The 68815-nt window shown below is 31.9% G+C and overlaps 6 protein-coding genes across 6 annotated transcripts; 3 read left to right on the top strand and 3 right to left on the bottom strand.

The window, feature by feature from the left end:
* The first annotated feature begins 7550 nt into the window (after positions 1-7550).
* Positions 7551-10178, top strand: LOC11413832 (peroxidase 15). Its single transcript, XM_003594449.4, has 4 exons — positions 7551-7873; positions 7985-8176; positions 9169-9334; positions 9483-10178. Exons 1-4 carry the CDS (start codon positions 7652-7654, stop codon positions 9959-9961), a joined length of 1059 nt encoding a protein of 352 aa, XP_003594497.1. The 5' UTR covers positions 7551-7651; the 3' UTR covers positions 9962-10178.
* Positions 10179-13564: 3386 nt separating this feature from the next.
* On the top strand, positions 13565-16315 carry LOC11426602 (peroxidase 15). The gene is made up of 4 exons (XM_003594450.4): positions 13565-13837; positions 13989-14180; positions 15319-15484; positions 15583-16315. The coding sequence occupies exons 1-4, from the start codon at positions 13616-13618 to the stop codon at positions 16062-16064; spliced, it is 1062 nt and encodes a 353-aa protein (XP_003594498.1). The 5' UTR covers positions 13565-13615; the 3' UTR covers positions 16065-16315.
* A 3703-nt stretch (positions 16316-20018) lies between these two features.
* LOC11417426 (peroxidase 22) lies at positions 20019-21705 on the bottom strand (the record flags this gene model as incomplete). The annotated part of the gene is made up of 3 exons (XM_039830953.1): positions 20019-20665; positions 20932-21097; positions 21643-21705. Coding segments are annotated over 3 exons (684 nt in total), but the record flags the coding sequence as incomplete, so codon positions are not given.
* A 5583-nt stretch (positions 21706-27288) lies between these two features.
* Positions 27289-29438, bottom strand: LOC11413855 (peroxidase A2). Its single transcript, XM_003594454.4, has 4 exons — positions 29166-29438; positions 28754-28945; positions 28122-28287; positions 27289-27994 (listed from the first exon to the last, which is right to left on the bottom strand). Exons 1-4 carry the CDS (start codon positions 29388-29390, stop codon positions 27516-27518), a joined length of 1062 nt encoding a protein of 353 aa, XP_003594502.1. The 5' UTR covers positions 29391-29438; the 3' UTR covers positions 27289-27515.
* A 9499-nt stretch (positions 29439-38937) lies between these two features.
* LOC11412425 (U3 snoRNP-associated protein-like YAO) lies at positions 38938-43398 on the top strand. Its single transcript, XM_003594456.4, has 7 exons — positions 38938-39471; positions 39720-40059; positions 40487-40711; positions 40937-41165; positions 41394-41572; positions 41681-41746; positions 43087-43398. Exons 1-7 carry the CDS (start codon positions 39074-39076, stop codon positions 43162-43164), a joined length of 1515 nt encoding a protein of 504 aa, XP_003594504.2. The 5' UTR covers positions 38938-39073; the 3' UTR covers positions 43165-43398.
* Positions 43399-48742: 5344 nt separating this feature from the next.
* Positions 48743-63817, bottom strand: LOC11408739 (serine/threonine-protein phosphatase 6 regulatory subunit 3). The gene is made up of 19 exons (XM_024776215.2): positions 63590-63817; positions 61353-61456; positions 60242-60328; positions 60077-60152; positions 59922-59996; positions 59574-59627; positions 58059-58118; positions 56430-56546; positions 55511-55605; positions 55197-55399; positions 53300-53397; positions 53011-53114; positions 52766-52931; positions 52527-52649; positions 52239-52321; positions 51611-51755; positions 50837-50866; positions 49878-49948; positions 48743-49775 (listed from the first exon to the last, which is right to left on the bottom strand). Exons 1-19 carry the CDS (start codon positions 63626-63628, stop codon positions 49184-49186), a joined length of 2322 nt encoding a protein of 773 aa, XP_024631983.1. The 5' UTR covers positions 63629-63817; the 3' UTR covers positions 48743-49183.
* Positions 63818-68815: the final 4998 nt, after the last annotated feature.

The following is a 68815-nucleotide window of genomic DNA, read 5'->3' on the forward strand; positions in this document are numbered from 1 at the left end:
CGTCACTAATTTGATGACGTGGCAATCACTGTCAAACATGAAATTTCAATTTTGCCCTTAAGAAGAGGACAAAATATTGAAGAAAGAATTGGAAACTCAGGGGTAAAATTGGAATTTCGTGTGGCATGGCAGTGATTAAGTGGGGAGAGGGACGAAATTTTAAATGATTAAACAATGCAGAGGTAAATTGCCAGGATTAGCGATTACAGGGACCAATTTTTAAACGACCCCTAATTGCAAGGATCAAATACATATTTAAGCCTAGTAAGTTTTATTAAATTCAAATATTGTAGTCACAACTCATCATTCATTTAGAGATTAAAACGATTATTTTTAAACTTTGTAGTATCATACATGTGACAACAATAGGAGTTATAGCCCTTTGAGGATTTTTGTACAACTTTTGTTTATGTTGTGTCGTTGATGGTGTTAGCTTTGTTTTGGTATTTCTATTTATTGATTTTGGATATAGCCCTTTGTTAGGAGGTGTTTTCTATAAGTTTTTTTTTTTTTTTTTTATTCACGGGTGTATGAGTTTTTCATTGGATCTTCTCATCTATCCTTTATATGTTACTACTTTAAGACTCCTAACCTAGCACTCCCTGTACTGGTTAAGATTCATCGCGATGTTAATAAATTCCATTTTAGTTTTTTTTAAAAGAAAAAAAATACATGTGACAACAATAGGAGTTATATAGCTCTATAGTAATACACCCGATAATTCAGCTGTATATGAACCTGTAGTTTAAATTTGTTTATTAGCTTAGTAAAAAAATTATTTTGCGAAAATTTCTGTGAGTTTTCTATGATAACATGCAGCGATTGTTAACATCGATCTACGCAATCTTTCACATTTGATTATTTCTCTGTACTGTATCATTTCTGTTTTTTATAAGTCAATTTAATTTATTAAAATTATTTGAAAACTATAACCTTGAGTGCAAGTGAGGAACTATGCAAGTTGTCCCAATAACAGAAATCGATCATAGTCCAATTAAAATACCGCAAAATTCAAATTTGATGTACTAATAATTGTGGCATACTTTTAAAGACATAATTAAATATAAAAATAATAGAGTGGTGATATTTGAACAACTATTTGATACAACTTTTGTGACAACTTCTTTTTTCTCTCTTTTCATTGGTTAAAAACAATGGAGAGAGAAAAATAAAGAGAGAGAATAAGAGTATAATATGAATATGAAAGATAAAGTTGTCACAAAATTGTAAAAAAGGATTGTACAAATATCATTTCTCAAACAAAAAATATCAGAGATGTTGAATTCCTCATAGTTCGTGGGATTTGCAAAACCTAACTAATATTCAAATCTGTCATTGGGTAAAACAAAAGAAGGAAAATGAAACATGAATTATATATGTCACATATTATATATGTGGGGAAAATGCTTTTGAGAAAGCATATGGTGATGTGAGACTTTAACAATTTATATATATCCCCTTTAGGGTTAGGGGTAAGGTAAACACCAAAATCTTTGTTTTTAGTCTTAAAAAGGATGAAAAATTGAAAAAAACAGTGATTTAAAGAACGACCTAAAGCAAGTCAATGACCAAAATAAATACGTGTGAGGTACTCCATAAACAATGTACCGGATTTCTTGTTTTTGCTTTTCTGACATTGATGTTCCACGTCATAACGTGCAACATTTATTTATTGAAAAGGATCCACAACTTGTTGACAAAAGCATGGTAGTATGGGGACAGCATTAGTTTTCTAACGCAACCTTATCTGAAATAAGAAATGATATTTCTAAATTGTTTGCTCAAAAACGGTGGTGGTGGTTTATGATCAATTTTTAACTAAAATTATCATTTTGAAATATTTTTTCTCTTTTATTTAAATAAGTGATTTTTATATTTATTTAATTTTTCTTTTGAGATTTTCTCATCTTAGTACGATAGTGTTTTGTTCGTGGTCTATATACAATATTGTTTGTTTTTTCGTTTTGTTAAGATGTTTATTTAATTCAGATTGTCATATCAACTTTGATCAAGAACATATCCCTATAAGACAAGGTGCAAAAATGAAGGTCTTCTACACGAAGACGATGAACATGATCTTTAAAATGGGACGCGAGCCATGATGAACTTTGGGGTCTTCCACACTAGGACAATTATAGAGCTTATATGTAAATCTTCTTTTATTCAAGGTTATATATGTAAATCTCTTCGATACATTATACATTGAGTACAATGTAATATTTTGAATATGTTAGTTTTTTTTTTGTCAAGAATATGGTAGTTTTATATGCATGATTAATTATTATTATTAGGTTTAAATGCAGTTTTATCTCCCCTCCCTTATTTTGACTCAAACTGGATTTTACCCCTCCTATTTTAAAACTCGGAATTTCACCCCCCCTTCCCCCCAGTTTAATGTTTTTCAGAATTGTGCCCCCCTATTTTAAAAATCGGAATTTTACCCCTCCAGTTTAATATTTTTCAGAATTTGGTTGATGTGGCGGTGCTAACGTGGCTTAAATAATATTAAAAAAACACTCACCTATTTAAATTATTTATATTAAATATTCTGAATTAAAAAAAAGAGAAAAAATCAATAAATAAAAAATGTATTGCTTGTTCAAAAAAAAAAATGTAACTTAAAATAATAATAATAATAACAACTTTTCTTATATTTCCTTCAAAAAATCATTTTGCTTATATGCACACACCAAAATCCAAAATCCAAAAAATACCATAAAATGCATAAAATAATGAAAAAAAAAAGCAGGAATTATTAAACCAAAAATTATAAAACTAGAAGGAGAAAAAGCAGTAAAAATACTAGAAAATGGAGATAAAAGGTAGGAAAAAAAATCAGAATAACAGAAAAAAATCCCATTAAAAATACATGAAAGGAAATGTAAGCAAATTGATGTTTTGGATTTTGGTGTGTGCGTAAATCAGAATAAACAACAACAAAAATCCCATTAAAAATACATGGAAAGAAATACAAGCAAAATGATTTTTTGGTTTTTGGTGTGTGCATATAAGCAAAATGATTTTTTGAAGGAAATAAAAGCAAAATGGTTATTAATATTATTATTATTATTATTTTAAGTTACATTTTTTATTTATTGATTTTTTTTCTCTTTTTTTAATTCAGAATATTTAATACAAATAATTTAAATAGGTGGATGCTTTTTTTTTAATATTATTTAAGCCACGTCAGCACCGCCAAATTCTGAAAAATATTAAACCGGGGGGAATTCCGATTTTTAAAATAGAGGGGGCAAAACTCCGTAAAACATTAAACTGTGGGGGGGGTGAAATTCCGAGTTTTAAAATAGGAGGTAAAATCCAGTTTGAGTCAAAATAGGAGGGGCAAAACTGCACTTAAGCCTTATTATTATTATTATTATTATCATCATCGTCACTGTTGTTGTTGTTGTTGTTATAGTTTTATATTTTGCACCCCGGCCTAGGGTCATAAATACGTCACTGCCACCAACAGCAATCTCGACCCGCTCTCTTTTTTCTCCCTCAACACCCTTCTTTCCAACCTCCTTCTTCCCACTCGTAACATCCCCTCCGTCTCCATCTCCTTAGAATTCTCAAAGTAATCATACCTTGCAACCTTAGCAAAGACCCAATAATTACCAAAACAAACATTATTCAATGTTTTAAAAAGTTTTCCAACATCAAGTACATTGTTGAAGCGAACAAAACCATATGCATGACCATTCACGTTACACTTATTTGCCAAGTAAACATCTTTCAAAATTTCACAAACATCAAAACTTTGCCGTAAACAAAAATAGGGAATTTTCTCCAGCACGTTTGTAAGATAAAAAGAAAAAAAAACCTCTTGAATTGTGACCCCACATGATCGGACCTATTATGTTGTAGATGACGAATATCAAAATTAGAACCAGCCCCTAACCATGCTGAAACTTGATGCGAGCCATGTTGAGTGTATCGCGACCTTGAATGCACAATACTTTGATCCTGAAAAACCCTAGCCCTAACCTGTTAAAACCGATGCACACCAATACCTCCTTGCCGCGATGTTGCCTGTTATCTGTCCTGGCCAATATGACCCCATCCAAACATTTTTCGACGTCGCCGACTCACCTCTGTTCATTTCCCTCAATCCCCCCGAAGAACCTTAGTGTCGGCGATATGAAATGTCGACGCGATTGCCCTCGGCGAATCCTAGGGTAATCGCCCCTCTCAACATTTTTCATATTTGCTAATAGAGAAGAGTTATTTGAACAACCATTTGCTTGATAACTTATGTAACAACCATAATTTACAAAGAAAAAAATAGGTATTTGCACAAAAACCAAAATAATAAAAAGATAAAATAAAAATTAATGTGAATATAAAAGAGAAAATTGACACAAAAGTTATCACAAAATAAATGTTCAAATATCATTTCCCTTCCTAATAACTCCAAATGCTAAATATGGTCTGAAGCCAACAAATATGGTGGCATCTAATGAAATGACATCACAAGTTGACAACCAATAAAATACTTGGGTACATATGACTCTTGCATGCTTTTTATTTTATGCGATTTCCCTGTTTCCTTTTGATAGGTTCTGGGCAATTTCCTGAGCTAGTACATTGGTGGAGAAATAAAACAAATATGGTATGGTACAATTGGAGAAATAAATTTTATATGGACCTCCCAAAATAATTTTGTCATCGTTATCGAAGACATAAATATTGGTCCCCATCGCTCACGTGTTATTTGTTTGACTCTTGATAATCACGGGTTAATCATTAATTCATTCATACACTTTTTTTTTTACAGAATACATTCATAACTTTTTTTTAGGGGTAAAATTCATTCATAAACATTGTACCAAAAAAAAAAAATATATCATTCATTCATAAACATAATAGTTTCTGATATTATTCTCTCAAAAAAAGTTTCTGATATTATTGTTGTTCAGCCGAGGGGTTTGGTGGCGGTGCCAATAAGTATGATTGTACTGCTGGGTGTGCTGATCTTATTAGGGATCAGAAGATGAGTGATTAGGGGATTCTTTGGATTTTTGGAGAAATACATTCGATAATTTAATTGTGACACATAAATCAATTAAAATATTTTTTTCTCTCTCTTTTGCATGTTTTTATGCTTAAAAAAAATTGTATTGTCACATATCATATTTGAATTTGCCAATATCATATATATTATGTTACACAACACAAATGCAATCCACCTGTGACTCTGTGAGGGAGTAGTATAGAAGGTCTTTGTTGGTATGCAAAGTGGTTGGGTTTTAATCTAGCAAATTATATGTGGATTCTTAGGTTGTGGTGAATAGTAGTATTATTATTATTATGAAGGGGCAGCAGTAGAATGTGATTGTAATGTGTCTTGTTCAAAGGATTTGACAACTCTTACTGGATGGAGTGAAAGGTGAAGGATCAACATTTATATCTTGAGGACATGTGTGTTGATCTTTAACTAATACTACTCGTCTTTGTATACAAGTTTTCTACGTCATTTTTACATTTATTAAGAAAAGTTGTTAATGTAATTTTTATGTTTATTTTATGTGTTAATATTATTAAGTTATTTTTGGTTTATATGTATATTAAATTTGATTTTTTTTTTTCATATTTTAAGAGAAGTTAGTAGTATTTTTTTGAAAAAAAGACACGTCAGTGGTATTAATTAGTTATATGTTTAAAAAAAAAAAAAATCATCTAATAATTTGTATAAACAATTATATTTAGGGACAATACATTTTATCAAAATCCTTATAATTATGGACGGAGTAAATATTAGGTAAAATGAGATATGAGATGATGTTTTATGAATCTTGTCCGACACAAATTAGTCATTTGTTTGCTGCTGATCAATCAAGATTTTCTTTACCACGTTGGGTTAAGATATAATTTCTTCATGTTAGTAAAAAAAAACATTAATTTCCGTGAGCTTAGTTTAGTTGGTAAGTAAAGACAATGCATAATATATGCAAGGTCTGTTCGATCTCTGAACACCACAAAATAAGAGTAAAAAAGGATTAATATTTTTTAGAAATTTAAATTTTTTTTTTATTAATTTATAGAGCTTTGTTTGTACCAATTATTTGTGTGCACATATATATAGGAGAGATATTGACTCCAAGAATAAGTTTATAGATTTACTCTAAATCTCCACCTTTCATCTCATTTTAATCTAATGGTTTAAATGTTAATTTTTGAAGGAGAAGTGATTTTCTTCTTCTTCCCGGTTCAAAAGCATATCAAATTATGATTTTTTTTCGAAGGCAAACTCAATTATGACAAAAATATCTTCAAATATGTCAAAAAATTGAAATTTACTACTTTACATAAAGTGATCATATTTTAATTTCTCAATGACATGTATGGAAAAACAACAAATTTAACCTTAAACTACTAAAAGAAAGGAGCTTACTATTCTCCAAAAGTTGAGGATGAAAGTTTTGTTTACCACGAGAAATCATGTCATTTTTTTCCTTTCAAATCACCCAAGAACTAGCAAATCAACTCAATAACATGAAAGAGCTCATTGATTTTGCATAACCTGAAGAGCCACCAAATTATAAAAATGATCCGCAATAATAGATGAATTCGCTGAATGAACTCCTAGCTAGCCAATTGCAAACAAGTTGCCAAATTGTACTAAAAAACTACAATCCAAAAATAAACGATTCTATGTTTCCAACAATCCACAGCCACACAACTGAGACTCATGTGATACAATTCCTCTTCAGAATAAATTCACCTTAGTTGATAATCTATTCAGAAGAAATCGTCAAGCAAACACCGACACCTTCAACGGGACATCCCGCCGCCACAAGAGATCCGAGGAAATGAAGTCATCAGTGGGAATCCTATTAGTGAGAATGTGATATGCACCACAGACATAATACCCATCAGTTGGATCAAGGACCCAAGAATATCCAGATTTTTGGCGAGAGATTAAAACGGATGGGATTAATACAATGGTGCAATGTGAATGGAAGAAGTCTTCTTTAATAGATTCGACAACTTTTACAAACGGGAATGAGAAGTGAAGGTTGGACATTTGTGTTGTGAATACTCCATAAAACATAAACATTTGCATTGAATATAACATGGGTATTGATGCTTTAGCTAATATTAAGGGTATAACGGAGTAAGAGATAATTTTTAAGTCTTATCCGATTTAAATTAGTCATTTGTTAGTTGCCGATCAAGGAAGTGTTTCTTTTCATGTGTTTGGTTAAAATTAATTTCTCTTCTCTTGGGCTACTGCCCTCGTGTGAGTAAAGAAACGTGAATATTTTTTCTTCTTCTTCCCGGTTCAAAATCATACCAATTTATGATTACTTTGAAGGCAGAGTCAATTATGACACAATCTTCAAACATGTAAAAAAATTGTAATTTACATCTTTACATTCAAGACGTGGAAAAAATAAAAAAGTGGCCATATTTTAATTATTCAATGACGTATAAATTCTAATACATACCTGCTCACGATATGACAGCGATTTGTACATTTTTTTTCTCTATAGTTAGATCATCATGATTGAAAAATTGAATATTATTGATTTGAACCACTAAAGCACAAAATGAAATGCAGCATGCACATGCCATTTCTTTCTATAAATAAATAGATCGCATATGTGGTAACCACACTTAAGTCTAAGCTCAAAACAAGAGAAAAATAATGAACTCTTTCAATCTCTCTTTGGCAGCTTTGTGCTGTGTAGTAGTTGTGCTTGGAGGGTTACCCTTCTCATCAAATGCACAACTTGATAATTCCTTCTATAGGGACACTTGTCCTAATGTTCATTCCATTGTTCGTGAAGTACTAAGAAATGTTTCTAAGACAGATCCTCGTATACTTGCTAGTTTGATAAGGCTTCACTTCCATGATTGCTTTGTTCAAGTAAGTATTATTCATCATTTTTAAAACTCGGTATCTGATCAAGGACCGACTGATCCGTAAAACATTTTTGGTATTTGTAGCTCATATATTTTATATCTATGTTTATGAAAGGGTTGTGATGCATCAATCTTGTTGAATACCACTTCTACGATCACAAGTGAGCAAACAGCTTTTGGAAATAACAACTCAATAAGAGGTTTAGATGTTGTGAATCAAATCAAAACAGCAGTGGAAAATGCTTGTCCTAACACTGTTTCTTGTGCTGATATTCTTGCTCTTGCTGCTGAAATTTCCTCTGTTCTGGTATGTTCCATATCTTCTTTGTTCCATTTCCATTTTTTCTAGTTCTAGTTTGCAAAAACAACAACACTGTAATAAAAAAGCAGTCAAAGATGAGTTGAGAATCCTTGCCATAAAAAAAAGTTATGTTGGAAGAACTATTTTCTTCTTTGTTTTTAACATGAAAGTGACATAAAAAAAGGAAAAAAAAAAGTATTAAAGTGTCATACTACAAACACAAAATTATTTGTCGGTTTTTCCTCACGGAAAATTATTTGTACAATTTAATTGTTATTCTTTCGATCTCATAATGAGTTTCTTAGATTTTTTATTGTTTATTTTCAAACACCTAGGAACAAACTTCTTAATCCATTTCATAATGAGATGTTTTAAAAAAAATAAAAAATTGTTTTAAAATAATACCACTTTACATTTTTGATATAATTTTTTTTCCAACTTTACCATTAATAAATACTTCAATTTTTCTCTTTCTCACTATTTCCAATGTAACTTTAAGTTTGTCTTTTTCGCATAAAGTTAGGATAATTTAGTAAAAGTGTTATGTCTATTGATTATTTTATTCAATTTCTTAATTTGTGCGTCAAAACCTTAAATGACACTCGTTGTAAAACTGAGTGAGTATATAAAAGAAAATGAATAAAATTATACTAAATTATGTTAGTAAGCATTGGTGCAAATTTTTTCTTACAAGGTTGACATTTTTTTTTTCATTAAATATTTTCTTTGTGAAGAATTTTTAACATGTGTCTTAAGGGCACATGGACTTAACATGACCCTTATCATAAATGCAAATAAAAAATAATACTAATAATTTATAAGCAATACATAATTAGAGGGTATAATTAAAAAATAATAATAATTTAATTTACAATAAGAATTAAAAATAACATTCATTTTAGGTTAGTTGTTTACAAATGTAAACTTTATTTTATCTTTCCTTTCTTTTACTCTTTATTTAGCTCAATTCTCATTTATTCTAGTAACATAATTTGCAGGCTAATGGTCCTGATTGGAAAGTGCCATTAGGAAGAAGAGATAGTTTAACAGCAAATCTAACCCTTGCTAATATAAATCTTCCAAGTCCAGCTTTCAACCTTACTCAACTGAAATCTAACTTTGATAATCAAGGTCTCGACGCTACAGATCTAGTTGCACTTTCAGGTATAGAAATGTTTCCTAAATTAGAGAAATTATTATTAATACACCATTTTACAAATGAGATTTGAACTCGGTTCGTTAAGGGTGATATACCTCATGATGTATGTATATGTGTGTATCTAATTGTATATATGTTTTGGTAAATTTTTAGGTGCTCATACAATCGGTAGAGGTCAATGCAGATTCTTCGTTGATCGATTATACAATTTCAGCAATACTGGAAATCCCGATCCAACTCTCAACACAACCTACTTACAAACATTGAGAACTATATGTCCCAATGGTGGACCTGGTAGCACCCTAACCGATCTGGACCCAGCCACTCCAGATACATTCGACTCGGCCTACTACTCAAACCTAAGGATTCAAAAAGGCTTGTTTCAGAGTGACCAAGTATTGTCTTCCACAAGTGGCGCGGACACGATTGCCATTGTCAACAGTTTCAACAACAACCAAACTCTTTTCTTTGAAGCTTTTAAGGCCTCGATGATTAAAATGAGTAGAATTAAAGTGTTAACTGGATCTCAAGGTGAAATTAGAAAACAATGTAACTTTGTTAATGGAAATTCTGGCCTTGCCACAAAAGTCACAAGAGAGTCGTCAGAGGATGGTATTGTTAGCTCATACTAAGTAATTTAATACAAGTTGCATAAGAAAGGTACCTAATAAAGAGTGTGTTCTAGAGGCACATACATGTTGTGCTCTTGTGGTGGATGGCGATAGGTTTCTACTTTGTAAACTATGGCCATTGATGTAGTGTTTGTATTAACTATTTTCCTCTATTATGATAATTATGTTTCTTATATTATTGATAATGATGATGAGATATGGTAGGGATATTGAAGTATTTAGGCTTAAATGCAATTTTAGTTTCGTAAGTTACTTTATCAATTGTGCCATTTTATCTCGCCAAATTTTAATTTTGCAAATTTAACCCTTAAGTTTATCTCATTTATGATTTACTAACCCAAGAACTCATTGCTCACATTCCTTGACAAGATTCTCACTGCTACCCTCAATCATTGTATTTAATATGAATATTTTATCTTTTTCAATAAAATTCTACACACAATTTTACAGATTACTAATGATTTACTTTAAAAATAAAAAGATGACTAATGATTTTCTTATGAAATATCTTTTACGGGAGCGGTGTTTGGAGCACTTTCTCTCCTGAGTGAGAAAGAATCCCTCCAACCAAATCCTAGGCTTCAAATGGGGGTTTTTAAAATATAAAAAGAAAAGAGAGAAGAATCGTAATGGTTGTGATTATAATTTGAGAAAAGACAAGTGAAGTACAATTGAGACGATCCATTTCCGTCTTTATTTTTATTTATTTTTAAAGACAACTGTCGTGATTATTTTATTTTTTTTAATCCATTCCCCTCGGGTAACTATTGTAAAAAAAAAAAAAAAAAAATAATAATAAAAAAAAATAAATTAATAAAAAGAAAGCTCAACCAAAGATTATGCAAGTCGTTTACCACAAAATATACAAATTGGCGCCACATTGTTTGCAATATCATGCAAACATTCATGATATTAAACATCATGTAATAAATAATTTTTAACGGTAAATGTGACTTTATTTAAAAACAATGACAAATTTTTTTGATATAAAACATTTGAATAGTCATTGTTTGAAGAAGGACTTTAGAGGAACTAAAAACGAAATATGATATATTTATATAAGCGAAAAACTTATTTAACTCTATTAAAAATAAGAAATGTATATAGTCAATTTATGGTCCCGTGTTTGTTAAAAAACACTCAAAAGGTTATTTTTTAAATTTGTTTTGAAATTGCATTTTAATATCTCTTTTCAATTGTAAGGTTATCTTTTCAATGTTAACCTTTTTTTTTTAAGAAAATCCAAAACAAATATTTAAACGAAATTTCAACAGTCACACAAAGGTAGTTAGATGTATTTTAATTTAATCATCAAAAAAAAATTAATTTCCCTAAAAAAAAAAATATTTATTCTTAGTTTTCCTTTAAAAAACTTAAATAATATTTAACTAATTTTTTGAACAAAAACGGAACTGAACCATGACTTAACCATAGTCACTCTCATAAAATACAGCATTGAATATGAGCCAGTGATACGAATGGGGGAGAGAGATGACAATTTGCTAGGCAGGAGAAGTATATAGGTTTAGGTAAGTAAAGAACTTAAAAACCAGGTTCTAGATACTCTTTATTATATTCCAAAAGAACTTAAAAAAAATATTATATTCCAAAAAAAGTTATTCAAAAGTTGACATGAACTGCATATCGAACATTTCAACGTATAATTAGATCCTAACGTCTCTTATAAAGGTATGCAAAGAAAAAGGAAAAGGAGAAAGAACCTGCAGATAAGCAAGACCAAAAAAACTAAGGCTAACACGTTTCTTTATAAGAAAAAATCATTGACATAGAGTATATATAAGGTTTATGTAAATAATTAGATTAATTTGTGGAAAAAATCCAAAATTTATAATTCTTCATAGGCAAATGAAATATCGAACCCTGTAATTTGTTTAGGAGATTTAAATCTCTTGTCATTTCGACTAATTCATTGTTGTCCATTTATTTAGTATAAGGAATAGTTATTTTCTATTTTTATTCTATGAGAATTGATATTTCTACAATCATTTTTAAACAACTTTTGGAACAATCATTTTTTTTTTTCTGACCAAAACAATAGAAAAGGTGAGAATACATTGTGCATTGTTATTACCCATGGTTGTACTACAATAACTTCATATCAATTCTAAAATCAATAATCACAATTCTTTTACTTGTTACTCTCACTGTGAGATCTTGGCATACTTTTTCCCGTCATGAAATTGAAAATAATACACATATAGAATAGGTATATTCAAGGACACAAACGTGAACAAAATGAGTCCTTATTAGTTTAACGAATTTATATATCATGTCTATGAAATAGTATACGTAATATAGCCTAGGCACCGGCCTTAAACCATACACGTACGGTGATCACCAAATCTAAGAAAATCTAAGAGACCCAAAATTCTAAATCATTGAATATAACCACAGACATTTTGAATGTGAATCATAACAATATATGAGGTTGTACAATGTACATATGAAGTTGGTAATGACTAATGAGTGTATGACTAAGTTTTTAATTGAAAAGTAAACACTGCCTAATTTTTATTTTTATTTTTTATAGCAGCAGCCCTAGCTTTTTATCGTGTTCTTTATTCTTGTTCTTGAATAAAAGAGGTAATAGTTAAGGATAAATTAAAGGGAAATTCTTTAGCATCCAGTTGGTATGGACAATGCATAATATATGCAAGATCTGGGGTTCAAACTCCGGCCACCACAAAAAGAATTTATATTACCTATCTTAATTAATAGTTTTCGTTAAATTTAAGGCTAAACTTCACTTTTCGCCCTCTAAGTTTCAAAATGTTGCGATTTTGGCCCCCTATTAAAAAAAATGGCAAAAGTGACCCCCTATGTTTAGGGAAATATGCTCTTTTGACCTCCTAACATAAGGGAAATATGCTTTTTGACCCCTTATCTTTACAAAAAGTTGTGATTATGGCCCCTTTTTTGGGACACGTGGCGTCTTCTCAGCAATTTTGGGATGAAAGGGATCAAAATTGCCATTTTTTTTAATAGGGGGTCAAAATCGCAACATTTTGAAACATAGGAGGCCAAAAGTGCACTTTAGCCTAAATTTAACTAACGGTCCTCACTATTCTAAAAAAAAAAAAATCTTTTTTCAATGATTTTCTATATATGTTATATATTTTCTATCAAGACTTCAATAAACATACATCGATATATAGTAGAAAAAGTTACATATATATAATAGTATTAAAGTATGATGAACTACAACTCAAAAACAAAATCAAAGTGCAAAAGCACATGGTGGAGATTTACATCCCAAGTATATATGATCAAATATAATTAAATATGTGTTAATTTAAAAAAAAAAAAAAAAGAAATTAAAGCACAAACATTATAGTCTTCCTTTAACTACAAACTAATCCTTTTTTTAGCAACTACTCCTTTTCCTTTTTGGTTCTAGACTCTAGTAAGTAACTACTCTTTCATATTGCTTTAATAAAGGTGGTAAATATTATTAAAGCATAGGAAGAAAATTCCACGTTCTTTAAATAAGATTCCAACCACCAACAACAGGTACGAACCATAATAAAAATAGAAAGGACATTGCATTGGTCGTTTGACCCAAACTAGATAAAAGCATCACGTTGTTGCTCATAATATCAAACATTAATTGTCTCAAAGTGGAAAAGAAAAAAAATGAATCCACTTGGTCTAAGTGCAACAGCTTTTTGTTGTGTCGTTTTTGTGTTTATTGGAGGAGTACCCTTTTCAAATGCACAACTAGATCCTTCATTTTACAATAGTACATGTTCTAATGTTGATTCAATCGTACGTGGTGTGCTCACAAATGTTTCACAATCTGATCCCAGAATGCTTGGTAGTCTCATTAGGCTACATTTTCATGACTGTTTTGTTCAAGTATGTGTGTTCTGATCCATCTCTTACCTTCACATTTTCACTTTTGTGGACGGTGAACATGATTTCGTCAAATTCGTTGTGATTTCAATCAAACATACACACATAATGAGTTCAAATGTATATATGCTAATAGTTGTGAACATTGTTGCAGGGTTGCGATGCATCGATTTTGCTGAACGATACGGCTACGATAGTGAGCGAGCAAAGTGCACCACCAAATAACAACTCCATAAGAGGTTTGGACGTGATAAACCAGATCAAAACAGCGGTGGAAAATGCTTGTCCTAACACTGTTTCTTGTGCTGATATTCTTGCCCTTTCTGCTGAAATATCTTCTGATCTGGTATATATTTCCTAGCTAGTTTCCTAGTCATACATTTAAATTAACTTCTAGCTAGATAGTATGTTGTTTAATTTCAAAACTTCCATGTTCGTAGAAAATAAAAATGAAAATCTTCACATTATGGAAAACGAATGCAATAAATAAAATGTATCCAAAGATCTCATAAACGATCAATAAATCAGTTTTGACAAAGTAGTTAATAGTCAAAACTATTAACACCCCTACATTTTTTCTAATATACATATACTTTTAATAATTTATTTCTGGACGGAAAAAATTGCCAAATTTTCTTATTTTCAAACGGTAAAATGTATTTAGAAAAATACGCATTCAAAATAAACTTACAAAACTATATTGATGGTGTGTTAGCAAAAAACAGATGTCAATAGGTAAATAAATAGGTTATGTTATATGAACAACTGTTTTTGGAACAACTTATAAAACAATCAAGGTATACAAAGAAACGTGGATATTATATTAGTACGAAAATCAAAGTAAATAGAGTAAGGACACGATGAGAGTATAAAAAAGAGAATTGTTCTAAACCATTTCTGGGACAACTAATAAGAGGATAATAATAGAAATGTAAGCATCGACACTATAACCAAATCAATAAAGAGAATAAGAATACAATAAAAATATGAAAAAAGGAGTTATCCCTAAATAGTTATTCAAATATAATTTCTCAATTATATATATAATTGGTGGGATTTCACAAGCTTGTAAGCCCCAATTCGGGTAAGGCAAGGCTATCAAATGGTGTGGTCCAGCAGTAGCATAGACTTTTATATTGTGTCTGGTTATGTATATTTTGGTTTGTAGAGATCTGATGGTTTTAATTTTACATGATCATATCTTATGCTATAAAGTTGTACTTTCGTTATCATGTTGTTTTATGATGTTTTTTTATATACATTGGTAAAGAAATACTAACCGTAAAATAAATAGTTAAAATAGTTTTGTACATAATGAATTAGTTATTTGCCTAAAATTTTGACTAGTTTAAATAATTCAAACAAATCATAATCAAAGATATGTGACAATGTACGTTCTTCATAGAATTTCAATTTTATTAATTAACATCATAAACCATGATATATATTTTCTTTATTATCCTACAATGCAACAAAAATTGCAGGCAAATGGTCCTACTTGGCAAGTTCCATTAGGAAGAAGGGATAGTTTAACAGCAAATAATTCCCTTGCAGCTCAAAATCTTCCTGCCCCCACTTTCAACCTTACTCAACTAAAATCTAGCTTTGATAATCAAAACCTCACTACTACTGATCTAGTTGCACTCTCAGGTATAATTTTTTTGTTTCTTCAAAATATGTAACATGAATGTATGTACATATAGTCTAAAAATGACTCATATTAAGAATCCCCCCATTTAATTTTTTAGGTGGTCATACAATTGGAAGAGGTCAATGCAGATTTTTCGTTGATCGATTATACAATTTCAGCAACACTGGAAATCCCGATTCAACCCTTAACACAACTTACTTGCAAACATTGCAAGCAATATGTCCCAATGGTGGACCTGGTACGAACCTAACCGATTTGGACCCAACGACACCTGATACATTTGACTCCAACTACTACTCCAATCTCCAAGTTGGAAATGGCTTGTTTCAAAGTGACCAAGAGCTTTTTTCCACAAATGGTTCTGACACTATTTCTATTGTCAATAGTTTCGCCAATAATCAAACTCTCTTCTTTGAAAATTTTGTTGCTTCAATGATAAAAATGGGTAATATTGGAGTTTTAACTGGATCTCAAGGTGAAATTAGAACACAATGTAATGCTGTGAATGGGAATTCTTCTGGATTGGCTTCTGTAGTCACCAAAGAATCATCAGAAGATGGAATGGCTAGCTCATTCTAAACATACGCTTGGAAAATATCGAAGAGGTTCAATATTTTCTGCATACATATATGATGTGTGTATGTGGTGGATCACGATAATTAATCTCTGCTTGTATGCTCTTTCTAGTTCTATACTATGTTTTTGTTTTGTTCTTCAAGTTGATTGGGGACCGTAGAAGCTCCCTAATAATATTTGTGTCAAAAGTTTTTTAATGTGTTATGTCATAATGTTATTTTCTAAAATACTTATTCAAGTATTTATATGTTAAATATGATTGAATGTCTGCATGAAATTCTTTTATATTGTCAAGAATGGAGCGAGAAACTTGTTTAAAAAAGAAATAGCAAAACATATAGAACACCCATACTCATAGCAAATCTTCAAATTAAATAGGCTTGGTCAGATTATTTTTGCAAGCTTATTCTTGAGAAGTGTAGAAATGTCAAGAATGTTGACGACGCCATAATTGAATATATAAAGGTTCCTTTTAATGTAACCAACGTCTGAAAAGAAGGGATCGAACAAACAGCATAGAGCTTTTAATTTTGATATCGAAATAAGGCGCCCAAATATTTTGCAAGTTATTAGATATTTCGACATGGCTCTGGCTTGAACAAGTAGCTAATTGTGGTGAGCACAGAATTGAATGGCACTATAAATGAATGAAGAGGATCATCTCTTAAGCGTGATCTTGCATGCCTTTGTTTACTTGATCACAAAGAAAGTGGAACTTGGTCTCTCCATATGCCTTGGCATGCTACATTGCAAGCTGAAATGTATTCAGCTTCAATAGTAGACAAGGAAACAATAATTTGTTTCTTTAGCTCCATGAAATTGGAGAGTTGAAGATTTATAACACATATCCCATTGAGCTCCTTCTTTGCACCCTATCGCCACACCAGTCTGAGTCACAAAAACCGATTAATTTGATAGTTCTTCCAATTTCATTCAAATTTTATATAGACAACTTAAGCTATATTTGCCTAGTAGCTTTTATTTAGCATTATGTTAGTTTCACAATGCAACAAAATTGAAGGCAAATGGTTTTACTTGGGAAGAAGGCTTCAAAGTTCAACCTCGCCCGACAAAAATCTACCTTTGTTACCCAAGGCCTCAATGCTTGATTTAGTAGCACTGTCTCATGTATTTGATAATTTCTTTTTCACCTTAATCACTTCTCGCGCGTTCTCTAACATTTCAAAAATATCTTGAGTTTTGGATTAAATAATTCCAAAGGAGGATTCTCCTATATTTTTGGTGGAAAAATGTTTTTTTCACCAATTTGAATTCTAAAATAAAAATAAAAATAATTTAAATTTTATAATTCGAACACCTTTATACACCCAACTTCGAAGCATATAGAGGGCACGTTCGGATTATTAAATCTGAAAGTGTTTGTTTTTTCAAATTATAAAATCCAAACATCCCGTCCCCTATACACCCTCCCTCATGTGCCAAAAATTATGGGAAAAACAAATTGGGAATATATAATTGGAATTATATCGGCACAAATATCGAATTTGTTTTGTGACAAGGATAACCAGTTTAGTAAACACATTAACCATTATAACTGCTCCAGTGTGTTTCTTGTGTGTTCATATCTTGAAAGTGCATATGTCTAGTTGAAGCAATAAAAAAATGTCTGTTTTCGGGCGATTGGTTTGGTTTCATTCAAAATCCAGGAACGAAACTACTATAGACTCTGCGCCCTCAAAATTCAAAATTCTACCGTATAGACCCATTTTCCATTTTTTTTATATTCTCAGAAAAATCCAAAAAAAAAAAAAATCATTAGCTTTGTATGATTTTTAGAATTTTTTAGTGGTATTTTATATATTTTTTTATATTATTTGATAGGTTTGCTAATTTTTCACTCTTTTTTTTTTGTTTTTAGGACAAAAGTCGCAGCTACTGAAATGAGAGGAAGTTATGGTCGTTGCTAATACATATAGGTATGTTTTGGGTTATATAATTCAAACCGTATTATTTGTTCGGATTATATAATTCAAATGGGGCAAAATGATAATTTTAGAGAGCGCATGAGAAGTTGGTAGGTGGAAAAAGAAATTCCCTAAAAAAAATTGTTTGGGAAATGTTATGGTTCTATAATTTCGTGCATACATATATTCTATATGCATGTGTTTTTTTATACAATTTGAAAATGGTGGATAAGGATAAATGACCTCTGTTTATATTATATACATAGATCTATATTTTTATTATTTTTAAGTAATAATCTCCTTTACTTTTTAGAAAATATTTGGTGACGCCTCTTAAAGTGTATATATTTTGAGAGAGATGTGGTAGATTAATGATGTGATAAAAAAAAAAGAGATAAAAAGGTTAACCATAGGTGGACCATCGACTCGACGAATTGGCACCACGAAAAACGACATATTGTGATCTTATCTTATAAGAAAAAACATGTTAAAATGTGTAATTGTGATTGCAAAAAGTAAATTAAAATTTTGAAGATATTTTTTTTAAAAAAAAACATATTGTTTTATCTTTGTAAAAAAAACAAATTGTCAAACTTTTGCAAGAGATATGTAGAAATAAAAAATTGTGACGGAAAATATTTGTAAAATCAAAACTTCTTGAATTTTTTTAGAAAGATTAAAAAACAAATTTAGAATATTTATAAGGACAATAACTTATTTAATTAACGATGGTTAAAACTTATCCATTTGATTTGATTTGATTATAGCCGTGTGGTTCAAGAGGAGACATGACAGAATTAGAAAATTCCTGCAATTTTCTAAGACTTTTGATTAAAATCTAATTTTATATTTAGTCTTCTCTAAAACTATAATGTGTCTTTCATTCTTTTTAGGGATGTCTCTTTCATCTATATAGTTTGTAACTATTTGGATTTTGTTTTATTAAAATGAAATTCTAAATTAAGTGATATTGGATCGTTAATTAGTATTCCCTTCGGTCCTATATATAAGCAACATTTGACTTTTTTGATTCATTCCATAAATGATGTATTTGATTCATATTCTATATCATATACATCAATTACTCAATAAATTTAAAAAGTTAATTTTTTTTTTATAAATATGACCGGAGTGAGTAATATAGAGGAGGAACAACCATTTTTCTGTTTTCTTTCTGACTTTGCTATGGCACCAACAAGAATCCTGATTGAAGTACTATGTGTTTGTATCTAAATAAGAGATATTTTTCCCAATAATGTCTTTATTTATGACTAACATAAATATAAAGTGGAAGAGGTTGACAAAAATGTGTTGCATTAAAAATTAAAGGAATCTTTTATTTTAAAACAAACTTCTATTTATTTTATAAATAGATCAAGCCGTTGTAGGATGGAGGTGGAACTATAAAGTAATCAAATTGTTTTAAAAATTTGACGACAAAATGCTCTACAAATAGTAACCAATTTACTAATATCGGCATATGCCATGCCTTTATCCTGATTCCAATACAAGTTAAAACTGTTGTTGTTTGTGTGCCTCTTTCAAAAAAAAAAAAAATAAATGTTGTTTTCTTGAATATTGTGTATATGACAAAAAGGGTTTGGCTTGTTTTATTGGAGAAATTAAACACATGCCAAATATCTATTGAAAAATAGTGTTAAAAAAGGGTTTATTCCTTCATATTTTTAGTAAAGAGCAAGTGAGAGTAGACTTATTAACTTACTCCTTCATATTTTAGGTGGGTATAAAATAACATCTTTTATATATATATTCAAAAAGAAAAATACTCCTTTTCATTCATTAGTACATCAAACAAAACTATGAATGCAGCATCATTAAAAAAATAAAAACAAAAGACTTGAATAAAAATCAAGTTTTGATGAGTACGATAGAAGATTTGAATCTAGAATAGGGGACAAGATTTGAACCTAGTCCACGAAAATAATAACATTTCTGACACAACCCCGTGAATGCACAAATAAAGAAAAGAACAAGAAAGTAAAAACTGATGATATCTCATCTAAGAGTTACAAGAAATATGAAAGATACTTAGTTTTATTAATATGATGACATATAATTATCAATAGCCATAGATTACAAAATAGATCTTACAAACACACTGCATTCAATTTCACCATCCAGCACAAGAGAAGAGCCCATGTATGTTCCCCTAGAACACACTCTTTATTATAGGTAGGTAGGTACCTTTCTTATGCAACTTGTATTAAATTACTTGGTATGAGCTAACAATACCATCTTCTGCTGAATCTTTGGTGACTTTGGTAGCAAGACTAACAGTATTAACAAAGTTACAGTGTGTTCTAACTTCACCTTGAGTTCCAGTTAACACTCCAATATTACCCATCTTAATCATGGAGGCCTTAAAAGCTTCAAAGAAAAGAGTTTGATTGCTGCTAAAGCTATTAACAATGGCAATGGTATCAGCACCAGGTGTGGAAAACAATTCTTGGTCACTCTGAAACAACCCCTTTTGAATCCTTAGGTTTGAGTAGTAGCTTGTGACATCTTGTTCCACCATTGGGACACCATTGGGACATCTTGTTCTCAATGTTTGTAAGTAGGTTGTGTTGAGAGTTGGGTCAGGATTTTTAGTATTGTTCAAATCGTATAATCGATCAACGAAGAATCCACATTGACCTCTACCAATTGTATGAGCACCTAATTTTTTTTTAAAAAACATTATGTTATGATTCTAAATAGCATATGAGAAAATACACTTGGCAAAATGTAATTGGTTTGGATAAATAGACATGTGTCTAGTTATTGTGCATAAATAGGGAAAAAATGATTAATATTATTTCCACTTTAATTTTCTCTTTTTCAATTCTTTTTACTTAGAAAAGACACACATGCATATATGTAAAAATATATGTACACTAATGTTGCGTACACCTATAGCTTTTTAGGAGACAAAACTTTTATACCTGAAAGTGCAACAAGATCAGTAATGTTGAGACCTTGTTTAGAAAAGGAGAATATTAGCTGAGTAAGATTCAATTGGGGACGAGGAAGGTTTAAATTAGCAAGAGTTTGATTTGCATTCAAACTATCTCTTCTTCCTAATGGAACTTCCCAATCAGGACCATGAGCCTGCAAATTATGTAACCAAGAAAAATTAGAATCACAAGCAAAAAAATAAATAAGAAAAGGAAAAAAATAATACAAGTAGTAGTAATAATAATAAGTCGTGAGAAAAAAAAAAGTTTATTAAAAGGAATTAAAGAAAGGCATTTTTTAGAGGTACTTGTCAAATATTCCTTTTAGTCTTTATATTAAGACTAAAATCAACAATAGGAAGAAATTTTGTAGGATTAAAAAAAAACAGAACTAAAAATAAAAAGTAGTATATTTGCCAAAACTTAAACCATAACAAAAAAAAATGAAGGTTGAAACTTAAAATAATATATTTTAATTGATTGGTCTTTTTATATTTAGGTTGAAACTTTCAAGTTACTTACAGATGGAATCCCAGACATTTTTTTAGTACTATGAAGAAACCTAGCATCAAAGATGGCCGGCTAAGAGGCTTTCAATACTAATGACTTGTATAACAAATTTATCAACTCATTTAAAAAAAATTCTGTCACATATATTAAAATTTGTTTTAAGTCTCAGTTAGAATCTGTGGAACATACCAGAACTGAGGAAATGTTAGCACCAAGTGCAAGAATATCAGCACAAGACACAACACTAGGACAAAATCACAGCCCTTATTGAGTTTTTTATTTGGCCTAGCTCCTTGCTCGCTCACGATAGTATTACTATTAGTGGGTTTTTTCTAGATTACCTTTGAAGAATGGTAGGTAATTTACCCACCAACCAATGAAAATGAGCAATTTGTTGGTGGGGTCAAGATAGTTCATGGATACCACTTAAAAATGTGCTTATATGACTAATGTGTATTGGTTGGGGTAAATTACCCACCATTCTTCCATGGGTACCCTAGTTGTCACCCTATTAATGTCATTCAACAAGATTGATGCATCACAGCCCTTACATGTATAGATATAACATTTTAGAGTATTAGAAAATTGGTAAATATATTACTCTTCATATTGGTGAGATCAAGATGAGTTCACTATAAAACATTTAATTAACTTGATGCATATGGTGAGTTTGACAAAATCACGTAGTAACATTTTAGTTTGATACTTTAAACTTTCAACAAAATCACACTGTTTCGTGATTCTATCAAACTCGTTGTGGCTTCAACAAAATCACATCGCAATTATACTAAATACTATAATACATACTTGAACAAAAGCAACAAATGAATAACTTCTCTCATGTTTCTCCGCTAATCATGGGAGAACGAAAATTATGTGGGACCCACGCCAATCTTGTTCCTCTTCTCTCTTTCTCACCTTTGCCAAACAAGATAAATGCCACACTTCTCTCCTCTTTCTCTCGTTGATGTCTCTCTCTTCTACATTTCTCTTGTACCAAGCAGAGGATTAGGGATAAAGATTTATATTTTAGAGAATTTATATTTATGGACATAGGTAGTAGCTAATGGGGAATAAATATTCTAAATTGCACATTAATACTAGATGGATTAAATAATATACCATATAGAGAGATGAGCGAGAGAGTTAGAGAGAAAAAAAGAGGTGGCGGTTCAAAGCCAAGCCTTGGACCACCATGTCGGTTTGCTTCGCCGGCTGATAGGTTCTATGGGAGGGGGGCATATACTGGGGATGGAGAAATTGGGGGGGGGGGAATTGGGGAGAGTGGGCCAAGGTGAGAAACACACGGATGAAAGCGATGGAACCGGAGTTTTAGAGACATTACAGACAACATGAAAGCAGCATGCATGTAGGATTTGGCAAGGACAAGGGTTATGCTTTTGGAAAGTAGATGAAAGGAAGGTCTTTTGATCGATTTGACAGGTTTGATACGGATTGGGATTTGAGACCTAGGGTTTTTTATGATCACATGAGAAGAAGGTTTGTTTCTCAGAGAAGGGTAAGGTCAACCACCCGCTGCGGTGAACATTCTAGATTATGGGCGGAGGTGGAATAACCCTACAACGCAGTGTTGGCCTGCTCTTTCATGGCATCAGCGTGCAACCCTTAGAGAATGAGAGGATAATTGTTGATGGTCGTACATGTATGTGTAAGTCCTCTCACCACATTGTGAATGAAGGCTCTAATCAGTTAAATGATGTATTCTATATTACTAATTTTCCGGAGGACTTTGAGTTAATTGATTTGAGGAAGGGACTAGAAGTTTGTTGGATTTTATCTGATATTTTTGTTTCAATAGAACGTAATATTAGAGGGCAAATTTATGGTTTTGTTTTTAATGTGATTATCCTTTTGTAAAGTCAATTTGAGCCTGTAGATTTATAACTTTTTGTTCGGTGACAAGTTACATTACAAGTCTAGAGACCTTAAATTGTTTACCTAAATAATAATTAGAGTTAGGTTGTAGGGTGTTACTAAAGTTTAAGTTCGGGGTTGATTTTGAAATTTGCAACCAATTAAGTTTGAGGGTGGGGATACTAAAGAACTTAAGAGAATAAAATATCTATTCGAAAATGAATTGATAAAGTGCAACAAAAGGTATAGCAAAATCAGATAATAATAATAATAATAATAATAATAATATTAGAGACAAGAAAAATGAAGAAAACAATAATAATATTGTCTCATGGTCACAATAGTTCTCTAGTACTTGAGTTTATTTTATGGGGTGAATAAGGTAAATGTACAATGCGTAACTCCATTGTTTGTTTTAACCTACTTTTTCAAAAATTATCCCGCATTCACCTGAGCCTTGTTTCAACTTTTAAAGACCTTGACAGGGTGTTGACATTGACTTTGATAGTCGTTTTATTTTTTTTCAAGTTTATAGTAATATGTAGACCTGCATGTCGACGGTGGAAAACACCTGTCAAAATGTTGTGTGAAGTTGTGAATTGTGGTTGTAGTCAAGCCAGTTGGCCCATCAAATGGCTAGCAATGAGATGAACTTTTTGTATTATCACTTGATTAGATAATTGTTATTTTTACTGTAGTTTGTCAATTTTACAAGTAAATTCCTTGAGGACAAAGAATGATTTGACATGTTGTCATTACATATTTTTTTTCCTATTTATTTTGATGTTTTTATTGAGTCTGTAACAATTTTAGACAGCCTGAAGGTGCAAAAAGCAAAAAATATCAAGAAGTTGAAATTAAAGCATCGTGTTGGGATTTTGCAACCGTGACACAATTTTTCAACCAGAAATTAAAGTTGTCACTGCCAGAATAATCGTGTCACGATTACATAATCGTGACATGGTTTGGAGGTGTGCCAGAATACAAATTTGAATTTAAGGAAGCAATCGTGTCACGATTTTGGTCATCATCACACGATTTTGAGCGCCCAAGACCTTGCCTATATAAGCTAACCTTGTTTTTGGGGAGGGGGTTCTGAATTTTGGAGATTTGAAGCATGCTTTTGAGAGCACAAGACTGAAGAGGTGGCCATTCCACCAAACTCATAGTCAATCCATTGTATGTTAGAATGCTTCAATTGATTTTTTTTATTTGTAATCTTCATTATGAGTAATTAAATCATTAGAGGTTAGGTCCGGAGATGATTCTGATGTAGATCTGTTTGAACCATGTAGGTTGTGAAACACTATTTTATATAAATGTCAATCTAATTTTTATTTAATTCAATTTGTTTCTAATGCTTTTTATTTTATGTATTGATCACATGTAAAATGAAACCAAAGTATGAATGACTACTGACATTAACTTTCAACTTATACCTAATTGAATTGTTTAATTAAACATGGTTAGTCTAGGAATGGATAACCGTTTAATTGTGAGAATATATTAACATTCTAAAAACCTTCGAACAATATGAGAGCACCTAAGAAATTGGGGGATGTAATCTAAGAAGAGAACTCTGACTCAAGGGATTGATTAGAGTAAGTTTTGTTAATCCTCGTAAAACTATAGAAACATTTGTACTCCCTCCGTTTCAAAATGAATGTCGTTTAAGGTTCTTACACACATATTAATAAATGCATTAATCAAAAGAAAGAGAGATGTTATTTTACCAAGTTATCCTAATCAACTATTGGGTTGTTTTTCATTAAAGAAAAAATAATAGCCTTAATTGCACTTTTGACCCCCTATCTTTTCAAAAGTTGCGATTTTGGCCCCCTAACTAATTAAAATACAAAACAGCCCCCTATGTATTTGATCTTTGGCAGTTTTGGCCCCAATGCCACTTTTGACTTAGTCTTCGCTGACGTGGCACCCACATCCCTTAAGTGAGGTGACACGTGTCGACCATTGTGGGTGCCATGTCAGCGAAGACTAAGTCAAAAGTGGCCTTGGGGCCAAAACTGCCAAAATCTAATACATAGAGGTTGTTTTGTATTTTAATTAGTTAGGGGCCAAAAGTGCAATTAAGCCTAAAATACTTTGGAAGTAGTGTATATAGGATTAATTGAATGATACAATTGAAAAAAATAAGTTATTGTTGCATTGAAAACTGAAAGTGACATTCATTTTGAAATAATTTTTTTGCTAAAATGACACTCATTTTAAAACGGAAGGAGTATTATTTAGTTGCAGTCTACCAATTGATCGTAGTCAGATGATTTAATAGACCTAATCTCATTTCTCCTATTATTTTCACAACACTTTTACAAGTTTTCTTATTATTTTATGCAAATCAAACAACCGCATAGGACAACCCCAAAATTTTACACATATAAGATAATAACCTTATTGTTAAATTGAAATTAATATAGTCTTTGTGGGTACGAACTTAGAATTATTATTTCGCTAGTTTTAATACACTTGCTAAAATTCTACTAGTAACTTAAAAAAACTAATAATATAAGACAAATAATGTTGCATTAAAAATTAAAAGAATCTTTTATTTTAAAACTTATTTCTTTGTATAAAAATATATCAAACCGTTGTACGTGGTAGGATGGAGGTGGAACTATAAATTAATCAACCAGGTGTGCTATATTGAAGTTTTAAAAATTTGACTGACAATAGTCTATAAAACAAAACTAATTTTCAGAAATGTTGCTAGTAAGTGTTTTAAGGCACTTGTTAAGGATTTAAAAAAGAAAATAATTTATTTATTTGAAAAAATAAAAAATTATAAATTTTAAGTAGATTTTTTTTTAAAAATTATTGAATACATAATTCTGATAACGTTTTTTCTTTCAACATCTTAACATTTCTCTCTAACTACAATCGATATATGCCATTATCCTAATTCCAAGACAAGTTAAAACTTTTTTTAAAGAAAGAAAGATTATTATTTTTTTGACAAAAACAAAACAATATTCATTTATTTTAATTGATAGAGTACATCGTTTAACATCGTAAAAAAAGTAAAGGATAAATATGTGAGCAAACTCATATCATCCAAGTTAATAGCATACAGCTGTAAAATACCGATAAATAATATGATAAAATTTAAATGACGAAACACCCATACCTCTAGATCTACAACGTTGACGTCCAAATAATTGAATAGTTGATCTTTCAATAACAATCAGATGAACACCACAACAAGACGAGAAATCAAACAATACTGCACAAGACGACGTATAACATTGCGTCACTCATAGACAATGAAATCACGAAGAAAAAACCTAAATCTACTAAAAAAAGTAGTTTATTTAGATTGAAATAGAGATGAAAAAAAAAAGATGAAGATGTGTAACCACACCTCAATGAAGAAAATATAAGAGATTAAGATCTTTTATTTTGTCTTAATTGAAACCCGTGACTCTTCTTTTATACATTTTTTATCACAACCCCATGACTCTTAAATAAGTTTTTTTTTTTTTTTTTTAGGGATATTGCATGTTATATGCAGGGGTCGGGGGTCGAACCCCAGACATCCCACTTCTCCACAATTAAATTGTGTGAGCTCTAGCCATTAGGCTACTTGACCCAAAAAAAAATTACAAGTTTTTTTGTCAGGTAGCCTAGTGGCTAGAATTCATCTTATAAGGTGAATAAGTAGGGTGTCTGGAATTTGAACCCCGGCTCCTGCATATAATAATGCATTGGTCTACGAATTGAGCTATGCTCACGGGACATTGCAATTACAAGTTACTTCTAAGATAAGACGCTTTTTAGTATACACAATTTTATTATTATGCATGTCGACATATCGGTGTGAGGTGTCCATATGATGTCTATGTTCATCGTTCATAGATATAAGCAAATGTTACCTATTTCTTTTTTATTTAACCATAGTATATATCTCTAAAATATCCTTAATCTAATTACAGAAATTGCATAAACTGAAAGTGATCAAACCTTTTTTTTACATACACAATTTTATTAATATGACATAATTATCATAATAGAGCGAAATAGAACTTACAAACACACTGCATTCAGTAGCCATAGATTACAAAATAAAATACAAAACATATCACAATCCACAAAAGAGCACATGTATATATGTGCCCCTAGAAAACACTCTTTATTGGGTAGATACCTTTCTTATGCAACTTGTCTTAAATTACTTAGAATGAGCTAACAATACCATCTTCTGATGAATCTTTGGTGACTTTGGTAGCAAGACTAACAGTATTAACAAAGTTACAGTGTGTTCTAACTTCACCTTGAGTTCCAGTTAACACTCCAATATTACCCATCTTAATCATGGAGGCCTTAAAAGCTTCAAAGAAAAGAGTTTGATTGCTGCTAAAGCTATTAACAATGGCAATGGTATCAGCACCAGGTGTGGAAAAAAGCTCTTGATCACTCTGAAACAAACCATTTCCAGCTTGAAGATTGGAGTAGTAGTTTGAGTCGAATGTATCGGGAGTGCTTACATCCAAATTGGTGAGGTTGGTACCTAGAACGCCAATATCTGGGCATATTGCTTGCAATGATTGTAGTAAGGTTGTGTTTAGAGTTGGATCAGGAACTCCGGTGTTATTGAAATTGTACATTCGATCATTGAATAAAAGGCATACACCTCTTCCAATCGTATGAGCACCTAAAAAATGATCAAAGCATATACAATTAGACACCAAGTATCGAGTTTAAATCTCCTCCGAAACGGTTGTAAAATGTACACATGTTATGTGTAGAGATATAGATTTTAAGGAGACAAACATTTATACCTGAAAGTGCAACAAGATCAGTAGTGTCGAGACCTTGATTAAGAAAGGAGGTTTTTAATTCATCAAGAAGAAATCGGGGACCAGGAAGGCTTGAATTAGCAAGACTTTGATTTGCATTGAAACTATCTCTTCTTCCTAATGGAACTTCCCAATCAGGACCAAGAGCCTGCGAGGAAAAATGTGACACAAGTAAAAAATTATGGTCTCACACTAGTAGGATTAAAAAATAATAATAACCAGAAATAAAAAGCAGTATATTTGCCAGAACTAAAATCATAACAATAAAAAATGAAGGTTGATACTTAAAATAATATATTTTTATTGATTGATCTTTTTATATTTAGTTTGAAACTTTCAAGTTATTTACAGATGAAATCCCAAACATTTTTTAGTACTATGAAGAAACCTAGCATCAAAGATGGCCGGCTAAGAGACTTTCATTACTAATGACTTGTATAACAAATTCATCAACTCATTTTACATTTTTTTTTTCTCTCTCCTTGAGTAGTTGACAAAAAATATCATATACATGAAAACTTGTTTTATGTCTCAATTACTATTAAAAATTACTGGGTCGTCTTGTGAACGAGATAGAGAAAATGTCAATAATATATAGAGGATGTGAAACGTACCAGAACGGAGGAAACATTAGCACCAAGTGCAAGAATATCTGCACAAGACACAACACTAGGACAAGCAAGTTCGATTGCGGCTTTGATTTGATTCACAATATCCAAACCTCTTATTGAGTTTCTATTTGGCAAAGCTCCTTGCTCACTCACGATAGTATCAGAGTCATTCAACAAGAGTGATGCATCACAACCCTTTCATAAACATAGATATCAAATATATGAGTTACAAATATCCAAAACTTAGTTAGATGTTGGTGAGAAATTTACAGTTAGTTTGATAGAATCACGTCGTAGCATTGACACTTTAAACTTTCAACAAAATCACATGTTCTTTGTGATTCTATCAAACTCGTTGTGGCTTCAACAATATCACATCGCAATTATTATATATTATATATAATATAATACATACTTGAACAAAACAATCATGAAAATGAAGCCTAATGAAACTGGCAAGGATACGAGGATCTGTCTGAGAAACGTTTGCTAAGATACTTTGGACAATGGAAGTGACATTTGGACATGTGTCCTTATAGAAGTTAGGATCAAGTTGTGCATTTGAAGAGAAGGGAAACCCTCCAAGCACAACCACTACACAGCACAAAGCTGCTAATGTGAGATGAAAAGAAGAGTTCATTATTATTTCTATTGTTTTTTGAACTCTTGAAATTTAATTGTGTCTACCACATATGGGGTTCATGTCTATTTATATAGAGAGAAATGGCTTGTGGAGGCAATGTTCCTGCATTTCATTTCGTGTTTTGGTCGTTCAAATTATTAATATTCAAATCTTCATCTAATCATGTTGCTCTAACTAAAGACTATAGAGAAAAAAAATAGTTCTAATCGCTGTCCATCGTAAGCAGGTACATATTGACAAGAAATATTTACGTCATTGAAAATTTAAAATATGACGACATTTTCTCATTTAGGGATAAAGATTTATGTTTCAGAGAATTTATATTTATGGAAATAGGTAGTAGCTAATGGGGGAAAATTAATCTAAATTGCTCACTAAAACTAGATAAGTCTTGAAAATAATGTATAAAAAGTGTCACATCTGATTTCGTAAGATGGTTTTTTAATTCCCTAAAAAAATGGTTTTTTAATGATAAATCAGATATAACTAATTTTTTTTTTTGACAAAAAAATCAGATATAACTAATATAAACAATTTTAAGGTTTAAATATGTTATTAGTCTATGCACTACCATAATTTTTGGGTATTGATCCACCACTTTTTTTTTTTTTTTTTAGGTCCATGCATTTGTAAAAAGATTATTATTGGTCCCTCTGTCGATCAACGGTTAAAAACAAAAATAAATTAAGTGTCACGTGGTCCAATTATTACACATCATGTGACGTATTACAAGCTAAAATTTTGAAATTAAAAGAATTCAAATGAAATAATTGTTTTTTAATTAGTATCTTTCAATCAGATGACCTATAAACAATCTAGCCAAATAGTATATAAATAATAACAAATTTTCTTAAAAAACCGTTCTAGCATGCCAAAATACAACATATGTGCGGATAAATGGGAAGGATTTACTGATTGAATATCAAGTCATTGCTTAACCAATATTCAAATGCTCCAAAACACGTCACATTCCAAAAATAAATATGATATACAATATTTTCTTGAAGACCACATCCAGTAACACACATTGAATAATTCATCGTCGAACTAAATTATCTTTTGTAGCTAACCTATTATTTAGTAAATGTCAAGCAAAAAGTAGAAACTTTTAATGGTAAATAATATTCTAAAATCCATTATGATGGGATGGTTCCTCCTCAATTAGTAGATGATAAATGTCTCTGACGGTATAGCTTTTGTTAGGCGTAAGTTGCCATTTTCACCTCCCTACCATCCCAACCTGTAAAATAATGTTAGATAGAAGCTCACTACACTCCCTCCAACATCTCCTCCTCCCAAGCAAACAATTGCCGCCATCTCCCCCAATCCACCAGTCTAAAGCATACACCTCTGCAACTATTACCAACCGATTCCCTTTTAATTCATAAAGACGCTGAAGCCTATCATAGAAATCCCCCCTCGATCCACTTATCTGATCAGAAAAAAGTTGTAATCTCATCACCCAAAATTCGCACCAAATTATCATCAGACCATATATCCAGTTCCATACTTACCCCTACGAGTTCCCATCTTTAAACTTATATAAAAATTTGTAGACATTTTTATCGACAAAAGAAACTTCGAGATGTTACTTATAAATAAAATTTCAATCTAAAAATGAGTTCTATAATAGGAATATCCACATTAAGAATTTAAAATACTGTTTTACTTTTTTTTTTGACACAAAATATTGTTTTACTTGCAACTATATAAATTAGACTCTTAAAATGGTACATACTTTTCTAGAGTTTAACGAGATATATCATGGTTACAAAATAGTTTTACACCTCCATCCAATAACAACCCATATATTGTCATTTAAGTTTATAGTATTATATAACGGCTTTGTAAAAGCCAAATACTCGATTGTTATTAAACACCAACGTAAAACTAGTATAACTAACAACATATGTCCAATTTTCACTTGTTTTGAAATATAATTTTTATTTAACTATTTCACATAAATTAAAAAGTTAGATAATATTCATTAAAATAATTCAACTCTAAAATATTTTTTTAAATATAAAGTATTTTTCTAAATAATACTGTAACAGCAAGAAAATAGGAAATTAAGAGAGATATTTTTATAAAAAGAATAATTAATACATTGAGTAAATTAATAAAGACTTCTATGTTTTAGCTTAATAAAATAAGACTTTTTTTTAGGGGAGCTTAATAAAATAAGATTTATATATTTATTTTTTAATGACAAAAAATGACTTGTATTTAGGACCCGCCTGCTCAATGTACCAAACAACATTTATTAATTTTTTTTGACAAAACCACATTTATTTATTTTTTTTAAGGACAGAACAACATTTATTAATTATTCCTTTCTCCCTCAAAAAAAATTATTCCTTTAAAAAACATTTATGAATTATTTATTATAATTATTTTGGTACAAACTACGGTCACATTTTAAAATAAAAGTTGTCCCTATGTGCATACATGCTTTTGTCAACAAGTTCTGCACCCTTTTTTAAGACTCTTTACAGATAAAGACTTTTGAACCAAGTGTTTAAAATGATATGATTAATCAGTTTCATTAAATGATGAATTGTTCGGTAGAATCTTAGATTAACATGAGTTAAACAATTTTTGAGCGCTTTTACTTACTTTTCAATTAATTTTTGGATTACCAAAGGTCATTCTCTTAAGAATCAAAGATTACACATAAAATAAATAAATAAAGACTTCGAGGTTTACCCATTCGAGTTATATGTTTTTAAAGTCACTAACATCACCATATGTTGATCCATGTTCGTCTTATGTAGGGATATAGTTATTGATAAATTTTGCAGTTAAAATAATAGGTAAAATATCTTATATTTAGGAACACATCAGAAATACCCAAGGAAAAATACTTTCTTGGTGGTGCCATATCAATGACCCAAAGTAAGATCAAATAGGTGATGGTGTATAGAGAACGGAAAACTATTTTTGTACATTCATTACCCATTCTATATATGAGAGTGATGTGCGTTGGATAGATATGAGATAAGAATATGATATGATAGAAAGAAAAAAAAAAATATAGAGAAAATGTTGTATTGAATGGGTGTAAAAAAATAAAAGGTCTAGAGAAAAAAGAGAGGGAGTATTAAACAACACAGAGAGAAAAAAAAAAAGCACTTGGAAACTACTCACCAAAGGGGAGTTCGGGAAAAGTAGAAAGTTTGACTGATCCGTATCCATTATACATGTTAAAATACTCACCTTCAAACATGAAATTTAAGAATCATAAGATATTTAAGGTTTAAATATATCCAATGACTTTTGAATAACATAGAACGGAAAAAAAAATTAAAGACATAAAAATGGAATATATTAACAACGGTAGGGAAACACCTAAGTATAAGATGTACTAAAAGTGTCACCCCTAATAATAGTCAGACATGCAAAGTAAAGTCAAAGCAAAGGTCAATCGATACTCAGACATAATAAAGGGTCCGACCACCATCTTTGAGTACCGAACATAAAATTGACTTTGTTAGCTTTAAGCCACCATAAAGAGTGAAATTTTACTTTATCTGCTAGTTGTTCAACGGTGGTTTGGATGTTATTATAAAGCATATTATTACGTTCATTCCAAACCAACCAAATAAAAAGTAACCAAATAAGTTGGAGAAATTATTGACGAGCCTTTGAGTGACCTGTAGAGTGAGTAAACTGAATGAAATGGTCATCAATATTAAGGAGGTCGACACCTGACATTCTGATCCAAGACCTGATAAGATGCCACAATGAACCAAAAGTGGCGCAGTGAATAAATAAATGAGACGCAATCTCTGCCATACCGCACCCTGTAACACACATAACTGCCTCGCCATTGATTATGCCACGCCTTAGAAGATGGTTCTTAGTCGGCAACCTATCTCGCAACAATCGCCAAGTAAAAATGGAAACCTTCAGCGGCACCTGCTTATGCCAGATAAGATCTCCTATAGTAACATCTGGAGGTTCAGCCTGAGTAGTAAGGTGATGATAGACGCCTCCCACACTGTAACCACCAGCAGAATCAGAGTCCCATTGCCACCTGTCAGAAATATTATGCTGCAAAACGACACCATTAATTAATTGCCTACACTCCTCTAGCATCTCCTCCTCCCACACCCTCAACATTCGCCTCCAACCCCACGCCTCTCCGTCAACCTCCCCACCAATAGCAACCATATCAGCCACCGTACTCAGTTTATTAGACGCTAAGTCAAATAAACAACGGAACCTGGTACAAAAAGGAGTATCACCAAGCCACCTATCATGCAAAAAGAAAGTACTAGTGCCATCCCCTACCTTTTTCGATACCCTCTGTGCAAACCAACCACCCTCTACATCGCCTACCCCATCCCTAATCTTAGCTACTTCCCGCCACCAAGATGAAACACTCCGGCCCCCAACCTCCAACCGCCCAACTGTCTCACCATACCGCGCTACCAGAACCCTATACCATAACCCGCCTCTATCCACCATCATTCGCCAACACCATTTGCCTAACAAAGCGCTATTAAATTCCTGCAACCTCCTTACCCCCAACCCTCCATACTCCCTACACAAACAAACAGAGCTCCAAGCAATCTAGGAAATTTTCCTGTTATCCTCACTCCCTCCCCAAAAAAAATGTATTAAACATAGATTCAATGATAGAGATTATACCTGACGGAGCCTTGAAGAATGAAAGAGCATAAACAAATAACACGGTCAGGACAGACTTCAGAAGGACCAACCGACCTCCATATGAAAGAAAACGGCTTTGCCACCTCCATAGAACGAAAATTTGAAATAAAGAAAATGCAAACATATGAATTCATGATGAAATTGTGAGTAATAAAATAGTGGTATTGGTTGAGAAAGTGTAAACATAATCACAAACAACGAGTCAAAATTTCTAATCGAAATTGCAATGAGGAATTTAAAATTGAAACTCTAGTTACGAATAAGATTAGAGTTAAGGATTAGAGTTCTTTTGTAAATTGCAAACAAAACCTTACTTTCTTTTTATCTTGTATGGATTCGAGTTAAAAATTATTGCAGTTAAATCTATAAACTTAAGTGTTTAAGACTCAATATATTGAGTCAAAAAAAGGTCATTGTATAACCTCATATAAAATTTACAAAAAAAATATAGACACAAAAAAAAAATATAAAAAAAATACTAATATGAAGAGAGAAAAAAACTTGAACGATTTTGGTCTATGTTGATCCCCTTCTAACTCCGTATTACTAATTAATGATTAAGGTCCATTTGGTTTAAGATTTACAATTAAATAAAAATATCCAAATAGTTACAAACTATGAAGATGAAAGAGACATCTTACGAAAATGAAAGAGACATTATAGTTTTAGAGAAGACTAAAATGTGAAATTAAGGAGTATATTTTAATCAAAAGTCTCACCTTTGTTTTTTTGGCTCAAAAAGACGGTTAAGACACACTTAATGGAAATCACTCGATGCCAAGATCACTCATCTACTTAAAAGTTCAAACTTTAGCAAAAAAACAAACTTAAACTTTTGAACAGAAAAAACAAATTACAATACCAAAGGCCATGGCCACATAACTCTATAAGTTAAGGTTCACTACATGTTAATTCTCGCAAAAACAAAAAACACACAATTTAAAATTAATTTTAGAGAGAAAAATGATCTATGTAGTGGTTGTTCTTGGAGGGTTACCTTTGTTCTCAAATGCACAATTAGATCAATACTTTTACCGTGAAACTTGTCCCCAATTGCATTTTATTGTACACAAAGTTGTATGAAAAGCTTCATTAAGAGATACTCGTATTTTTGCTAGTCTTGTTAGGCTTCACTTTCATGATTGTTTTGTTCAAGTAAGTCCTTCAAACTAATTTTCAGTTTTGTTTTCTAATTACATGGTTAAATTTGTAAGATATATAAAAGACATGCTTTTATCTAATCATGGTTTTGAACATTTTCACATGGAAAATCGTGGTTAAATTGATTTACTCTATAAACTATCGCATAAATTATTTTGAAAAGTTTACTGAAATAAACTAAAATATATGTTGATAAACTATTTTTACAAATATTTGCTCTTTTATTTTTATTTTTATTTTTGTTAATGACAAATGTTAGTATATTAATTATTATGTTGGTATTTTTTTTTTCTCATGTCATGATTCAAACTCATAATTTTTAACTAATTAACTCTTTCAAAATGTTAGTTCAACCAAGTGAGTTATCCATCCTCATTTCCCATAAATATTTATACTCTAAGATATGTCCGAATAAAAAATCGATAAATTATTCCAAAAGGACCAAAAGCATCCATATAGTACTAATGTACTTTTGCTGCATATTGTAACAAAATAAATAAATTGCAAATTTATTTTTAAAAGATTAATTTTTATGCACCGGTGGTGTAATTTAGACAACATCTAAAAATAAATCAAATACTCTATATACACCAAAGTAAAATAAAATAGCGTAAAAGTAGAGAACAATAACACATGCGAAGTAGATTGATTTTTTTTTTTTTGACAAAGTAGATTGAAATTTTAGCACCCCAAAACATCATATGTCAAATGCAGCTATTGATAAAAAGAACAACCTAACAAAAAAGTTGATGCGTCTCACATCGGTTTTTTTCCGTATTGTTCTCACATCGGTTTCATAATGATGAGTGTGTTTCACATGATCTTGAATTATCAAATTCAATTCTACAATCCTTTCAATCAATACAAGAAAATTGACATTACTATATTGATATGATTTATTTTTTTGAAATCTTTGAAAAACAAGATTAAGATTAATTTCTCTAGTATGCCCATTTTCAACTAAAATAGAATTTGTTTTGCTTTGAAAATCATCTCAATTTCTTGCATAATAAATATCATCGATATTTTTAATATTAATGAGGCACATTATTAGGAACAAAAGGCCCAAAAAAATATCACTAATTTCTTCGATAATAAATTTTTTAGCATATTATTAAGAACAACAAAAAAAAATAGAGGAGAGTGTATATAGAAATATTTATGCTACATGTGGTATATATAGAAAATCTCGTTAAAAGGGCCAAAAACAATAACAGATTTCAGCCTAGTCTTTTATCATGTCAAAGTTTGGGCCTTTCAGAGAATTTTGCTATATATACCCCCAAAATCCAAATATTTCTATATACACCCCACCTTTAAAAAAATTGGGCCCCCTACCGGCATGGCCCTTGGTCGTCGTACTCCCCGCCTATGCCCTAGGGCTGGCCTTGACACCCATTAGAACAACCCCCACCAAAACCAACTTCACCGCCTAAATCAAACTCCATCGCGAAACGCCACTAAAAACAAAATCCATAAACCACCTTCACCCGCTTATCAAGTAATATAGTTGCTAGTTGCTACACAGTTTAAATATGAAAAAAAAAAAAAAAAGTTTAAATCTTGTCCTCCGTAAATAATGTCCTTATTAGCCTTTTTTTAATAGCAATGACCTTATTAACTATCAATTAAGTTACACTTAGGAAACCTATAAAATTTATTAACCATGCTTTAAGATTACAGTTAGATGCATAAGGGATCATTTCGTTAGTCAAATTTGTACAGCCTTTATCATAAGTCTATGAGTAAAGTTTCAAAATATATATCATATACATGTGATGCATCGGTTTTGCTGAACAACACAGCAACAATCGTAAGCGAACAACAAGCTTTTCCAAATATCAACTCCATAAGAGGTTTGGATGTTGTGATTCTTGTGAACAAAATCAAGACAAACTTTGGCTAATCAAAACCTTCCAACACTACTGATCTAGTTGTACTCTCTAGTATAATGTATGTGTTTGTGTTGCAATTATTTATGCAAAATAGAAATTAATGAATCAAAATATAATTTTGGAATTAAATCATGTACAATTTAGCATCTTAATTAACTCCAAAAAAATTAGCATCTTCGTTAATCTTGGCTGACTTAAAAATATTTTTTTCTTATTTGGTTGGATTCAGAATTTTAGTATATTACTTGTTGATTATGTTAAGGATTTAAGTTTCATATCAATCACAACCGTTAAGTTATTAAAAACATGGCTTAAAATATTGCAACCCTTATCTCAAAATCAGTTAAACAATCCAACTCTAAACATTTTCTTAATAAAAATGTACATATGATAGTATTGATATGTATGTATGGATGTGTTTATATATATATATATATATGCATGTTTCGAGTTCAGGTGGTCGTACATTTGGTAGTCTTTTTGTTGATTGATTGTATAACTTCAACAACACCGGGAATAAAACCTGATCCTACTCTTGACACAAGTTACTTAAAAAAAAACTACGCAAAATATGCCCCCAAAATGGAACCGGACCCAACCGTCCCTAATTGATTTCTTTGTGTCTAGTTTTCTCTATGTGAATGAATTTTTATACTTTTCATGTTGAATTGTTGGTGTTTTAGGGTTGAAATCGAATGAGTTTTCCATTTGAATCGAGTTTTCAGTTTTGATTTTTGGGTTGTGATTTCGTTTTCAATGAAATCTGAGCTTTTTGTTGTGATTTTAGTTAAGTATATCAATTTGGGACCTTTTAAGTTTCTTTTTTGAAGATGTTGAAGAATATGATGAATCAAGATATTTGTGATTTTTTATATTTATAAAAATTATCAATTTGTTGATTTCGATAATTTATGCAGGAGCCGAGTTCGAACCCCGAACATCTCACTTCTCTACATTTAATTGTGTGACCTCTAGACTAGGCTACAAGCAAAAAAAAAAAAAACCACACAAACACTTTTAACGATGTTGTTTAAATTGACTTATTTAAGATCATCTACTAACATAAGTTTTTTGAGATTATTTCTTCAAAAAAATAAGTTTTTTGAGACTATTTATGAGAGCTTATGAAAATAGTTTATGACAACTTTCATAAGCTTTTTTCAACTCATTTTTCATAAGTTCTCCAATATAGTATACAAAAACAACTTATAGTATATACAAAAACAATTTTACCTTATTTTATCTTTTAATATAAAAACAGCTTGATTTAAAAAATGATTAAATAATATTTTTTAATTTTTAAAAATTGACTTTCTTCTGTAATGGTTGAAGTTTGAACCTCAGATCTTCTTATATATATATATATATATATATATTATGTATTATTCCTACCAACCCGCCAACTGAGTTAAAACATTTACAAAGATGATTAAATATTAAATACTCCCTCCGTCCCTAATTATAAGACCCTTTTGAGAATTTATTTTTTTCCTTTTTATAAGACACTTTTGTTATTTCCAACTACATTAATTATTTCTTTACATACATGCCCCTATTTATTATACATCTTTTTCTTCAATCAGCAATAAGTAGCATATGGAAAACATAAACTAACTCTCACTCTTAAGGATAAAATTGTAAAAACAATAGTGATTACAAACAACTTTAATACAAATATCTGCTTTTTTAATTCGCGTGATTTTAACAAAAGGGTCTTATAATTAGGGACAGAGGGAGTAGTTGTTAAAATCTAAGTAAAAAAATACAGTGAAAATTAAGTAAAAAAATACAGTGAAAATAAAAACATTTGTAAATTCTACACCGTTCAACCGAGAGACATAAACCCACTCATTTCTGAAACTTAAACCCTAGCAGCAACCTTTGTTTTGTCTCATCAAAAACCCTAAAAACCAAAAATCGCAAATTTCCCAAATCTCTCAAACCCTAATCATGCCCGCTAAGAACAACCGCAAGAAGAATTCACGCGACCCATTTTTCGACGACGGTCCCACCAAACGCCGCAGAGTAGCCGCCGACGAGGATCAAGATGCTGAGATTGAAAGTGATAGTGATTTTGACGAAGATGGTTTTGTTCCATCGAAAGGTGAAGGGGAACAGGAGTCTGAAGAGGAAACTACAGCTGAAGCTAGGAAGAGACTAGCTGAGGAGTATTTGAGGAAGTTTAAAGACAGTGCTAGGAGAGAGAAGGAACAAAGAGATGAAGATGGTGATGGAAGTGATGATGATGATGATGAAGATGAGGATGGGGTGAGGGATTCGCTATCTACGAAGATGATAAAGGAGCAGCAAGAGGAGAGTGGTCGCATCAGAAAAGCTATTGCTTCAAGGTTTGATTTTGATAAATTTGATACATTATTCATTAATTGCCTGTGTTATGTTATGTTGTGTTTTGATTTTTAATTTTGATTTGATTTCAATGCGACCCTTTTGGTTAAATTGCTTGTTTTTGTGTTTTGATTTTGATTTCAATGTGACCCTTTTGGTTTAATTGAATAATTGAAGCAATGGGTTGTGTTTATTTTGATTTCAATGTGACTCTTTTGGCTAAATTGACTGATTTGGGTGTGTTATTTAGGGTTAAATTGGATGGTGATGGTGGATTTGAAAATTTAGTGAAGCATAAACAATGTGTCACTGCGGTGGCTTTATCTGAGGACGATTCTAAGGGGTTTTCGGCTTCGAAAGATGGAAGCATTGTGCAATGGGATGTTGAGAGCGGGAAATGTGAGAGGTATAAGTGGCCCATTGATTCGGTTCTGAAGTCTCATGGCTTGAAGGATCCTCAAGGTTCTGCTGCAAAGCAAAGTAGACAGATTTTGACTTTGGCTGCAAGTTCGGATGGTCGCTATTTGGCAACTGGGGGACTTGATCGTCATATTCATATATGGGATACACGCACTAGGGAGCATCTTCAGGTACTTTTGCCTTTTCATTCTTTGAAAATAAAATTGTTGGATATTTTTTGGGGGTGGAACAGATTAGTACAGCTCTAGGTGCACTGTGAGATTGTTTATTGTTTGTATTTACAGATTAAGGAAAATTTATACTCCTTTCCCTTGTTTGGTAACATTCATTTTTCGATAAAATTGTCACATAACTGTTGATATGTCTTGCTCTATTGATGTGTTTGATATATTTGTTGTGAATTGTGTGTAAATTTGATTCAAACTGAGCAAGATTTTATATGTTAACATAAGCGGTTAACTTACCTTAATTTGTATTTAGTAATTCTTGGCATTTGCACAAGTACAAGCCTATTTATGACCAAATCTGTAGGATATTGGACTGTTTAGTTGGGACTTGTTATTGTTGGTGTTTGATTTTGTCTGTTGTCTTTTACAGGCTTTTCCTGGTCATAGAGGTCCTGTTTCTTCTCTGGCTTTTAGGGAAGGAAGTACCGAGCTATTTTCTGGATCGTTTGATCGAACGGTTAAGATATGGAATGTTGAGGACAGAACTTACATGAATACTCTGTTTGGCCATCAAAGTGAAGTATTAAGTATTGATTGTTTACGCAAAGAAAGGGTATTATCTGCTGGCCGTGATCGTAGTATGCAGTTGTTTAAGGTAATCTCACCAAGATGAAGTCTTAAGTATATGGCTGCAAAACCATATTGTATATGTCGGATAATTTCTCCCACCATTGCTCTGTTTTTGGAAAAATATCAAGTGATTAATTAATAGGAATTTTTTTTCCTGTCATCAAATGCTGTTTCTTGGGTTATACTGATTTCCATTTCCTCATGAGACTTTTTTCTGAATATTTACTGATGTGTATTCTCTGTAATTTAGGTCCACGAAGAGTCACGTCTTGTATTTCGTGCTCCTGCATCTTCTTTAGAATGCTGCTGTTTTGTTAATAATGAGGAATTCTTGTCTGGTTCGGATGATGGTAGCATTGAGCTTTGGGGTGCAGTACGAAAGAAGCCTATTCATATTTTGAGGAATGCTCATGCTTTACTGACAGATAGCAAGAAATCTGACCAAAACGATAGTGAAAGACTACCCAACGGTAACCTAGGTAAGCCTTTAAATACTATATTAATAGTTCCTTCAGAAAATTACTTCTTATGTGCAACGTATTTTCTTATCCGTTGCTTACTTTTCTGAATGTGTTCTATTTCCTCTATGATTCTATTTTCATTTACTCCATAAATATATCTGTCATTTGTGTATTTGTAGTGTGAGTTTAGTTATAGTTAGCATTATGTTAGGATCATAAAGTGATACCATTATCTTCACTATGCAGAAAATGGTCACCACCATCCCGAGAATCACCATTGTTCTTCAGTACACTCTTGGGTCAGTGCAGTGACCGTCTGTAGGAACAGTGACCTTGCCGCATCTGGTGCGGGTAATGGTTTTGTTAGATTATGGACAATTGAAAACGAGACCAAAGACATTAAACCTCTTCATAATGTACCGTTGGTAAGTAGAAGGATAGCAACTAAACTCATTTATCGGATTCATATTCATGCTTAGCTGTAATTGCAGTTGAAAATTTCACTGGCATGTAATAAATCTTTTGAATCACAGGTTGGGTTTGTGAATTCTTTGGCTTTTGCGAAATCAGCAAAATTCCTTGTTGCTGGAGTTGGGCAGGTACTTAAACTGTTAAATTCGGCATGTATTGCTCTGTTTTTCTTCTTTGGTATACATTTTACTTAGTTATCTCTTTGACTCTGCTTGCGAGTTTGGAGGGAAGGGGAGGGGAAGGCTTTGGGGGATGGGAGTAGAGGGAAAAATAGAGAAATCTTCCATCTTTTTTGAAATAGTGATCTTGTAGAGAATGGTAAATGAATGTTTATGATTCAATATATTTTTCATTTTGAGAGTATGATAACATAGATTGGATTTAAAGAAATTATCTAAACCCTCCAAAACCCTTATACAATACAGTTTGAGTTTCCCCATTTTGAGGGAATTTTGTATTTGAAGAAAAATAAACCCCTCAAAGCCATCCCCTCCCAAAACCCTTCATCCCTTACACTTCATTATTTCTTTTACCCAAAGCCCTCCCTCTCCCTTCCCCTTGCAAACAGAGCCTTAAACTCTATTGACAGAAAAGCTAGAGCCTTAAAAAATTTCTACTTCGGATATTTTCTTTTACCGAACTACTTTAGAAGTTAGTTAATTGTTATGGGATTATCATAAGCATATTAATATAGAACTAAATTTTCTGTGATTATGGAATTTTGTGCTCTCTTGCTTTGTTTTCCTAATACTCTTACCCCCTAAAAACTCTATTGCTTAGAGTGCATTTGATGGAGTGGTTGTCTTACAGACAATTCTGTGTATGTTAGCTTGTGACTGTGAAGCTTCCCCCATATTAAGTGATTAAAGTGGAGGAATTAATAACATTAAGGGTCTCAGGTCTAGATTTGGCTGCACTCACTCAGTTAGGTTTCAGGTTGACCACCACAATTGTATCCCAAAATGGATATCGCTACAGCGGGGCTGACGAACCTTTAGTAAACTACATTTAGAAGGCTAATTTCATTTTCTTGACTTCTTTTATACGCCAATTATATGAATTAGACTTGTTTTATCTAGTAACTAGTAAATAGGTGGCCACCAACATGGAAGTGGTTGAAATTATTGGATGAGAGAGTGATTGATTGCTTCAATTCTATGGAAACACCATTGGATATTGTTTACACTTTTAGATAGATTGCATTTTACAGAATAATTGTGGCTATTGTTGGTTAGTCATACCCATTGACGATCAAATTGTTTGACTTCACAAAAAACAAACCTTGATCATCAAACCTAACTCTTGCTTTTAACTGTAAGCTTAGCTGAACTCGAAAGTTGGGAGGGGATACAGAAAAGATGTTTAGGACTCTCAACATATAATCTCTGTATAGATTGAGGATTTATTATTAGTTCATTCATTAGTGTATTGTTTAATACTTTTAACTTAACAAAATGTCTGTTTACAGGAACCGCGTCTAGGAAGATGGGGAAGAATACGTGAAGCTCGAAATGGAGTTTCAATTCTTCCACTTAAATTGTCATGAGATGTGAGGCAACGATTGTACCTCTTCAATTTTGACTAATTCCAAATGCAACATTGAGTTGAAAGATATCTCTGTCCGTGATCTTAATTATATGTATCAATTACATTTGTTATTATTAGTGCCCGATTGTTTGAGAATTTTGAATCATGATACGAGGTTCCTACATTGAAAAAGACTTGAGGACTCGAGTTGAACTTATTTAGTTTCAAGAAATCAACTGTTTTTTCTTTTATAGACATTTATTCACTTAGGCATCTATGAGTAAGCATGACTTTGGTTCTATAATAACAAAAAATGATTTGGATTGAATTAATCTTAGAAAATCGATTTCCATGAAAAATGGTGATTTATGATTTTGATGGTTTGGATCAGAATTGTTTGAGAACAAGTTGGTCACTGCAGAAGCTAAAAATATTAGCTTTTAGGTTTAATTGACTTTGGTTCTACAATAACAAAAAATGATTTGGATTGAATTAATCTTAGAAAATCAATTTCCATGAAAAATGGTGGTTTATGATTTTGAAAGTTTGGATCAGAATTGTTTGAGAACAAGTTGGTCATTGCAGAAGCTAAAGATATTAGCTTTTAGGTCTAATTGACTGAGGCTGTAATCAATGTTAAAGTTGGAAGCCAAACATAATTTTTTGTGATTTAAGTAGAATCATTTATGGTGCTCCAATCAATTCTACTCAAAAGCAATTCTGCACTAACAAAATCAATTTTGACATTCCTGAAAGTGGAACCAAGTGGAACCAAACTTGCAATAAATTATTTTTTAGGTCATCAAAAGCGAATTTATGCAGACTATTTAGTTAACAAGATTGGAATGATCAAAACTTTACCCACTATTATAGTGTAAATTAATTTGGGAAAAACTTTTTCCGTTGTATATACTACAAGATTTATGAACAATCGGGACGAATTATAGAACCCGAATGTCATAAACAACTATTGGAGTTTGATCGTGAGGAGGTAAGTATACTATTTTGTTACAGTTAGAGGAAAAGGTTTTGGTAGACTAAATAGGTTCCATCTTAATTAATAACTGGAGTAAAAAGTTTCACTCTCTAAGTACTAAACAGATATTCCAAATTTCAATCATTAAACTACAAACCACAATTAAAAAAGTTTGTACTTACTCAACCTTTAATAAGCTCAAAATAAATCAACATGGCTGCCAATATGCAATCTTAATGCACTGCAGAAATAGAGCAGCGATGTGTTAGATGAAAAAAAAATGAGAAGTAACTAAAGGGTTGAAAATAAGTTTAAGTGTGTATGAATCCTTTGGTGGTAAGTAAATTAGTTAGGAAGCTGTCATGGAAAACGCTACCAAGCATTTCAAAAGACCATTTAGATATATTAACCATTATTGTCATAACAAATTTGATTGTTTTTAATAATGTAATAACAACTTATCAATATAGTCAAACAATTCAAATCTATTGCATATTGCATGAATATGCAGACAACGATAAACAAATGCAACATTCAGTGACGTAGCCAGGACCTCGGTTTAACAGGTGCAATTTATTTTAAATAAATGTCAAGACCATTTCATGTCATGCTTAAAGTCCCTTTGGAAGTAGCATCCAACAACATCCTTATGTCCTAATGCTTCACTCAAGATTAGTTAAAGTCATTTCATACTGAAAATGTCTAAAGTCAAAGGCCAAGAAATGAATGAAAGGAAAAAATATAACATGAGAATGAAGTCATATTGGTGAGACATTTCTTTTATTACCGAAGATAGATTAATTGATAAAAAAAAAATATCTCATCCTTAAGTTTGCATTTCCAAGATAAAAGAAAATAATAGAATATTGAAAATTCGTTATAGAACTTACATTCCTAAGGTAAAAGAAAGGAATAGAATATCGAAAGTTCATTATAACAAAAAATAATTCCAAAACATTTTTATCAAAAGTTCATTATAGCATTATTATACATTTTTATTCTAAGTTTATATCTATACATACTTCTTCCTCCATCAACATTATTTGTCTTCTTTAACCATTTCACACGTATTAGATAAAAAATGATATAGGAGATAAAGACAAAGATGATTTTACTATAATCTCTTTAATAGTAATTGTTGTAAACTTATTATTATAAATGTAAAGTTTAAGAAAATAACTCGAGAGTTATACACGGTACAATCGAAAAAATTATAAAAATTGACGATAAGGCTTTTTGTGCATCGGTTTCTTTTTTTTTTTCTTTTTTTTGTAAATGTGACGGTAATTTTTTGAAGAAAAATGTGACAGTAATTATGGGACCAAAGGAGTGACATCTAAAATTTGTGTAAGGGTGATGTCATTTCTTTATGTTCATGATTACGAGTGTGCTTCTGCACAATAACTATATTTTTGTATTATTTTTACGAAATTGGACATTATATACAAAACTCCCAGATGATATAAATCTTGGTTGTGATTTACTTACATTCGAAACGAACTCTATATTACTACGTTGAAACCCTTCCCTTAAAAACCAGATACTTAAAACAAAACAAAAAAATACAATAAAAATATAAAGTTAACAATATTTCATGGTTTGAAGATCATATTTGTATTTGTAGAGACTAAAATCTTCTAAAATAAAATAAAACTTGGAAGTTCATGAAGTAGAAGTTTACTAGAGAAACCAAACTAAAATGTGAGATATGTTTTATTGTATGCGTAACAATTTTAAAGCGTCGATACATGACTGTCAAATTCTAAATTTAGTTTCTCTGGCCAGTTTGAGAGTTGAGACAAGCTTCCAAGCATGCATGAATTCAGGATGATATTAACACCATGAGCAACTGTAAAGGAGTCCGTTGTTTTAATTAACACAATGAATTGATACAATCATAATGTATAAAAAAATATAATAATGTATAACGAAAGAGATAAAAGTAAAAGTGTGAATACCAGTATTAACGTTAATAGACTTGGAAATGGCACAGCTAGTTGCACAATCATAAACACTTTTTGATGCTACTTCAAGACATAACAATCCACATGAAGTAACACAAGTTGCATAGGATGATATTTCTCTAGACATTTCACTACATACAATAACACACTCTCCAAGACAAGTAATTACGCGTATTGGATTGTGAGGTGGTGCTAAAGACGGTGGAGAACTATCAGCTTGGACAACAACTACCATCATCATCATCAAAATTGAAATTATCTTTTTAATTTCATACATTGTCATAACTCGGTGTATAAATTTTAATAATCAAATTGTAGTAACCTTGATTTCACAGTAAAAGTTGAATATAAAAACCTCAATTTATAAGCATATGATTCAATGCACATATATGTATATTTTTAATCCTTAAATAAATCGCATATCAGTTCTGTAAGATTTGTTGACTTTTTGTCCATGGAATTTTATTTTTTGTACTAACAACAAATTACAGAAATAAAAAATTATTAATATGGTGTGAAATGCCACATATTATTAAAATGTTTTTAGTTTGTAAAAAAATTAAAATAGATTAAGAGAATGGATAAACATTTTATCCAATAAAGGTAAGGATCTTTAGTTTGTAAAAAAATTAAAATAGATTAAGAGAATGGATAAACATTTTATCCAATTAAGGTAAGGATCTAAATAGAATTAATTTTGGGTCAAACTTGTTTAATAAATGTAACATTTAAATTGAACAGTGCTAAATGGTGCGACACATTGTATGCACGAAAATGCACGACAGTGAGAAAACATGACATTTTGACTTTTCTATCATGAACTAAAATTTGATTTGCTCATAGTATAGTACATGCATTGTCCTTCATGCAAGATATCCTAAAAATGGTTTTAAAAAAAGCACATATTTTAACAAACCACAATAATGGTGAAAAGTCTTTGGTTTCAAGGGTACTTGAGATCAGTGAGTCACATGGTGGTGAGCACCGTCACAGAAAGCCAATGGAAAGATATAGTCCTTTTCCTATTTATTTCTGAAGTGTAATTTGCCATGATGTGGTCATACTGGAACTTTCGTGTGCCTTCGTGCTTGTTAGTATGTCGTGCTATCAAGCATTTTTCAACTTCAAACTATCCAAGAAGTTTTTCCAACAAGTATTAAAGAATGCATAGACCAATTGACAAATATAGAAAAATCTACGAATCTTAGGCTCTGGCATTGATTAGATAGTAAAACAAACTTTTACATTAGACGGTTAATGAACAAACCAAATATACTCTTTAACTTTTCAATGTTAACTTTTACCATAAAATATCACCACTCACATATAGAGTTATGAATCCTGTAATATATAATATAATCAAAAGTCAATGATGTTCCTTCAAAAAAAAAATAGTTCAATGATGTTTCTCATCAATATTCAATTTAACTTTTTTTTTACGTAGTCAATATTAATGTATTAAACCTGGAAAAAATAATCTATTTTCATTATATGTTAACCCACAATCATAATCTTTGTATTATTTTGTAGTCAAAAGTATATATACTAATACACGGAAGCAATACAAATTATCTTATGTTATACTTTATTACCTTAAGAAGTTTTTTACTAAATTAATACATCTTGATGGATTAAAATAGACTAGTCTTAAACTTTATAGGTTGAATCTTGTATATCAATCCTCCTAAATGTGAATAATATAACTCGACATATCAACTTTACCATTGAGAAAGGGTTCCCTATTTTTGGAGAACTTTCACATCCTTCTCATGTTTTGAAGTCACTAGACTACAAAAAATGTACTAGTAAAATATAAAATTGGTTCATACATTTTTTACAATAACTCATACACTTTTTAGAAGTATTTCTAGGTGGCAATATAAAGAAATCATCTTGTGACACTCCTGTAGAGGTGGGAATGTTCATATCCAATAGATAATGCCGTTATAAGTTGCAATACATAAATGTAAAGATCGTGAATCAATGATGTCTAGTTTTGTGTGAACAACTTTATTCTAGAAGTGGTTTCATTGCTTGAACCAACATATTCCAAACCAAGAATACCTATTCACTTGTTGTTTAGTTAAAGTCATCAAGCACCGTCATCAAATGAATCATACACACTCTGACTCTCATTTAGTTTCACGAATTATTTTATTTTTTCATGTGTTGATTTTTCTTATCATCAAATTTTGGATGTGTTCATATCATCAAATTCTCAAATACAAGTTTAGGTTAGTGGTAAATAGAACCCAACCAAATATCTATTTATTGGTACAATGCTCAAGCCTTTCTATTTCAAAGTTATATTGAAGGATTTTGTGTAAGCTTGATAAGGTTCGGAAATAAAATTGGTAAAGTAGTCGAGGCTAGTAGATTTCATGTTGTAAGATCACGAGTGATCTAAAGTAAAAGTTCTTGTTAGAAAAGATTCTGTAAGAAACATAGTGAATATTTCACAATTAGAGTAAATCAACCTGCAAAACAAAACAAGAGGTATAAAATGAAATACGAAAACAACTCTCAAAACACCTAAATGAACACTTTTTTTAAAGGACCTAAATAAATATATAGTATGCTGATACAGAGTGAGTACATTAGTACCCGTATCCACATTCATACCAGCTCACTTCTGCGGACAAATACACATAGTTGTGTTAGTATCCGTCGTGAAAATTTCTACAGATAGCCAACCGGTCCGATACCCGTTTCGATCTCAAGTCACAATATCTGAAAACTTAATTACAAATTGTCCCAAGGAATCATTTGAATGAAACTAAAAAGAGATGTATTTATATGAACAGCTAGACATTATAAAGGGGAAAATTCAGTATCACCTAATTGGGCGAGCTAAATATTGATATGAACAGGTGAAAAATTCAGTAGCACCTAAATAGCAAGAGCTAAAACATCATCAGACATTGAATTTCTAGCTTTAGAAGTAGGTGGGAAAAAAAATTGATATTCCTATAAGAAAAAAAATATCACAGCGTGCATAGGGGTACTAAATACTCCTGCCAAGCCAGACTCCAAATTTCATCTTCCCACCTGGTTAATGTTGTTGCATAGTCACCCATGCCAATTCAGAGGAATTTACATTAGCTACTCATTTGTTCAATTCCTTTATTGTCATCTGCTGTGTCCTTGTTGCTGTCTCCTCCAACTTCAGCCAGTTTCTCATCCACAGAACTGGATGCGGACGAACTTGGATTTTCACTTTCTGTTTGAGTTGGGACAGAGGATCCAATGCTCAGATTCTCGTCCAGTGATGCTAATAGTGCAGCATCCGTATGTTCATCCTTTGTTACTGTAACATTGGTTGACGGAGATGATGATTCGGCTGCATCAAGATCATTGTTCCCTGATTCTGACTCAAGTTCTCCATTGGGAAGAACCTCAGAAGGGTCGCTGGCATCTAAAGACTCCCTCCATTCAACCCACTCAACAGGTTTTTCGGTTCCAACAGGTTCTAATTTTGGTTCTGCCTCTGCTTCTGGAGAAGACGTCGCAGTATCAGCCAAGTCCTCGTCTTCATTAGCAGTCATGTTATAATCTTCATCGGCGTTTTTGACATCCTCTTCAGCATTAGGCGACGGAGAAGCAAGAGAGCCAGTTGACTGTTCATTGGCTTCTCGATCTTTGTCCTCCCCAAAAGCAAACCAATTGGAATTCGTGAAGAGAGAAGACCCACTGCTTTTATGATGAAAGATGTAAATAAACAGTACCAGGATTAACAGCTCAATTTGAAGTAAACAGATATGTGAATGATCAAAAAAGGCACAAAACATTTACCTTTCATGGTCATCTCCCAACCGCAAAGAAGATATAACAACTTCTGCAGATTCATCATCAAAATAGACATCCTGCAAGATATATACTATATAAGATGTTTTACAATCACCAATGAAAATCTCAGCCAAAGATCCTATGTAACATTATAAATCACCTCAAACAACAACAACAAATAAACATGCCTAAGTGTGTGATCATCTGCAGGCTTGGTTTGCAAAAGTAGAAGATAAACTAGCAATAACTAATAAATTAGCTTATTAATGACAGCTTGTGGCTAGAACTAATTATTTGAATTTAAGTTAAAAAAGATATTACTTCAAATATTGCAATTTACTTCAAATTGTATAATTTAAAAAAATATATATATATTTTATATTACTGAATTAACTTAAAAGACTGAGAGAATAAACCCAAAGAAATCCTTAGTTCAATCATTCCACTTGTACTCCATCGCTCTATATCACCTATGCTCATGGACACCAGATAAATACCCATCTTCATTATTGTATCTCATTACTTTACTGGTTTTCCCACACTTCCATAATCATTGGTTCAATTGGGGCTCCTCCTTCTTCCCATCAGGTTCAGGCTATTACAATCATTAATGTATGACTGCAAACTAAAATGAAATTATTTCTAGAAAGAAAATGTATTTAACCATGGGTTCAACATGGAAGAAAAAGCTTAAATCCCTCTAATATACTTGAGAAAAACATTGCTCTATCAAAAGCTTCATAATAATTCAAGAAGCTACTAGAATTTTATAAGATTTAGAAACTGGATGATCATAACAACGGCAAGTTATGTACGTACAGTGTACTGCTCTTGCAATCTTTGAAAAATTGCTTTAAATGAGAAAATATATCAAAGTATATTAACCACGACAGATTCAATCACGTGATCAGTCACATCAATTCCAACATTCCAAATTACCATTTGATGGGAAAATAGAAGTATACCTCGTCATCTCGTTCAAGAGACCCGTGAACCTGAAACACAGGCATATAAATCAGAAATCCAAAGCTAATGACACAATCATGATAAACAATAGTAGCAAACCAACCAAAAAATAAAACACAATTGAAGAATCAACACAACCAACACTTAGGTCACCAGCAGGAATTTATCTTTCTATAATAAATTAATAGTTATGAAAAATGAGTGAAGTGACAGTCAACCGCTAAGGAAGTAGTAACTAAACTCCTAAGCTACACGTAAAAGATTATATTGTCCGTTTGTTGTTGGACTACATTTGCACCAGAAATTAGCATAAAAAGCAGCAGCTAATGTAATAGAGTTTGAGACCTGATTGTGTCAACTATAGACAAATAACATCATTCCTATAACAGCACCTTAAAACCAAGCAAACTCTCGAACACTGAAAAAACTAACAGATATTACTCTGATTTGTTTATCCTTGCTCCCTAACAAAGACATTACTATTTTATGTCTTCTTCAACATAGACCAAGTCGTTCCTATTTCAGAAAAATATCCTGATAGGATACTCCTCACAAATAGGTATCTTTGGTTATTATGAAGAAAACTATTGAGTTTGAGAGCCTTTACATGAAGTGACTGCTAGGACACGTCAAGAATCAATTCCAACTGAGATGGGACAACTAATCCTCCAACAAATCTCAATGATAATTTCAAATGTTTCAGTTTTTCCATTAAGATCCATAAAAAAATGACACATAAAATGCCATACAGCTGCTCACAAAATTGATTGTACCTCTTCCATGTCATCGTCATTATTATAGATGCCATAACGGAAGGCCTGACTTAAGTTATTTGCCAAGGCTGCAACGTCATAGTCCCGATCCTGGAAATCATCCTCATCACTGTCCCTATTTCTGTCATGCAATGCTGTCGGTCTCCTACAAGATCAATAATTTTAAAATCATCGTAAAAATCTTCTAAAGAAAACAAAAAATAATTTTCTGAGATATGACCAATACAGAAGATGCTCATTGAAGAATCACAATGAAGCTGCCCCAAAATATAAAAATTCAGACAGTCATAATAAAACAGGCACATACAATTTTTTCTTGAAAATGTATGCATCCCTCTATAAAACCACTATTAGAAATTTTGGAGCCCAATTTATCTTGTAGAACATCAAGGTATAATGTTCTATCAATTGCAATCATGTTAATTTTCAAAATTTTGCTGAAGAAATGAGGATATCTTTTCACTATCGAGCGATATTTCCAAATATGCTCACCAATTTTTTTAAAATGCATATGCAATTCAAAAGGAATTGCTATTTTTAATATTTAAGCCCATTCAGATAGTGCAAATAGAGATCAAGTGATCAACCATGGGATAGAAAAAGATGCAGGTCAAGAAATATGACATACCCACAAGCCCATTGAGAGACATTTTCCACAGCATTCCGATTTGATAGAACACTCATGTACCAATCTGTCCATTCACTAATTCCCTGTAGATTTGGAAAGTGTGAAAATGAGCTTCATGACTACACAGTTAACTTCTAACATACATTTTCTGTAAAATATCAAAACAGATGGCAACTACTTATTGGGATTTGTGAAGAGAACAGAATTGATCAACTGATACCAAGTAGCAAATAGTATAGAAATCTGAGTTTAAACACTAGAACATCCTCACATAAAATAGTTACAGACCTGCAGATGCTCCTGAATCACACTGTTGTTATTCCCTAACTGGATAAGTTTGTTAGATATTCGGGTCAAGTGGCCTATGCTTCCTATTCTGGGTGGTGATTTACCCTCAGCTGGTGATGTTGGCTGCATGAAAATATTTTGCAAAAAAAACATCATCATCAACAAAATATATTAAGTTGAGTCATTCATTCAAGCTGATAAAATTTTTTTTTTTGGGAGAGCATGGAAGAGATCTCGACCTTGTCTGTACCAGCTTCCAACGTAAAATTCTTTTCTGCTTGAATAATTTTCCCAACAAAATCACAATCACGAAGAATATGTTCCCGAAGAGAAGAACTCTTGCTCTCCAAGCATGATATTATAATGGTTTCCACATGGTGATGCAGAAAGTTATTGTATGGATACCTACGACATTCAAAAAGTGTATCAGGGCATAAGATCATCAAATGATTTCAGAACAAGATAACAGAATTGTTGAACGTACTCGAAGAACAAGTTTATAATTCTTTGTACAGCTCCAAAATCAATCAATTTCTTCTCAGCAGCTTCGCTACCAACAGTTAGTAAGACTGATATGAACTCTACAATCTGAAATAACAAATATTAAGTTAATACAACGAAAGTGCTGCAATATAACTTTCCAAAATCTATAAAAATCATGAATAATAAATATATAAATTATAAGTGTTATGACGTAACATATTCAAAACTCAACAACCGATTACCAACATAATTAAATGGTCAAATGCAATAAGTCCAATTAATTTGTTAACCTTCAAACGATGTTTCCCAAGAGGCGGTTGTAACTTGCCATAAGTAGTCGGCAAGAGATTTTCGGCGGAAGAAACATCTAAAAGCTTTAGTAGATCACCTGCAGAAGAAACATCTTTATCGTTACTAAAGACATTCAACCAATTTAAAGATGCATATGAAGATGCAAATTAAATACTCCCTCCGTCCCAAATTGTATGTCGCTTTGGAAAAAAAATTGTCCCAAATTATACGTCGCTTTACAATACCAATGAAATATTAATGTTATTTTTCCTATTATATCCTTAACTATTAATTACTCTCTCTTCTTTCAATTATTTCATTTATCTTTTCCATACCATTTATTATGGATAATTTTGTAAAACAACTCATAATTTCTCTTCCCCACACAATATTAATTACATTTCTTAATACGTGTGAAATGGCCAAAACGTCATACAATTTGGGACAGAGGGAGTAGCATTTTGTTCATTTACAAACTATCCTCCCCCTATTACATAATGTCAAGCTGCTCAGATATGGTTCTATTATCAGCAATTGTGCACATATTAGAGTCATCTTCAACCCAAGAGGGTATATTGTACTCCGTATGCATAGGTCGTCTAAGCATCCATGTAAAAAATGAAAACTTGCTACAATGGCCTAGGAACAGCCACTTTCCATTTACAACATTTGCCTAAGAGGGTATATTATACTCCATATTCCCTAGTGATCATATTACCCAAAAAGTAAAAAAAAAATAGCTGAGCAAATTGGCACCCACTTCTTAACCCTCTGCTATTTGACAATCATCAGTTGACATCCTAAAATCAACCTACCATGGGCAATGTGGCTGAAATCTGACAATATTAATGCTGAAGCCCATATACTCTAAAAATTGGAAAGTATTCCAACATGTACCCAATTCAGAAACGAATCTGATACTTCCTGATATGTGCCAAGGAAATATCCAATTATTGGTTTATTTTATATTTGTTTATCCCAATACTTCTCAGATACTTCTTCAAATAAGGGAAAGGCTCTAAAAAGGAACCCAGACTTCGGAGGTTGCACCGTCACAACGAGTATGATTCATGCCCCAGAGGTGGACCTTGAAACAGTTGCTAACTTGTCATGAAATTTGTGGTAAGTTTCAAAGGGCCAATAACTGCGATAACCAAATTCAGGAGTTGGCTCTTGAGGATTCTAACAAGAACTTAGTTTCTTGTGAGTGATTCTTGCCGGTCAACACCTGAGGGTGATGCCAACAAAGGTTCATTGGAGCATATACCTAATCCTAAAAATGAGCACTCAAGTCTAGTGATCAATTATGTGAATCAGGACATGTGTGGAACAGGTATGGCTGCTGCTAGCCAATTTGGTCTGCAGCACAACTCTAGTAATAAATCGGATAAAAAACACTTCCATAAATGTGGACTCCTAGCTACAGATAGCACTATTACCTGTTTTGGATACTTTTCAAATACATCCAAAGGTCAACTTCCCAACTAAGGATAAGATTATCACCTCTCACACTCGTTATCACAACTTTGTTGGTTCCCCTGTTAGTGGGTAGGAAGAAAAAAGGTTCTAGATGAGGAAGAAACCTTTGGTTAACAACATATCTAGACTGCGTGGTAAATTGACAAAAATTTGAATCCTGTTAATAACCTACATGAGTGTGCCCATAGGTGTGTGGATGTGTCTTAAGATATCTAGGTTGTGTAGTATCTTGATGTTATAGAAAAAATTCATACCCATGTATCAATATTGGGTCGTATACATTTTATTATGCATATGGGATACTTAGAAAATAGAGCTCATACATACATAATACTAACCAGATGATAAAAGTTTGTAAATTGAGACCTAAAAATAAAAGGTTATTTGAAGGTAGAGGTTGATAAGGAGGAGTCTTACCTAGACTTTCTAGCATGCCTTCAACAGTCTCAGGATTTGCAGTTACAGCGGAACCGTTAGTCATTTGACGGTTATAGGAATGATAAGCTCCAAAAGAAATTCTACTAGGGTCTAGCAAAGATATGCATATAGATAACGAGTTAACAAGAACAGATTTTGGCCGAGAGTCTTCTAGAGCATGACAGAATAATCTTCCTATAAAGCTGCAAAAAGAATATGAAATCAGTTATCACTCGGAGAAATAAATGCATCAACTTCAAGTCATGAGAAACTGATGTAGCATTTTATTGGCAACAAGGAAAAAAACAATTTACCTCGGGCTGCAAATTTTGGCAGAAAGTCCTGCTGGAGCAAATCGTGTAATGGCACAGAGTGTTTCTGCTGTATTAGTATGCACTTCTGGAGAATCCTATGCAAGCCACACCAAAGGAATGTACAGTTAATGTGAAAGTATGTTCTGCGACTAGCCTTCTCAATAAAGAGAATCTGGTTATACACAGTATTCCTTACACCATTTATCTGTTCATGTATCCTAGGAAACTATCAAAACCAACTAAAATCTGCATTTTTCTTTATAGATTGGAGTGGGTTTAAAGGAAAGGTTCTATCCTAGGAAAGTGATAGTACATAAACAAGTAACACAAGATATCCACCAGTAGGGGGAAAAAAAAACTTCAGCGCAAGTGAATATGCTCCTCTTCACTTAGTTATCCAATCCTAAAACCACTAAAACTAATACAAAGAACAGTCACAAACTCAAATGACAAAGATTCATGAAAATCCCACTGTTCTATGAGATGTGTATCACAAATATGCTTTTAAATTTAATCTGCATGATCATTTGCTCTCAATTAAGGTATAAGCTTTCATAATCCTGTTTGGCGTTTTCACTATTTAAAGCTTCCATTGCTTGATCTCTAATACTTCATTCAGATTTTATTGAACTTGTTATTTGTCATGCAGAATTTTTATAAATAGAAATTTAACCACGTGAATAGAATATATATCTATGAAATTAAAAACAGACGAGTGCATAACTCAACCATTCAGTACTAGAACAATTGTTATTGTTCATTACAACGTATAAAGTATAAAATAGGCGGCAGCAGATAAAAATTATACAGCATCAATGCATATTCACATACTTACTACTTATTTGCATTACATGAGAACTTAATATACAAATATTAACAAACCAAATCATGAAGGCATTTTTCAATTAATAATACTTACAGAAGAACTAAACTTGTCCACAATCATCTCAAGCACATCAGTCTCTTCAATCCACTGCATCGCATCCACATGATTTGCATACATATGCTCATCCGCACCAATCAAGCGAATCAAAACCTGGTTTGTGGAAGAAAAAAAAATAACCATTAGAATTAGCAAGCAGGCACACACGTAGATGTAAATAAAGATGACTAGTTTTCTTATTTAATTTAATAAGGGTCTTAATTTCAAAATAATTATGGTTTCGACTTGGGATAAATCATTTTCAATCGAATGATTTGTTCTCCATATGTGCATGCTTGATTTCTACATCATAATATATGCCCACACAAGGAAGATTTGTGGATATTCTCGCCAAAGGTTGAGCAGACCAATTTCTGAAACAATTGTATTCAATTATGAAATGGAGAGTATCTATGTGTTAAACAGCTTGAAGGGGAGTGTCGTTAAGTCAGACTGTTTCTGGAATACATATGTTAGGAGCTGGAACTGTGCATACTCCTCTTGTAATTAGTAAATTACCTAAATCAAGGGATGATAACATTAACATTATTATTTATTCGAAAAATCATTGTTAGTATTAGAATTAATTATATAATACTGGGAATCCTGTATAATTACATTAGTGTTTATATCAATCCTTAGGCACCAAATTAGGGAAAAACAGACTTGCTGAAAGTAGGGAAAGGGAAACTAGACATTTGAACCAATAGATGTGTTAAGAATGATGAAGGAAGAACTTTTATCATAAACTTTTTAATGAAAGATGTGAGTGTTTTTTGAATTCTAATAGACTTAAAATTAGAGAGGAGGGTCAAACTTACTCCTATTAGAAACCAATGTGACGTTCTAAAGATATAAGAAGCAAGTTATTGCTCCTCACCAGCCTATTGCTCTAGTACCTTTACCCATTTCTTTTCAAACCTTAGACTCAAGGTTTTGCTCCCATATTATTTACCTACTAACCTCGAATGTAAGCTCTCTAAGACTATAAGCTAGCTTTAATGTGCATTGTGCTGCTCAATCGTCAAATGTGCATTGGTGCCTCGCTGATTATGTTATGGCACACATTCATCCAGAGTGTTTGATTTGAGATTGTTTATTGTTTGATATTTAGGATTTTTATTCTATGTTGAATCTATAAATAGTTCATGTAAACATTTAGACATTTTTTTTTATTTAATTGTGCTATAGAGTATCTAATGTCAGAGTCATTAAAACACTACCCTAGCGAATCAATCGGCCATATTTGATGAGTACACTGCGAAGGAGTAATATTGGATTGTCTTTGCACCACACTCACCCATACACTCACATGAAAAGATAATACAAAGAGTAACAGAAATTCAGTCACCAATGAAAGTAAACAATCATCTAATATTTTATAATAATAAGATCAACAATTCTAATGCACATGTACTGGCAATGGGGTTCTTCATTTGATGGACACTTCCATTTGGAGAGAGATAGCCTCATGGAACAAAATAATAATATTATTTTATTCTATGAGTCTAAATCTCTCCAAATGGAAGTTTCCATTAAATGGATAGGATCTTGATCCCAGACAATGAATACAGGTAAAAAGATAATATACAGCAAAGCAAGGAGTAAATAATGACAAAAACCAACCTCCATGATAGATGTAATCCCAATCAACTCAACTAGCTTCTTCACGATTTCCTGGTGAGCCTGGATAAACATTTAGCAAATTGATAATTGCAACTCAATGAAAGATTAAAACAAAATAAAAAAGCAATCATCACTCCATTATCAGAATATAGATTACTTTGAAAAAGTATTGAAGTTGTTTCAGTCTAGCAACTTCTTTCAATATCCACACTTATCATCCTTTTCTTCAGACATGTTACAAATATTATAGATGCCACAGAAGTGGGGAAATCTGTAGGGTATGTTTCAAATTCACACAACACACATATTACACTTTCGGCTTTAGTATTTGTGCTATTTTAAAAATAAAGGTAAGAGTGACGTAAATTTTATTCACAAGCTTACTAATATTATAGATGCCACAGAAGTGGGGAAATGTGTAGGGTATGTTTCAAATTCACACAACACACATATTACACTTTCGGCTTTAGTATTTGTGCTATTTTAAAAATAAAGGTAAGAGTGACGTAAATTTTATTCACAAGCTTAAAATCTAGTCAAATTGCTATGCATGTAGTCCAATAGAGAATAGGAGAAATAGACAAGCAATATTTTGCTTGGTTCAACCTACAAGCTATGTTTGTTTTGAGAGAAAATAAGAGGGAAAAATCTTAAAATTTGGATCAAGTCTAACTCAACAAACCAGCATGTAAGGTGAGTGATACAAAACCTTAAGTCATATCGTATCCAATGTGGGACTCTCGACGCACACACCCACACACAGGACTGGACATGTGACGCGCGGCCAAATAAAGGGTGGTCCAATGGATCTAGAATAGATTATAATACCATCTTAGATGTGGATTGAACCTAACTCAATCCGCACAACATTGAACTGTATTGTGAGGGATGCCTACCACAAATAACCCTTTTTCAGACCATAACACATCTAATGTGAGAGTCTCAACAAAGAGGAATGCATCATTTTCACTTGTTTCCTTGTGCAGAAAAAATATGAAGGTGAGGGTGAGAGCAAGGTGAGAGCAAGGTGGGACCCACATCAAATTTCCCTATCCTTGAGCGGAGAGCAAACACAAATCATACAATTTTACAAGACATTTATTTAGCATTATGTAAAAGAATATACTACCTCCGTTCCTTTTTAATTGTCACATTTTGACATTTTACATAAACCAAGATAGTCAATGATTGTTACTACTTTTGATGCAATAAGTTGTACTTTTAATATAATGACCTTATTCATTTAATATCTCATTTCATATATTTCTCTCTCTGCAATAAATAACTAAGGATAATATTGGTAAAACAACATTTAATGTTGCATTGAACTTTGAAAGTGACAGTTAAATAGAAACAAAAAATTTCTTCAAAAGAGACACTTAAAAAGGAACGGAGGGAGTACATTTTATTCTCCAGCGATAATTTTCACAGCACAATTCAATGTGGAAACTGCATGTCATTGCGGGAAGAAAAAAATGTGTAGGAATGAAAAAAGTTAAGATGTTCTGAACTTACTTGAACATATTGCATGAAGGGACCTGTCTTGCGTAACAACAGGCATACAACTACCTAGCAGCATAAAAATTTAATCAAAACAAGGCCATGGATCATTTACAATAGAACTAAATAAAAACAATAGCAGGGATTATTTTTAAATAATTAAGAGAAGGATAGAAAATTACAAAAGAATCTGAGTTCTGATTTCAAAGGGTAAGTATTGGCCAACTCGAGCAGAATTTGTTTTCATTTCAAATAATTTGAAGTGTCAGAAAGCATTAGTATTAGCCAATTCTCTCCACACCAAAACTAATTCTAAACCATAACCAAATATGCAGTGTACTTCAAAAAAATTAAAATCAGTACCTTGCTAAAATATCCAGCTAGTAGGTTACCATGGGAGTTATTTGGGTCCAAAAAAGAGAACAGCAAACTCATCAACTGCCGAGGAGTAATGCAATTAGTTCTTTCAAGGAGTAATGCCATGTAAAAAGAGTTAAGAAAATAAGTTTGTGTCTTACTTCCTCATCCTCCACCAGAGTTTTGAGTATGCTATCAACTTCACAGGTAAATATCTCACAAGCAATAAAAGGAAACCTGTTACAAAACGATAGCAATTAAGATGCATAACAGCAAATATACAGCAAAACAAGAATTTAAATCAATCACCAATTTGAGCAACCTACTTAAAAGTCCGCTTCTTTTCAGCATCCTCAGGAGCCTCTTCAACAATGTATCGCACCAATTGTTCAACCTGTGCTTTTCCGGACAAACTACAATAGATAATATAAAACTGCAATAAGTGCAATATAAAAAAACAATACTGGTGTAGTCAGAAGAGGTATATAACTAAAAATCTCGCAACAGAAAAAAAATAAAAATAAATAAATAAATATTCCCATAGTTTACTACATGAAAACAACAACTTTCCACCAACAATCTCTTACAGGGAGGAATTAACTGTCCACCTAAGCATAACATAGATGTTTTAGTACAGAAATGAAGAAATTTTATTTAAATCTTCAGGAAATACATTATTAATCGGTGCTACAACAAAAGAATATTCCCATTAGGCAGGGTCAACAGTAAAAGATCAACCCTCACCCTTTGTAACATTCTATGAAGCACGGACACTCCTCAGATTAGGCGTGTCCCGGTGTCAGACAGTGTCGTGTCCGACACCTACATGACACCGACACTTGTAATTACACTGAATTATGTTATTTTTTCAAAATATTAGCTGTGTCAGCGTGTCTGTGTCCATGTCATGTCTGTGTCCGTATCCCGTGCTTCATAGATAACAATTAATGAAGACTGAAATGCACTTACATAGTTACATGATTAACAGTGGGAAATGGGGTGTTGTAAAATGTAAGCTAAATTAAGTTTTTTTATAGATGTTTTCACTGAAGAATTTGGCGACAATTTTTTAAGTCCTTGAGTAAGATAAGCAAAACTTAGGTCCTTGAATTACTATAGTATCTTAATTTTTCTAAATCAGATTTTTCCTAACAATCTGATCAACTTTCGTGATCAACAATGGAAAAGTATGATTAGTTAGAATACAAGGGATCACTTGAGTGATTTATGCAAGTATCTTATTTATATCATTCTTAGGTCTCACCCCTGATCCCTGAACAATACTACGAAGTCAAAAGTATTTATCCTCAAGTCAGTTAACAAACTGGTCTGATGAATAATATTATAATTCGCTTCATAAGGATAATTTCTTCAACACAAACAAAACAATAATCTTTAATAAAAAATAAATTTGATGGTGAAAAAGAAGTCCATTACAAGTTTATAAGGCGGCTATTAAGAGCTTTGCATTCTTGAATTATTTCGTCCTCATCAAGTAGTTCCTCCATGGTGAAATTGTCCCTATCCAAAATGGTCTCCACCTGCAGGATAATAATATACCGAATAAGAGTAAAATCAACCAACCAGGAGGCATCCAAATTTCATATTAAAAGTTAAATCAAGTCAAGATAATGTTGTTATTCCATCCCCCAAAGAAATGTCAATAAATAAAATCAGAGTTGCGGAAAATAGCAGAACGTCAAAAATTCACTATGTGAAATAGCATCAAGTGTTGCAGTCAAATAGAATTCTTTACACGTTTGTCTGGTTCTCAAATATGCTTTCAATTTGTTCATAAAACATCTTACCTTCTAAGTAGAGTTTTTTCCCAAATTCCTTTTTACATAAGAATATTTTCCTTGCACATAATTACTAATTTAAGGGGAGGGGAATATAAAGACAGTACAAAGCAATCAAAACTAACACATCTATTACAAAGAAAACAAGGTAAATGATATTTGGAATATCAAATGAAACGTTAGAAATGTGTATGGTAGTCGTACAGTTTAATTCGAGTGTGGGACATAAATGCCTCCTTAGAAATTTTTAGGTTAGGTATTACTGCACATCTGGCAGGGGATAAGAAATCCTACCAAATAGAAATAAAAGATAATTGAGTCAACATGACTTAAAATAAACCATCCAAATCTCTTTCGCATATCAGTGAATGAAAAAACTCTACAGTAACAAAAAGCATAACAACCAACCGAGGCCAAAACAACCCTGTCTGCCAAAAAGCAAGGAAAAACGAGTTCATTAAAATGCATGTAAGTTCATAAAACCTCAGCCATACTTGTGCTGGCAAAAAAACAAAATACAACGTGAGAAGATGTTCAAAGGGGACAGGTCAGACTCAGGCCACCTGTCCTGATTAAGGAAAAGAAAAGCATCTAAGAACAAAATATTCAACAGCCAAAGTCCTGAATATCTTCCCAAATCATGAAATACAAACGGTGAAGTAAATATTGTTATTAAATTTTAAAACTGGAAAATTTATACAGATTATTGATAAAATCAAAGTCATGGACAACAGCAAATCAAATCTCCTCATTTATATCCAGACCTCACACCAGCAAAAACCGTTACTAACACGGATCATGGTAGAACTTCAGTCATTCATCTACCCACAAAAAACATATATCCTAAACCCTCCGAAACTCATTAGTATCATTCACCTCCCCAAAAACAAAACGTGTCCTAAACCCTCCACACTGCTCCATTCATCATCTATGTCCACCATTTCTTATCCACCATTATTTATCTCAACTAGAACTGTTCAAATCATTAAAAATAAAATACTCCCCCCCGTCTCATTATAAGTGTCTCATTTACAATATTTTTCAATCTCAAATTAATTGTCAGTTTAAAATACCAATGAAGCATCAGTTATTTTTTTCCGCTAATATACACTTGCTCCCTCCGGCCTCCATTATAAGAGAACGTTCACTTTGTAGTTTCGTTCAATAAATGATGTATCTAATTCCTAATATAGACCAGATACATCGTTTACTGAATAAATGTAAAAAATGAACCCATTTAACTACGCCACTAAATGCTTATCTAAAAAACTACTCTCATAACAACGGGTAGCACTTGGGTGCCATTGGTACCTTTGTGTCTATCTCTCTCTTAACAACTCATTCTCTCTCATCTAAATAATTTATTTTAATCATTCATTCGTCATTCTCTCTCATTTAAAATGAACCTATGTCACCAAAAAAACTATGGCACCCAAGTATTTCCCCATAACAAACACTTAATAAGAGTGTTTTAGTTACAAAAACTCGTTTTATTATTCAAATTAACACAACTAATCATTTTCTGTAATACTTTTCACAACTATCAACTAACAACAATCTCGTACTTCCAATACTACACCTAGATTTTCAAAAATCTCAAACGCAAGTATCAATCAATCATAGACGAAAATTTTAACTGTACTGAATAATCAATCAGAGAGGCACAAGCACCAATTAAAAAAAAATCCTAATCCAAGAAAAGACACTATAGTAACTTTTGATGAAAATCAAATACAACAACACTTCATTTCACAAGAAATCTCGGAAAATCAAATCCAAGCAAAAACATGTATAAATTCAGTCTCAGTGAAGCTTAAACGTAACAAAGAGAGATCGAAATTGGAAATTGAAGAAAATTGAGATTGCGGAACTGACCGGAGAAGCGGTGGATAAACCAGCCATTCGCCAAAACATGATGAATTATGGTGAAGGAAGAAGAAATTGAAGATGGATCTGGTAGCGGAGAAACCCTAGAAACGAAGCGAATTGAAGAATTGAAGGATTTGGATGTGAAACCCTAAGATCCAATCGAGAGAGAGAGAACAAGAGAAGCTTCAATCGCGGGAGAAAGATTGTTTACAAGTGTACAAGAAAATTACAACCAGTATCATAATATCGTATATATATTTTCTCAAATTTGAATGTAATATATTAAAATTTAATTCAGTCAAAATAGATATTTAATTTATTAGCTTTTTTTGAATAATAGTATTGTTTTTTGGTAGACTTTTTTACTGGAATTTAATAATTCAAAGGTATAAATCGGCGCAAAGATTTTAAAAGGAAAAAAATAAAATATTATAAATCATGTGTGAATGTAGTCATCATTTGGTCAATTATGTTGGTATGATTTTTTTATTACAAAATTATGTTGATATGAGGATGCAGAAGAGATTAGTGTTGATAATAAATAATATAAAATATTTTTTAGAAAAATGTATTAATAATATTAGTCTAAATATTTGACTGAAAATTAATATACTCTTGTTAAGGATGTATTTATTTATTTTTTGGTAAAATGATATTTTCTATTTCTTACTAAGGTTTAATAGTGACACATTGTCACCGTAAATTTATACTAGAATCTCATGTAAATTCGTGATATTATTCATGTAAATTCGCTTTCTAACTATAATTTAAAAGTGTAATGCTAAACTTCATGAGAAAATCAATAGCGACAATTTCATGAGTTAAAAAATTGACAGCTTTTTTAATACTTCGTGAGAGTTTCGGAAGAAAAGAAAAGTTTTGGCTTGAAATAGCATTATTCAATTTAAAAAGCCCTTAAAAATGGCAAATTCTATGGTACATCCAATAATTTGAGTGTATTGGTACACCAAATCCTTAAATTAATAGTTAAATAAGTTATTTTTTGTAGGAAAAAAATATTTTCTATCACCTATAATTATAATAACTAAATCTTATTTACCAAAAACGTCAACACAATAAAATTTGATTTTTCTAAATTCCTATTACTCATAATAGAGAATTTTGATTATTTTTTATAATAAAATGAAAAAAAAATTAGTATGATTTTTCTAAAAAATGAAATGATGTTTTTTCTTATAAAATAATATTATTCTAAAATATATATGTCAACAAACACCTATTTCTTTCATAAAAAATGATAGTTAATTTATAAAAATGTAAGCGAGAGTACTGATACACCTTAATTTGCAGGTGTACCGTAGAAGTTCTCCAATTTATATTGTCCATGCACCTCTTTTAATTAAGCCTTCAACATTAGCACGACCCAGATCGTCAGGGCATCTCATGTCCACGTGAAGGACAAAACAATTTTCTTTGGATGGATGCCAAGAAACTCACCATGGATCATTATGATAAGCAGTTGAGGTAAGAAATTCTTTTGTTTTCTTGTTGTTTTCTTTTCAGCTTTAGCAAATGTACACAAAAATATATTATCCATGCAGCACGTTATGGGTGTATTTCAAACCAAAAAATATATATATACTGAGTGTATTAAAAATTGAATGACATACAATTTACATGTGAAAAAAATCATCTTTGTATTATTGATAGTCATTAAGGAACACAAAGTAAACCAACGTTATGAAATTTTAAGTTGACCTCTAAATCTAATGACATAAAATTTGATGTGAACTTTCCTTCACATTAGAACTTGTGCACCAATCACATTAAACCCTTACCTAATGATAATTAGTCGTGTTTTATTGCAAATTCACACTAACACGTAAATAACACACGTCTATCCTTCTTCCCCCTTTGGCAAAATCAACGATCTCATAACAAACAAATGCATCGTCGTGGAATGTGTCTTTGAGTTAGGAAAAAAAAAAACATTTGAACATTTTAAAATCAGCTTTTCAAACACCTTTTTCGATATGAACACTGATGCTCGATTTTTAAGAATAAGAAATTACTACCTTGGATAAATTCATGTTTCCATGAAACTAGGGTATGAACCTGCAAATATCACCTTCTAACAAATCCCAACTATCTCCTTAATGAAGTTGAAATTGAATTCACAAAGACTTTAACTTTTGTTTCCATCGCAACATACTCATCGATGGATAACAAGATATCATAGAATAAACCAAAGGCAGAGAAATTTAACAATATGATATTCCTCCCAAATATCATTTGTAAGTATACTCTCTTCAAAACTGAACAATAAAACTCTTGAGCAAATGTTTGGTATCACATTGAAACACCATACACACATAGAGATCCAAACCCATCAAGATATTTAGAAGTCGGGATATTGATGAAATGTCCAAAGTGCAGGAGTTTGTTTAGGAGTCCTATAATGGTCCCAGATAAATCCGCAAAAAGGAGTATATTCAGTTTTGTATGAAAAATCTATTAAAGTTTGCTCCTTGTAGATATATTGCATGAGTAGTGATATTTGAACAACCATTTTAGACAACTTTTGGTACAACTTCTTTTTTCTCACTTTTCATTGGTCAAAAACAATGGAGAGAGAAAAAGGAAGAGAGGGAATAAAAACATAATGTGAGTATGAGAGAGAAAGTTGTCAAGAAGTTGTCACAAAGTGGATGTACAAATATCATTTCTCTTAAAATAATAGTTGGTCTTAGCTTACTACCACAATCTCAAATGTAAGTTAAAATAAGTCATTTTTTGTTAGATTATCCATTAATAGTATTATTAAAACTATAAAAATAAATCACTAAAATATCACAAAAATCAACAATTTAGTCCCTCAAGTGTCAAAATCTTTGTTATTCGTCCTGTTTTAGGCGTTACTCATATTTATCAGTTCTCATATTCATCCATTTTAAAAAAGAAGTCATGTTGAAGATTCATTCTTGTAGGATATAAGTGTAGAACTTTCTTCTTCGATTCACTTTGCTGCTCTACAAAATTTTCACTCATTTTGCTCAACATTTTAGGCCGCATAATGTGGTGAGGCCCAGTGTTTCTAACCTTCGGTTTCAGGCGCTATCTGTGACTGAGGGTGGGGGTTTGATCAAACCTTTCTCGGTTGACGAAGTTAAGGAGGCAATTTGAGACTGTGACAGCTTTAAAAGTCCGGGTCCTGACGGGGTCAATTTTGGCTTTATTAAGGAGTTTTGGATGGTGTTAAAAGATGACATCATGCGGTTTGTGTCTGAGTTTCATCGCAATGGTAAGCTGGCAAAAGGTATCAATACAACTTTCATTGTTCTTATTACGAAAGTGGACAATCCTCAACGTTTGAATGATTTTCGTCTGATTTCCTTGGTGGGAAGTATGTACAAAGTTATTGCAAAATTATTAGCTAATAGATTGAGATTAGTTATTGGCAGTGTTGTGTCCGAGACTCAGTCAACTTTTGTGAAGAAGCGCCAAATCCTTGATGGTATTTTGATAGCTAATGAAGTTGTTGATTAAGCTTTTAAGTTAAAGAAGGATCTCATGCTGTTTAAAGTAGATTTTGAAAAGGCTTACGACTCCGTTGATTGGGGTTACCTTGATGAGGTTCTGAAGTGCATGACTTTTCCTGTTCTGTGGAGGAAATGGATTAGAGAATGTGTTGGTACCGCTACAGCTTCTGTGCTTGTAAACGGTAGTCCTACCGATGAATTCCCGCTTAAAAGGGGTCTTCGTCAGGGGGACCCTCTGTCCCCTTTTATGTTCCTTCTGGCAGCTGAGGGACTGAATGTTTTGATGAACGCTATGGTAGACAATCAATTGTTTTTAGGTTATTCTGTTGGGACAGTTAATTCGATGGTTGTCTCTCATTTACAATTTGCTCATGATACTCTGTTGTTAGGTAAGAAAAGCTGGGCTAATGTTCGGGCCCTCCGTGCCACTCTTGTCAACTTTGAGTCTATGTCGGGGTTGAAGGTGAATTTTAATAAAAGCTTGTTAGTGGGTGTTAATTGTAACAGCCCGATTTTTTAGCTAGATTTATTTTAATTACTTTTAATTGTGTTTGTGTGTGATTAATTATGCTTGTGTGTATTTAATTGTCGTCGGGTGCATTTACGTGGATTACCGTATTAGAAGGGTATTTTAGTCATTTCACGGGTAAGGGTAAAATGGTAATTTTGGTGAGAATCATTTTAATATTTAGTGAGAACCCTTATTTTACTAAGTTACTAGTGTAGTGATTAGTTTTTACCGTTAGTGACTGTTCGTTATATTTTACCGTTGTTAGTAATTACCGTTGAGTGTATAGAAACTTTTTGGAATTATGTTAGAATGAGTTAAGCCCATTAGAATTTGGAATTGAGCCCATTAAGGGAGATAACATTAGGGTTGTCATAGGAAAATATCTTTCATTCACTTCACAAAACATTTTCCTAGAGAGAGAGGGAGGTAGAGAGAGAAAGAGGTGAAGAGAAGAACAAGAGTGTTGAAGGGAAAGCTTGGGGAATCAATTTGGGTGACCTAGGAGCTGAATTGAAGCAAGGGTTAGAGATAATCAACTTCAAAGGTAATGGGGTTAGTTATTATCATAATCATGTACAATCTTTGCATTTTCTCATGTTGTATGAAAATGGGTTGGTGAACAATTGTTGTTAAATTCGTGCTCTTGCTATGATGCTATTTTCTTGTGCTTGAATTGAGGATTATGGTATGTTTATGGGTGAAATTACATGTTTCAAAGTATGTATAAATGTTAAGTTATGAAATTATGCTTAATTGATGAAATTTGATATGTTTTGATTGAAAAGAGATGTGATTCATATTCCATTAATGTGGTTATTGTTAACTGATGCTATTGTAAGTGAATTATGATTTGGATATACTTAATTGTGGATTGATGATGAGAAATAAATTGTTGTTGGTGGTTTTGTGAAATTTGTGAAGTTGAGTTAAGTGTTCATGTGAAGGACCAAAATGAACTTTTTGATATATATATGGTTGTTGACTGAAATTTTGTTATTGTTGGATGAATTGAATTTATGAGAATTTCTGTTTTCATGTTGTGGTTATGTTAGTTGAGTCGTTTGGGAGAAAACGGGTTTTTCGTGTGAAACGTCGATGTTTAAGCGTTTTCGCCAATAAGTGATTATGTGAGGTTTTGGAAAATGACTTTTGGGATGGTTGAAACATGAAATTTTTATAGATTATGTTAGAGTCAAGTGTCAGGATCGTGTAGGTGAAAAC

Source organism: Medicago truncatula, chromosome 2, assembly GCF_003473485.1.
Source record: "Medicago truncatula cultivar Jemalong A17 chromosome 2, MtrunA17r5.0-ANR, whole genome shotgun sequence".
Classification (NCBI taxonomy): Eukaryota; Viridiplantae; Streptophyta; class Magnoliopsida; order Fabales; family Fabaceae; genus Medicago; species Medicago truncatula.

Coding starts and splice junctions, on each gene's coding strand:
- LOC11413832 (XM_003594449.4), top strand. CDS start 7,652: ATGAACTCTTTCAATCTCTCTTTGGCAGCTTTGTGCTGTGTAGTAGTT. Junction 8,177..9,168: donor CTGAAATTTCCTCTGTTCTG/GTATGTTCCATA, acceptor CATAATTTGCAG/GCTAATGGTCCTGATTGGAA. Junction 9,335..9,482: donor AGATCTAGTTGCACTTTCAG/GTATAGAAATGT, acceptor GTAAATTTTTAG/GTGCTCATACAATCGGTAGA.
- LOC11426602 (XM_003594450.4), top strand. CDS start 13,616: ATGAATCCACTTGGTCTAAGTGCAACAGCTTTTTGTTGTGTCGTTTTT. Junction 14,181..15,318: donor CTGAAATATCTTCTGATCTG/GTATATATTTCC, acceptor CAAAAATTGCAG/GCAAATGGTCCTACTTGGCA. Junction 15,485..15,582: donor TGATCTAGTTGCACTCTCAG/GTATAATTTTTT, acceptor TTAATTTTTTAG/GTGGTCATACAATTGGAAGA.
- LOC11413855 (XM_003594454.4), bottom strand. CDS start 29,390: ATGAACTCTTCTTTTCATCTCACATTAGCAGCTTTGTGCTGTGTAGTG. Junction 28,288..28,753: donor CTAATGTTTCCTCCGTTCTG/GTACGTTTCACA, acceptor TTTTCCTCGCAG/GCTCTTGGTCCTGATTGGGA. Junction 27,995..28,121: donor TGATCTTGTTGCACTTTCAG/GTATAAATGTTT, acceptor ATCATTTTTTAG/GTGCTCATACGATTGGAAGA.
- LOC11412425 (XM_003594456.4), top strand. CDS start 39,074: ATGCCCGCTAAGAACAACCGCAAGAAGAATTCACGCGACCCATTTTTC. Junction 39,472..39,719: donor AGAAAAGCTATTGCTTCAAG/GTTTGATTTTGA, acceptor TGTGTTATTTAG/GGTTAAATTGGATGGTGATG. Junction 40,060..40,486: donor GCACTAGGGAGCATCTTCAG/GTACTTTTGCCT, acceptor TGTCTTTTACAG/GCTTTTCCTGGTCATAGAGG.
- LOC11408739 (XM_024776215.2), bottom strand. CDS start 63,628: ATGTTTTGGCGAATGGCTGGTTTATCCACCGCTTCTCCG. Junction 61,457..63,589: donor GTTTATCCACCGCTTCTCCG/GTCAGTTCCGCA, acceptor ATTATCCTGCAG/GTGGAGACCATTTTGGATAG. Junction 50,867..51,610: donor ATGACGATGACATGGAAGAG/GTACAATCAATT, acceptor CCTGTGTTTCAG/GTTCACGGGTCTCTTGAACG.